Source organism: Oryzias latipes, chromosome 9 (genome assembly GCF_002234675.1).
Source record: "Oryzias latipes chromosome 9, ASM223467v1".
NCBI lineage: Eukaryota > Metazoa > Chordata > Actinopteri > Beloniformes > Adrianichthyidae > Oryzias > Oryzias latipes.
The window spans coordinates 4,869,505-4,940,632 of record NC_019867.2 but is presented as its reverse complement, the minus strand read 5'-3'; the positions used below and the strand labels follow the sequence as shown (position 1 = coordinate 4,940,632).

At 40.5% G+C, this 71,128-nt stretch overlaps 3 protein-coding genes and 1 non-coding gene across 7 annotated transcripts; 1 reads left to right on the top strand and 3 right to left on the bottom strand.

Annotated features, from left to right (window-relative positions):
- Positions 1-33,550: 33,550 nt before the first annotated feature.
- Positions 33,551-43,943, bottom strand: LOC101161490. Its single transcript, XR_002873850.1, has 5 exons — positions 43,680-43,943; positions 42,758-43,552; positions 40,945-41,659; positions 38,590-38,787; positions 33,551-37,384 (listed from the first exon to the last, which is right to left on the bottom strand). It is a non-coding gene; the product is annotated as an uncharacterized LOC101161490 (transcript).
- A 52-nt stretch (positions 43,944-43,995) lies between these two features.
- ccdc84 (coiled-coil domain containing 84) lies at positions 43,996-48,308 on the top strand. 2 transcript variants are annotated; one of them, XM_004072084.3, is made up of 11 exons: positions 43,996-44,257; positions 45,097-45,263; positions 45,357-45,455; positions 45,538-45,604; positions 45,756-45,818; positions 46,162-46,229; positions 46,325-46,439; positions 46,514-46,544; positions 47,391-47,492; positions 47,610-47,742; positions 47,825-48,308. In XM_004072084.3, exons 1-11 carry the CDS (start codon positions 44,141-44,143, stop codon positions 47,937-47,939), a joined length of 1,077 nt encoding a protein of 358 aa, XP_004072132.1. In that variant the 5' UTR covers positions 43,996-44,140; the 3' UTR covers positions 47,940-48,308. The 2 variants fall into 2 exon arrangements, with proteins under 2 accessions (XP_004072132.1, XP_011477128.1); XM_011478826.2 differs by having other exon boundaries at positions 46,322-46,439.
- Positions 48,309-49,425: 1,117 nt separating this feature from the next.
- Positions 49,426-54,261, bottom strand: mfsd10 (major facilitator superfamily domain containing 10). Its single transcript, XM_004072083.3, has 13 exons — positions 54,126-54,261; positions 53,689-53,842; positions 53,451-53,547; positions 53,261-53,364; positions 52,099-52,257; positions 51,833-52,024; positions 50,915-51,017; positions 50,706-50,817; positions 50,530-50,638; positions 50,364-50,454; positions 49,972-50,019; positions 49,798-49,887; positions 49,426-49,711 (listed from the first exon to the last, which is right to left on the bottom strand). The coding sequence occupies exons 2-13, from the start codon at positions 53,830-53,832 to the stop codon at positions 49,608-49,610; spliced, it is 1,353 nt and encodes a 450-aa protein (XP_004072131.1). The 5' UTR covers positions 53,833-53,842; positions 54,126-54,261; the 3' UTR covers positions 49,426-49,607.
- Positions 54,262-54,827: 566 nt separating this feature from the next.
- Positions 54,828-69,352, bottom strand: LOC101161246 (zinc finger protein 462). 3 transcript variants are annotated; one of them, XM_011478823.3, is made up of 12 exons: positions 69,228-69,350; positions 68,959-69,016; positions 68,682-68,753; positions 64,010-68,589; positions 63,668-63,930; positions 61,962-62,080; positions 60,627-60,752; positions 60,299-60,542; positions 59,247-59,389; positions 58,934-59,157; positions 56,803-57,637; positions 54,828-56,051 (listed from the first exon to the last, which is right to left on the bottom strand). In XM_011478823.3, the coding sequence occupies exons 3-12, from the start codon at positions 68,698-68,700 to the stop codon at positions 55,948-55,950; spliced, it is 6,657 nt and encodes a 2,218-aa protein (XP_011477125.1). In that variant the 5' UTR covers positions 68,701-68,753; positions 68,959-69,016; positions 69,228-69,350; the 3' UTR covers positions 54,828-55,947. The 3 variants fall into 3 exon arrangements, with proteins under 3 accessions (XP_011477125.1, XP_011477123.1, XP_004072178.2); XM_011478821.2 differs by lacking the exon at positions 68,959-69,016 and having other exon boundaries at positions 69,228-69,352; XM_004072130.3 differs by lacking the exon at positions 68,959-69,016 and having other exon boundaries at positions 63,668-63,927; positions 69,228-69,352.
- Positions 69,353-71,128: the final 1,776 nt, after the last annotated feature.

The following is a 71,128-nucleotide window of genomic DNA, read 5'->3' as shown; positions in this document are numbered from 1 at the left end:
CAAATAAAAACACTTTTCTGAGCCAAACCACAGAAAATAGAGCTTTTAGCAAGCCAGTATTTACCCAAGAGTTCAGCTGCAGTCCTGAATCTCAAGCTAAACTCTTCTGACATTTTCTTTTTTGTTTTAATCTTCTTCCTGGATTGTGAAATTATTTTACATTTTACTTTTTTTAAAGTAAAGAATTGTTTGCGACTCTTAATGGATTTGCAGATCGGGAATGGAATCCAGTTTCAGTTCGAGGCTGCAGGTTTGCTATGACCAAAGAACTTTGGCATCTGGATTGCAGGAAACCTAATATTAGGAATGCACCCCCCCTTCACCCCACCCATATAAAGCAGCCCCCTCACCCTGCTCTGCCCCCAGGGCTTTTGGCCAGCAACCTTTGTGAGGCCTCACTTTAATCATACATGCAATTCTGGTTCAGACAGAGTCTTCCATGAACTCTCTTGCAGCCCTCGTACTCGTTGTTTCTCTGTGATGGTGGTTGATTCACCAGAAGGTTGTGTTTGCAGCTTCCTTTATTCATGACAGAAAACGTTGACCCCTGAACAGTCGATCCCAAAATGGTTCAAATCCCTGGCAAATTCGAGCTCAACCGTACTTTTATTCAATTAGCAACATTTTTCTTGATTGAGACAGAAGATAATATCACAATGGACAATTAGTATCTTTTAAAATAAAAATCTCATTCTTACTTTATTTTATTTCACATTCAAACTAAAAGTTCTTAAAGTTTATCAGAAGTGCAAACATTTCAGGATTTAATGTATCTTCATACATTTATTTAAAAAAATGTGGAGTTAAAAAAGAATTTCTGAGAAAGACAAAAAAAAGTAAACCCAATCACATACAAATGAGTTTGATAGATTCAGAGTAAATAGCACCTCAACATGGAGATCAGAGACTCCATAAGGCTTTTATTTAGAAAGTACTGCAGAATAATTACAGATCCCAAATGGATCTTTACAGAAAAACTCATAGCTACCAAAATTAGTAAGAGATGTCCTGGTCCCCACAATCTTTTTTTCTGATAAGCTGACATGCTTATATGACCAGGGGTTTGCATAAAGCTATGATGTTTTTGGACAAATGGGATTTAACATCTTTTTTAATAGTTATTTTGACTTATAAAGCCAGGGATTCTAATGCACATTTTGTTATGTGTGTGCATAATGACAAACGGCTTGTTGTTGTTGTTTTTTTTTAATCAGCTGCTTTGTATGTTTGATTTCTGTTTTTGACATGCTGCTTGAGTGTTATGGGGGAAAAATCCAAACTTTAATTTATAGACCCGAACTTTTACAACATTGTTGGTGAAAATATTTTTGTATTTTCACAAAAAAGATACTGTAGTTTCCTGTTTATAATTTAAAATCGATGAAATATCATCTGTCAAGACTTCCTAATGCCAGCGTACAATCGTGCGTCTAAATTAAGGAATTCTCAGATAACAGTGGCACATTAACGTGGAGAGAGAGTAATTTTGTATTTTTCTGATTAAACTATGATATCAGGGAGTGCTAGCTTGGCTGATTAGAGCTTGGGTTAAGATGCACTTTCCTTTTTTAAAGTTTCCTTCGTGTAAGCTAGCAAAGCAACAATTAAGATTGCAAAGGAGCCAAATAAAAGTAGAAAAATTGAGATTCTCACACAGATGATATTTGCATGGTATGTACATTTTTTAAAATCCCAACACAGACTCTTTTCCAGAATTTGTGCAAAAAAAAAAAAACAGAACAAAAACAAAAAACTGTTCAAATAAGTTTAAAAACATGAATACCGGTACTAGGATTTTTTTTAAACCTTAGATTTCACAAGGTTTTAGGATCAGTGGCATAAAACATGTTTTGCACACCTCAATCATAAGAGAAACTGTCATTTTGGCCCTGAGTTACAGCAGCTATAATGAAGCTGTTTCACTTTTATACCTCTAATTAAAACATGACGCCTGTGAAACGGCTTGTTTCTGTTTTCACTGTCAGCAGAAGTGAGGAAAGAGAGAAAACATGCGTCCAACACTGAAAGTTTACGGAGAACCTATTCCCCCCCACCAGGAGATGTTTTATTAGCACTGTTTAAATGATTGGCTTGTTAAACATCAAGCTGCAGGAGGGCGGCCGGGCGGCCAGATCTGCAGGACGGCAACATCACTGGCTATTTTCACCCTCTACAGAACTTTATTTGACATGCTAGAGTGTAGACAGGGTTGTTTCGAGACACAATAATCACTTTAAACTTGAGCTGAGACACTGGATTCCTACCTGTAAGGGAGAGTTTGGTCCTGGGTGGTCTTTGGTTATTTAGTATCTTAGCACTATCAGTGTCAAAAAGGTCAGAAAGAAAGTTTTTGACAAACAAGACGCCTCTTTTGGACACCTTGCAATATGATATATAATAAGATTTGCCTTAAACAGCCCACAAGGACTTTTGTTCACATGTAAAAAAGCCAAAAAAACTGCGTCAAAGCAAAAGCTATTACGCTTTAGCAATAAAGCGAATACTTTGCTTAAAGGTCATGGGAGTGTATAAAAACTAATCGAACCCCAGAGATGTGATGTCATGGAAAATATGAGTCTCTAGCTGTATTCTTTGATAATTATGATGTGTGGGCGGAACAAGAAATAGGAGGGCTGTTAGATCCGAAATGTATTTTTTGAGCTCTTCAGAATGGACTACAAAAGGGACTTTTCATATTCTTTACATTTCTTTACAGGGACAAGGAAATCCAATTTTCTTGAGCTCTGTTGGGGATGCTCATGACTGCCAAGACGGCCTTTTAAATTTAATAACACCTATGCTAATTAAAACAACAACATATAAAATTGATTAAGCATAAGAGCATGTCAGATTTTATGGGGAAACAACACTGTTAAAAAAGGATTTTCATCTTTATGTGAGAATGTTTTGTCTTTTTTAAATGATGACTGAATGCTGAAAACAATTTTACCAAAGAAAGCAAAATCTGCCAACAAGTCACACATGTTATTCATCCTCTCCTTATGATTTCTTAGGTTTAATGCATACAGCATGAAAAACCTTTTTATACTATAATATACTTTATGCGTTTTTTTTTTTGTGTGTGGTTTTATTATATATTGATGTTTCATCCAGTGTTTTCTGGGCACTTCTCTCTGAACTTTCCTAAGACATCAGAACACAGAGGAGTCATCTCCCCCAGATGACCCAGCTCCTCTCCCAACCTGAAGATGTTCCTGGTAAAAAAAAATACAAACTGGATTTGTGAAGACGTTCTTCCATAATAATTTATGATGAATTGCAGGAGATTTGCTCCTGAGTGGCAGAAATTCTGAACATGTTACTCTCCAATACATCTCAAATCGGTCACATGAGTCTCAGGAGAACAGGTGAATCATTTTATAAAGGTTGCAAAGTCCAAATCAAATTAGTTAGTTGTTAGTTCTTGTGTCATTTTAAAGATATCACTCATTTACATCTTTTTTATTTTGATTATTTTGCTTCTTTAACGAATTACTTGCTAACAAATTCCACTTCAAAGTTCCACTCTAATCATCTTTTGATCCATTTTCAAAGCATTCCCAGTGGTCTTTTAATTATGAATATGCTGTTTTTAGGCAGAAAAACTATTTTTTAGGACATAGTTTCTGCAGAGCAGCAGTAGTTCATTAGAAATTTGCCTCGGAGTTGTGGACGGGACCGTTAGCAGTTGCTAAGGGCTCCACTTGTCCGCCTATGCGTCACAAATAAACTTTTTTTTCAAACTGTTTTTTCATCTGCTCCTTATTCACAGCTAGTTGTTCAAAGAAATATTCAGAAATGCAATTTTGAGCAGAATTGTTCTAATATGCAGGTAATTGAGAGTCCACACTATGCTCACTCTCTACAACTTAATGAAGGCGGATCATTCATCTCACCTTTAAAGTAGGATTCATGCACAGTTACAGAGTCCATTTTTCTACAAATTCAAGTTGGCGTGGTAACACATAGAACCTGCAATAGATCTTGAGACTCAAAGAAGACAAGTTATCTTTAAAGCAGCTCAAAGACGTCAGGTTTAGCAACCTTATCATTACATCCAGTGCTTTAAATCCAGCCTGGTTCTTCTGCTGGGAAGACTGCTGGAATGCAGAAGAACGCTTCAGGCTCCCGGTTGCACAGGATCCACAGGGTGGTCCGGCCTGTTTATCAGAAGCGCCATATATTATCACCGATCTGCTTGTATAACCCGGAAAGATCTTCTAGAGGGAGTTGAATACTTTGCCCTTTGATGGAGGATAATAACTGAAGCCGTAATTTGTTTTTAGCTTTTTTTTTTTAGACTGATATTAAAAGATGTTATTGTGAGCAACATGACTGTTTTCTGTTAAATAAGTCATTTTGTCAGTGTTCAAGTAAAACTCTAAAGGTCATTTATCAAACCTCTTTAAGAGATCCGAAGCTTACATTTGTGTTTATTGTAGGTTTCTGTCTTTAGCACAATAAGATCAAACCATCAGAGATTTCTCATTTTTAATCTTCCTTAAAGGCATCAAACAGCAGCTCAGGGTTACAATATGGTCACGTCTGTGTTTACATTATGGAAGTCTCCATGTTGACTCTGTAAAGCCGTCTACGTCAAAGAATGTTTTGGAATTAAGATATTTTTTAAACCCCAAGATTAAATAAAAAAAAATGCAATATCACGAGCATATATATATATATTAAGAACTTGGGGGATTAGCTAAATTACTACTTATAAATTATTTATCAACAAATTTTGCATTTTTCTATACAGCTAGAAGTCCTTTAAAAAATGAATAACAATTGATAAGTAACCGTGGGTTCACTGCACGGCAGATGACTTGCATTGACTACGGATGGCTGCAGTCCTGCTGCCGCCCAGCCTCTGTCCTTTATCGTCATCCTTATAAATGTGCAGTATCACAAAGGATGGGCTGGTTCTGGTTTTTTCGTCATCCATGGTGCTAAATGGCCGATACGATGCTCTACCACACACTTAGTGACATGTGTCAGCAGAAATGACATAATGTTTATACACTATGGTGAAAAACACAGCAAGTACCACAGAAAATAGATTTTAGTTTTGGACTGGACTAGATGCTGTGTAAGTAAAGGCCTATCACACTTTTCAAGTTACATAAAGAATCCAGCAGCTGCACCGGAGATGGACTGGATGCCGTGTGAGCACAGCGTTATTCTCACCAAGTTTTTCCGTCATAAGTGTTACAAACATGTAATGGAAGCAGCTATTTTGAAATGAGCAGAAATAGCCCTTCTATTGCCCCTAATGGATAATGAACTACAGGGCAGAAAAAAATCAACCACGTTCTGGACAAAGGGCTTTTAAGGAAAGTTTGGATCATGCTATTAAGATGGGGGTCTCAGCACGTATCAAATATGGTACGAATGGTTATGGGGTTAAGCCAAATAATAGCAGAAGCAAACCAAGTTCACAAATAAGTCGTAGATGTCTAGATAGAAAATACATGTGCTGGATGTCCAGACTCAGTGATTTATCTGGTTGCTCTGGTTTCAGCTGTGTGCTCTCCCAGCAGCCTCAAAGACGAGCTGCTGTCTAAATCATTACAAATGAAAATACCACCTGACTTCTCAAAGCTGTGGAAATAAGGGCTTCAGGACAGCCGGGTGTTCATAGAGCGAACAAGTGGCTCAAGGAAAAAAAACATGAATAAAGAAGTCTCCATGCAGCCAATAAAACACCAGAAAATACCTAAATTTGAGATTGCTTGACTCTGAACTTAAAATTTGTCCCAAATTGTTTCAATATCTTGATTACGCAAACAAAAGGATTAGGAAAAAAAAAAAACAGACAAAAAGCAATCAACCACACCCACTTAAGTTTTATGAAAGATCTGTTTAGATCTGTTTCCAGTGAAAGACAACGGCTGGATCGTAGACATGTTATATAAATGGTCAACTGGGGAGTGCCTACAGTCCAAAATATATTTCATTAGCTTGGAAAATGAGTGCAGGGGTTTCTGGTTCAGGGTCAACTGAAGAGTCAAGACCAAACATCCCTCTTGGAGTCCCCACAGGAAGTTATTGCTCAGAGAGAAGTTAGAGAGGGGAGGCCACTGTTTGGGAAGCTTCTCGTTAAAAACCCACCATCAGCATCTTTGTTATGAGCAGGGATAGCATATTTGATGCAGTAAAGCTGAAGATTACAAGTTGGTTGAGACAATTTGTCGTAGACATGACGGTCTCACTCAGATTCGTCATATAACAGGTGTTTGCATGCAAACTAAATAGTCATTCTTTTTTTTTAAGACTCACTTTAATCAACCTTTGATCTACTATAAAAGCGTTCCCAGTGATCTACTAATTATAATTTTGCTATTTTTAGCCCAAATAAACTGTTGTTTTATATAAGACATAGTTTCTGCAGAGCGGCAGGAGTTAAATAGAATTTTTTCCTCTGAGTTGTAGGCATGACAATTGGTGTCGAGCAACCCCGCCCCCCTTTCCCCTACCTGTTGCTGAGAGCTCTCTGTTAAAATGTTCTCCCGTTAACTTGCAGCCCCTGCATCCCCAACCTAATATTACAGGTGCAAAAGAAAGGGGGGGGGGCAATATTGGCACTATCAGCTGTACAGTTTAGAGGAGATGCCAGCTCAGACGAGAAAAACAATCATGCTGTCGACAACTGGATGCATCAGAATGGAGCGGAGCAGGAAGCTGCATGTTTTCTCCATCGCTAATAAGCTCTTTTTTAAACTGCTCCTGATTCACAACAATTTGAATAAATATATACTCAGAAATAAACTATTTTAAGCTTAATTTTTTCTTATACAATACATGTCCTCCATCGTCAAAAGAATGCCACAAAAACATCATTTTCTCCAGAGTGGGTCTTCAATTATTTGTTTTGGATTCACAAAAAAGTGTTTTTATTTCTGTATTACTAAAGTGACAAGTTCAAGGTTGTAATGACTTTAGTTCAGGTCAGTTTAAGTGAAACAATCCGAGATTTTCCGATCATTTTACTAACATAACACAAACGTTGTTTAGAAATATTAGAATTTTGAAACAAAACCCTGTAAATGTTCACCCAGTCTTTTTTTTAATGTTCGCTTACAAAGCCAAATGCTGAGTGTTTACTTGTTCCAAACTCTGCATTCAGCTTCACCTTAATATTTGTGTTAATCCAGCGTCCACTCACTTCAGTTCAGGCAGCAGAGGCACAACCGTTAGACTTACTGTTCCCTTACTGTAAATATTTCCTTAGCTGCAGAGCTCTCGGCTGCCCTCCCAGTCAGTGAAATGGGTGGGCTCAGACACAGAGGTCCTATTTGTGTGACAAGAAATTTGCCTGTGATTACCTGTCAGAAAGGAAACTGTGTTTAGCGTAAATTGTGGCACTTTTTACAAAAACAGGTTCTTCTTTTTACCATAAAACGTGTTTCTCACCATTGCCTAATAGCTCAAATGCACCGGCAGCATGGGAACAGATGACTGATGTGTTTCTTTCCTGGAAAGTGGCTCACAAACATATTCTGGGTACGACAGCCTTATTCATCCTGTTCGTTTTTTCCACACATATGAGGGAATTTTTAAAAAGTTTTAACAATGTCAAAAAAAATTGTTGTAGAAAATAATGAGCAACTGTAGCTTGTTAGATGGATGGATTTTTCTCCCCAAACATAAATAATTAGTTGCTGTGGGTATACTAAAGGGAAAATATGATGTTGCTCCTCTGGAATGTCTCCTCCGTGTCCTGCCAAATCCATGCTGGAAACACTTAGTAGGGAACCTGTGTGTACGAGGAACTGCAAATAATTTGCTTAAGGGAACCCACATCTGGACGGATTTCTGAGGCAGAGGTTAAAAGTGTTAAAACCAGGCCACTGTTTCTTGCCAGTCGCAGGCTGATATTTGGGCCTAATGCTGAAGAAAAATCCTAACTACAGGAAATAAGCTCGTTATCAAGATTCAGTCATTTGCTTTGGCTTGAAACCAGGCAAAATTAGCTCTTTGTTTACTGTTTGTCAGGGAAAGGCCAAAAAAATGTATAGACAGATAAACACAGTTCCTTTGTCAGAACCACTGCAGCCCACAAAACATTTATTTTTAGTATGGAAGCCGAAAGTAAAGCAAATAGATAGAACAAGTGTGAAAAAAGGCGAGCTTGTTTACACAGAGCTCAGCTTTGTTTGAGGATTTAGATGATTATCCAAGGAGTTCCACCCTCCGAGTTACTTAACACTGATGACTTGTCAAATGCTTCATAACTTCTTACAACTTCTGCTTTTAGAAACAGAAACAAACACAGAAAAGTGTTTAAAAGTTACAACCTGGATGGAACTCAGTGGGAAGCCAATTAAATACCACAAGGAAAGCAATCCTCTGTTTTTGTTTTTTGTTTTTTTCAACCTACGTAGGCTCTTCCTGTCAGTTTCAAAGGGTTTAAGCTAAAGAAAGAGGCTTGAAGTGGGGAATGTCCAGAGGGAAAAGAGGAGAGCAAATCACAGAGAAACGAAGTGAAAGAATTCTTGGCATGGTTTTCGCACTCTGGCATCATAGATAAAAGTCTGAAATTTGGCCTAAAGGATCTCACCTGGGTTCTTCAAATGCAGTAAAAACCGGCTGACAAAGCATTCCTTCCATTTGACTTGGTGTAGAACAGACTAATTCATCGCAGCAGCACTGCACAGTTTGACATGATTGAAGAAATTACCACTCAAATATCTGAAAAAGGTGCTTTCAGACAACCAAAGCGCCCCTTTGACTGCAACAAACCCAAAGCAGCATTCAGTATCAGTTCCTGAGTTGGTGAGTAGCTTTCCTAAGAAATGGGGGCAAAAACACTCATGAAAAGCTGTTTATTTGAGGTTATTAGAGCAGGGCCTAGGGGGCCTGAGTTAGCATGTTGATTTTAAGTCGTGGTGCGATAAGGTTTTAGGACCCCTGGACAGCAAGGCACCTTTGTTGTAGGCTCAGACCCACCGAGACGTCAACTGTCACAAAGAAAAGTATAAAGCTGGAAGCATTTAAAACCATACTCAGGCTTTCCAAAAGCAACACTCGTGTCTTGGTATTTTGTTTCAGTCTGGTAATGTGTTGTAATCATGCCATAGATGAAATTGAATTCCCTTACAGTGTGTAATGTAAGCAGTGTGTACTGAACTAATAGGAAAGTGAAAAAACATTGTGAACTGACCTTTTATTTATGCAAACTCAGCTCTAAAAATTTCCCAATGTGACCTTTGGAAGTTCCGTGTGATCCTGCTGTAAAGTATTGTAGCTTTTAAAAGATAGATAAAATAGATGGCATACTTAAAAAATACAGATCTTTAGTTCAACAAATTCCACGAAGAATTAACAGTAAGACGAATTGGTCCACAACAATAAAGACTTAGAAAAATGTTTTTAAAAATAAAATAAAAAATAAAATGCTGTAGAATTGACCAGACAGATTTTTTTTGTACTGGATTTAGTAATAAAATATAAGGTAGAAAAGAAAAATCATTAATAAAAACATTTGTAGGTGTAAATAAAGATAAAACCTTGTAAAACTGCTTTCAGTTATCAAAGAAACATAAAAACATCAATTACCTGAATTGATCTTTGTACAGAAAATATGAAGTTTTCAGTGTGTTTTATTATATTTTAATGTATTTATTTTTAATGAAATTGGCCTACTACTTAATTAGTGAATTTATCTCCACCCTTCAGTGGGAACTGTAGCAAACTATCCGCCTTCTTCTAACCGTCTTTCTGCACCCACCTTCATGTCGTCCTTCACGACATCCATGATCCTCCTCGGTCTTCCTTTTACCAACATCATCACTGTTTCTTCTTGGCCTGTTCCTCAGATGTTGTCCCTGCTTGCACACGCCTCTTCACATTGCCAAATGTTAAAAACCTGCTGCAATTCCAGGACTCAGACACCTTAGAAAACTGGATTTCTAATTTTGCAAATAATTTAATATTAATGTTTATGTTGCTAATGACTCACATTATGAAGGTGTTTTTCTTTTGTATGTTTTTTTTTTGAAAACCACAGTAAGTATAAAGACCTACTGCAATGAAATTTTGTTTTTTGGTGCTTTTAATGTGTTCTTGTGGCATTTGTCTGATGATGGAGGACACATATCTAAAGAAAAGCTTGATATTGCATTTCTGTGATTCTTTTATTCACATCCTTGCGAATCTGGAGGAGACAAAAAATGTAATTTGAAAAAGAGCATATTTGCGATGCAGACAATACTTTGGGTGGGCCACAAGCTCCCTGCTCCACTCCATTCTGATGCATCCACTTGCAGACGACTATCTACATCTTTGGTTAACGTTTTTCTGCTGGTATCTGGTTTAGAACTGGATTGCTCCAATGTTGCTCGCCATTTTTGTTGCACAGGTAATGTTAGGTTGGGTGTAAGTCAGCATGTAAACAGATAGCTCTCAGTTATGGGTGACGGTAAGGGGGCGGGGCTGCAGGGTTGCTCCACATCAACAGTCCTGCTCCCAAATCAGAGGTGAATTTTTAAAGAACTATTGCCGCTCTGCAGAAACTATGTCCTAGAAAACGACACAGGTTTTTTTTTTTTTTTGGCCAAAAACTGCAAAATATTAAGTAAAAGTTTAAAAATAGATCAAAAGATGTTTGGAGCGGGTCTTTAAAAGTGAGAAGTCTGACCAAACTATCCAAGTAATGTCTCATACACAATATATGATAGGGAACCTAAACAATAAAAAGAAAAAAGTGTCTATTCGTGTCACTGGTCATTTTAAGATGGGCTTCACTTTCTTCTGATGTTATGTTACCTTAACACGTCAAAATCTTGACAGTCCCAGTGCTTTACCAAAACATTTTACTACCACAGGGTAACTAAGTCTGTCCTGGTAATATACATGTCACTGTCAGCAAACAAATGTGAACAGCTGCAGTCCCACAGACAGACACGGACACCAGAGTAGAGTTCAGTTGCCCGCTGATTCAAAGAGAAAAATATTTTCATAGGCAAAAAGATTTTGGAGGAAAAAGTTGGTTTTTCTCACAGCCTTTAATGTCAAACGAACCAAAAACAACAGTTTAAGAATGTTTAGGCTGCAGCTTTACTGTATTAAAGCGTGACATGGTAACAGCTGCTCCAAGCATCAACCGTTTTGTCTGACAAACATGAAGCTTAAGCCAGGAATATTCTGTGTTTCTAAAGAACAAGGCTTTGGCAAGCATCCGTATGACCAATGGAGTCACAAATTTGTGATTAAAATGTGCGAATCGGCTGCAATTTCCCCTTGAATCACATTACACAAGCCTTGCAGAAATGACAGAGATTTTAAGACTCAAATTCACCTGACGTTCAATGACAAAGTATCATTTTCTTATGGGTTTACAGATTTTTCATTTTATTTTTGACAGTATCATATGTTTCTCCACTGTGGTTGATGATCTTTGCGGTTTATGAAAACATTTTTATTACACAGTCATAGAGATTTAAATGAACTTGTTTAAACTCCAGGAAAACGTAAAAATATAAGGGAGCTCTGGTAGCATTACTGTGTCTTAAATACATATTCTATAGATAACTCCACAGGGTTCTCATTAAGTCCGAGACCAACAAAAGCAAGTGTGCTTCCGTTCACAAAGAGGCCACCAAGCAGCCTGTACTTATGTATTACTGATAAATAATTCACCTTGGGCATATTTGCATATTACCTTTAACCCTTGTGCTATCTTAGATGACCCCACCCTTACATTGACGTGTTCTCCCTACCATGACAAAGGTGGATAAGGGTGGAGAGGATTTCATGTAATCCATGGACACCAGTGAAGATCACAAATCATTGAAGAAAAAAGGTTCAGAGCACTGTCTAGTGGGTCTAGATGACCCAACTCCCAATGTTAAAGTGCCTAGGATAGCACAAGGGTTACAAAGGAATACCCAAGCTCAAGATTTGTCTTGATTTGTCAGTGAAAGTAGTTTAGAAAGGGGGTGCATCCATACAACAGCCCCCTTGAATCTGGTTTGCTTATTTTTTTTTCAATGTCTGACAATTCCTATGAAAACCAATTTACAGCAAATCAGAGAGGACAAGCAGGGGCGCAGCTACAGGGGGGGGCAAAGGGGTCAGTTGCCCCTCACCAAAAAACTCTGCCCCTGCACTTACCGCCCCCCAATCTTGAGTCTATAATGTTAGTATTGTCTTTCTTGGCAAAAAATACAATTGTTTTTTTTCAAACACAAAATGAAAAATAAACACGAGTTAAAAATAGACGGATAAAACAAAACAATTAGGTGTGTAGAAGAAAAATCTTGTATGGTCCCACCCCTTGTTAAAACCCCCTAGGTTGTGCTTATTTCTATTTTCATTTTTTCCCCTAAAAACATTCAAATGACCTTATACCACCTACGCAGAAGAGACATTTGCTTTTCTGTTTTTATTGATCATTTCTTGCCTTGTAAAGTTCCATCGGTGACATCTTGTATGTTTTTTTGGAATATATGTAAACGTTTGCTTTGTTTTAAACCTTTATCAATCCCTTCCATAGATCCACACCACAAATTGATAAGTGATAAAATAGATCATTTTTTTTACATGCTTTTTGAAGTTCAGCTGATTTCTTCAACTGTAACCTCCATCTCTGTCTTTGAACATTTGTTGTATGTTTACTGGAAGTAGGTTGTTTCTGGATTTAAACATAATAAGTGTTGTTTTATGTTTAACTAGTTCCCATAATTTCAAATCATTACTACAAGCTTTGTTTTTTTTCCGCTCCTGTTGTTGTGAAGGTTCAGGTTGTGGATAAACTCCATCTCTCATTGTGCTTTAATTCCCCATTAGAGGTTTATATTTATCTCTCAATAATTTCTATACTTTTTTAAATTATCACACAAAGCACCTCAGCTAAAAGTAAAGTCCTGTACTTATAGGAGTAGGAAATTTATCACTGGGGGAGCGGCGAGCAGCAGACACACTCGGTGGTTTCCACCCCCCAACCAACCCCTTAATGCTGAGTGTCAGAGCCGTTAGATACCATTTTTTGTGTCTTTGATATGAACTCACAACAGTCTCAGTGCTCCCAGGGATGCAATGAGCCTCATCCAGTGTGGGTCCTTGGGCAAGACCCTTTGTGTGACTGTAGGGCCATAGTTAGACCAGCACAGGTGTCAAAGTCTGGTCCCCGGCCCAGATAAAATACAGGATCATGTCAGGAAGGGGGTTCGGTGTAAAAACTTTGCCAAACCACCTGTTCAAATCAGTAGAAGCTGACAAAGGTGTATTTTTGATCCTTTCATTTGTAACTTGCTTCCACTCTGCTGTTCTCATTTGCCACCCTTCCAAAGTCTTCTGCCGTTTTCCCTCCCCACCATATAAGATGTTCTAGCTCAGTCACTGACGCGAGTAAGGAACACAAGCCTGTGACAGATGTGAAAGGTCATTATAGCTCAGACAGGTAAGTCTTTCAGTTGAGTGTCATTAAAAGGAAAATATAGGGTTTGCACCTGACTGAGTCAGCCTCTTGTGAGTTATAACTTATTATTTATTCTCTCTGCAGCATTTTATCCCAGAGCTTGTGATGATGGTCGGGTTTTTTTAATTCATTTGTCTCTATACGTCTCATGACTTTCTCTGATTTGATCTCTTCTGTGTTAAAACTGCAAAACACTCCTTTCCAGCTTTAAAACAGTGATGAGTAACATCTGCAGACAAGAACCAGCCAGTTTTCCAGCTCTTTGTTTGTGGTCACCCTGAGTAACACAATGACTCATTACTTAATGTGGAAATACAGCACGTCTTTGAGGCTCACACGACTTTTAATGAAGACCGATGCCGTGAAGTGAAAAGTTAAGAAGTCACCACCATGTTTTCTGCAGACTGAGGTTCGTGTCAGACAAAGTGATAAGAAGAAGCATAATGGGATTTTTATATATTTGCAAATGTTTTTTTTTCCAAAAAGCAAAAACTTAAATTTTTGTCAAGCAACATCAGATTTTTTTATTGCTAGTACTTTTTTGTTTCCGTGCGGTGTCAGGTAAAAGCAAATGATACCGTCCACTAGGTTTTTGTCAGCAGGCTTGGATTTACCAGCAGACAGAGCCTAAAGCAGAGGGCTGCACCTAAATGTAGAGACTCTTGTCGGAGTTCATTTCCTCGTTGCCTCCTCCTCCCAATGAATTCCAGATGTGCAGACAAAAGTAGAGGGGGATGGGTCCTGGTAGTTGAGTTTTCTTTCTTTTTTCTACACTGTATGCATGATGCATGCACACATGCATACATAAACCAACTCTTTATTAGTATGTTTGGGTTGAAACAAGTCGTGGACCTGCAATTTGTAGCCTCAGAGGGGGAAAAATTTATCTCTACACTGATTGCAAATGTGAATTATGCACGACCTCTGGCCAAAACCATGAGCTATATGCGCCATATGGCTTGTTTAAGGGAGTACCAAAGCACTGAAAATCTTCCAAGTCTAATGAAGTCCTGACTTGCACATTTTGGCTCAGAAAGTCTACAGTTCTGCTTCAAATTCAAACAGTAAGTTGGGCAAACAAGAGGGAAAGGCATTTGAGATCTGGTGACTGTGTGTGGTCTGAATAACCGGAGGTAATGGAGTCACGACTGGAAGAAATACACAGCTCTTCATTTTTAATAAATATCAAATCCTTCATGCCGGAGGCCCAAATGAGAAGGAACCTCGACGTGGTGCTTCTCTAGAGTTTTCATAATGTGGCACCTTCCATGAAACAATCTCAGACAAAGGGAATTACAGGAAAAAATGCACAAAATGCATTCATCCCTCCTGCAGTCCGTCAGAAAAGCCCTGTTATGAGTTGTTCCAAGTCTTGCAAACATCTGAACTGTGTGTATTCAATATGGCTGCTAATTCTTTTTTTGCACTGGTGGTTTCTTATGTCCTTCAAATGTAACAGCAAGCCATTTCAGAAATGAGGGTTTTGCTGTGAACTTGTCTGACCTCTCATCAAATCCATTAAGGCATCCCTCAAATGTGTTTAAGCGTCGCCGTCCTCGAACGACTCCAGTTTCTGGCTGCAGCTTGTTCTTTCACTCCACTGCTTTTGGGCCTGACTCACTCAATTAGTGCTGCAGACTCATTGTTTGCTTTCCTTCCTGGTAGCGGCACTTGTTGGCTACCGTGCATGACATTGGCAGCAGATGTGACGGGGGCCCAGAAGAAATAAACCCACCGATGATGATGTCGTCTGCCGAAGCTAAATATTGACTTAGCGACCTGTAATCAGATTCACACACATGACAAAACAGAAATAAACAGCAGCTTTCGCTCGTGTCGCTTCTGCCTTCCCTTCCACCACAACACAGGAACCCCACAGCGGGAAAAACCAGCGGCACGGCTCCCTCAGCTTAACCAATCTGGTAATGAGAACTTGTGCAAGACGCCAAAGGGTGGGAATAAGAAAATGGCAGACAAAAACGAATGTATAATTACTTGACAGGCAGTCGTTGCTGCAGCTCTAAGATCTGGCTTTGGTGTGGACTCTTAAGTTCCTCTCAAAATAGCTCCAAACCTTCAAACCGAAAAGAAACGTTTTTAGGAAAACATCTGACATTTGACAATGCAATCATGCTTTCTTGCAGGATCGTATTGAAGCTACACGAGGGTCTTTTCATAACCCATTTTTGACACGTCTGCTGCTCCAACTCAAAAGCGTGTTTAGAAGATAACTTTTCTCCATATGTGTCAGTAAGATCAAGCATTTGTATATCTGCCAGATTCACAGTGAAGGATCAGCATCTACAAAGAGAAAAAAAAATCCGCCTGCATTCTCTGGCCTGTGTAAATTATTGCTTGACACTTTAGACTTTAATGTGGTCAGAGTATGGAGATTAAATAATGTACATAATTCAGGCAGATCTGAGGAAAAATAAATCTGTCATCTTTGGACTCTTATTGCCCCGAGTTAGGATGATGGTGACGTGAAGAGATCTCATTGTAGAAAGAAGGGTCACTTTGAGATGAAAAGTATCTCACACAGTTTCTCTTCCATTGATATGAAAGCAGTGGAGCACCATGTGCCAACAATTCAATTGTTTATGACTGTAATTATTAAAAACCTTGCATTAGGTTCCAAGGAACTTAGATTATAGAACAAAGGATTTCGTTTTTATTTACACTGATCTGTAAAATAATGGATGTTTCATTCAACAGCAACTAATAAATCATTGTAAAAGAGTTTTTAGTAGAAGTAGATTAGATTCTAGTAGATATTATATTAAAATCCTATAATATCCCTCAGGAAGCATTTCAGTTATCAATTTTATTTTAATTTTTACCTGTTTATTTATTGTGAGCAGAGTATTTCTGAGTAATTGAACAACCAAATTGCTCCTGATCAATTTATCTATAAATTAAAATGATCAAAAATCACTAGATTTTTGTTAAAGTCCACTTCTTAATTATATTTAGACTTTGCTGGTCAGTAAAATTCAGTAAAATCTGAATTTAATAGTAAAGGATAAAAAACGTGAAGCTGAAAAAGCTTGTGTGTATGTTTGTCTGGTTATTTTCAGGTGTGGTGCTGGAAAAGGCGTGGCTCCCACTGGAACCAAACGGATGGCAGCGGCCTTAGAAGCACCATATGAACCTCCAGCCCGGGAGAAGGGAGCTTGGCTGCATCCAGCCTCCACTGCAGCTTGTGTCATGGTTTGGGTTTCTTTGTATTGGTTTTTGCTTTATATATTGTTGTGTCATGTTTGAGTTCTGTTTCCTGTTTTATTTTGAAAGGATTCCTGTGTTGTCATGCTTTTGAGATTTCCTTCCTTAGTCCCAATCTCTCCTGATCTTGTTCACCTGTGTCTTGTCAGTGCCGTTTGTATTTAAGTCATGTCTCTGCCTTCCTCTTGTGCTGGTCCATTAACGTCTTTTCCCTGACCGTCTTCTGCCATGTTTTCATGTTTTACCACAGTGAGTTTTGTTTAGGTTTCCCTGCTCTGCAGCTCTTTTTGTTGGAGAATAAACCCCTTACCCTGGAACCGTGTGCCTCCCGGGGAACTCTTTGCATTTTGGGTCCTTCATGCTCCCCAGCCCTCCCCACCTGACAGCTTGGCACTCTTCACCTGTTTTGTTGTGTGTTCCACTTTGTTGCATGTTGAAGTTTCTTTGAATCCTAACAGAAACACAAACACTGTTGTGCAGCAATATCTGGAAACAAATTTGTCTCAGTGGTGGAAGTATACCCATCTGGGCCTTTCTTGCAGCCACACAATGGTTAATTGTTGTTACCTGTGGGCTTTTGTGCAAAGCCTATAGTGCTATTGATTTATGTAAGCCATAAAATTTTCTGCCCTGTAATGGATTATCCCTCCACTAGGGGCAGCAGTAGGGCTTTCCTGATCATGTCAAAATGGCTGCTTCCGTAAAATAAATCAAAAGCAGTAAAAGTTTTGCTATTTTTAATGTGATTATTTAATGAGAATAACTCTTCTATTGTCATTCATTCTTTAGTTAGGCTACACTATGGTGAAAATGTGTGCCTCAAATTCAAGCTTTTTTCCTGAATGTCAATATTTTTGCATCTTGAATTAAATCGTGAGCAAAAACTCACCAAATCAGCCAATTATTAATATTATTTATTTAATTCCAAAAAATTGAATTTCTAGTCGATGTGTCAAGTTAAGTGTTTTGTCAAAGATTAATAAAGAAGATTGTTTGGTAAACTGAAGTAAACCAGCAGTTTACTCAAGACTTTATAAAAATAAAGTCATTTAATTTGTTTTTTTAACCAAAATGAACATGTATAAAAACATGTTAAAAATCAAACTGAAAATGTCCTTGTTTATTAGTCAAATCATTTTTAAAAATGAAGTTAATTCAAGCTGTAAATTATCTGCATTGAGTTATACACAATCATTTTTTTCCTTCACAGCCTATTTGGAGCAGATGTTTGGAAATGGATTACGTAACTCTTAGCAAATGCCTGATTTTGATTTTCCTCGACTGTTTCTTTCATGAAGCGAACACGCTCAACATTTACATGAGAAATCTTTCATCGTTCACCAATTTACCAAAGTAAAGAGTGTGAAAGGCACTTTTATAGTATGTTTTCTTATTGTGTTAAGCAAAGCGTTGATAGAAGTCATCAAAAAGGAATTTGTGATGGCTTTTTGAAACTTTCCAACAAAAATAAAACTATAAATACATTATATACACATACCTAAACGCAATGATATAAACAACCCATTTCCGGATTTTCTTACAGATTATTTCAAATATTACGATAAAACTCTTGTCACATGTTTATGATTTGATGAATCTAAGACGTTTTGATGATGTTTGTCAATGAAATCCTTAAAAAAAATTGCAAGAACACTTGGTGCTTGAGATCATTTTACCAGTACGCATGCAGTGTCCCTAAGGAAAGTTAAACTTCAAAATTTAACACCTGTTGGTCTGTCTGTGTGTTATAATCAGCACAGGCGATAAAGGGGCAAATGAAAGAGCTCAGGTTCTTTTTTCTCTCTTCCTTTTTATATCAGCAACCTATGAACTAAATCTAGGTGAAATAGCTGCCATATGGTTCCATTTGTGCACAGGATCATGCTTTTTTTTCTATTGTTAAGATCTAAATGAAATATCCAAATGTTGGCTTTTCTTTCCGCAGGAGGCTGTAATCGTCTGATGCCTGGATAATTTCACAGCTTAGACCAATTTTGTCCGCAGCCATCTGGGCCATTCACGATTTGGCCCATTAGATCCTCCTCAGTGTCTGCACATTTTTTGGCCTCAGTACACAGAAGAGGAGATAGCGGCTCAGATGACGCCAACTGTAATCGCAGGAACCTGAATGAGGCTCTGAAACTGGTGAGTGAGCCAGACCTTCATGTTGTGCGAAAAAAGACACGTGACGTCGTGGAGCAGATCTGATTCTGTGGAAGGAAAATTGCTTCAAATTAGTAAGGAGATTGGTGAATCACCAGATGAGGGCAAATTGAGGAAGTCTTGGCCAGACCTATAAAGACCCAGTCTGAAGAAAATTTGGGTTTTTAACATATTTCTGTGGCATTTTTCTGATGATAGAGGACATGTATCAAACAATTAAGCTCAAAATTTGATTTGTGAGTATTTTTTTATTCAAATAATTGTCAATCAGCAGCAAACGAAAAAAATTCCATTTGAAAAATATTGTATTTGAAAATAATCTGGGCGGGCCAAAGGCTCCCTGCTTTACTGGAGTGAGCAATCAAACGATTCTTGTATTCCAAAATATTTAGTTTCTCTGAATGATTCCATTAAGGAAAAACAATAAGAAGACATGTAAGTGGTTGGACAAACAATAATATGTAAACTGAGAGGATTCTGTGGTGTAGTTGGGTTTTAAGTTGATTTTTGTTCATGTTTTGAGTTGCACCCAGTCAGTCACTCACTCAAGGTTCATGTTAATCATCCACAGCTGTTTTCATTTTTGTTCATTTGACCTCAGTGTATATGAAGGTCTGTTTTTCAGTCATTCATTGTCAGGTCATCTGTTCTGCTTGTTTATCACCGGTTTTGGTTCTCCATAGTTATGGTCATGTTTGAGTTTGTGTTATTAAATATATTACTGTCAGTAAGGCTAGTCTCCTGCATGTTTGGTCCTAAAACACCAGTTCCTGAAACTGACGACTCAATATAAATGAAAGAAACTGTCTTACTACCAGAAAACAGACATTGATCAATTTTATTTCTAGATCTGTGAGTTAATGACAAACTGTAATCAAATACACTGTACTCTGCATTCCTCGTTTTGATCCAGTGTTTGATGAGGACAATGCACAATCCTGGACATCTTATCAGACCAGAATAGCTGTAAATATGCTGGCTTGTAGCAATAATTTTAATTCACAGCTGCAGTCCGTAGACAGGATAAAAGATGGACATAATGAGACATATGGAGAAGACATAAGATCACAATAGTATGATAGTAAGTTAAAGATCAACGTTTAGAGGACTGGTTTGCTATCAACCAATGTTTGAGTCAAGTTTGAAGGTTTGTATTGTGGGACATTGCCTTATGGAGACTGTTCCAGATGGTACTGGCCTTTTACAGAAGCCCCTCGAAGCTGTGTTCCCTCTTTGAAATGAAAGACAAATATAACTTTAGTGTTCAGGACATGAAAACAACAAAAATGTTTCGCAAGTACGTTTCTAAAAAAATAAACTGCATCCCCTGCAACTAAATTTCCTTTAGAAACAAGACAAGACTCGTGCCCTTTACAGCCAAAAATGCACTTTGCAAAATGCACGAGCTTTCTGATGAATGTCGGAAGATGCTCTCTTTACGCACCTCAATATTTGAATAAAAAAGTGATTTACGCTACTGGCTAAGCCTTCCAGTACTCGCATTAGGGGTTCAGAATGTCCTCTGACAAATCCAAAAGTTAGAAGATGAATAATTCTGTTGTCTTAAAATCTATTATAACACATCAGTTCTCCATACTTCTTTTTTTGGGATATCAGAAAAGTCATGTTAAAAAAAGGAGACAACAGCAAACTGTGTTCAAAAATGCAGACAGAGTTTTCTCTGTGAAAGAACAGAACTACTTTGTGTGCTTTGCCACTGGGTTCTGCGTTTCCATTGCCTTGTGCCCCTCCCCCACTCCCTAAATCAAGCAATATTTCCAAATTACAATGACATGTGCAGGGTTGGGTTTCTCTCTCCCAGGCGTTTCTGTTGGAGTGTCTTAAAGTTTTGTCTTAGCCCAGAAATCTGAGCTCAGGTCCTCCTTAGCCCTCCGGTTTGACTGAAGACAATGCCTTTTAGTACCTTCTTGGTTTCAGGATGTCTCTTGAAGAGGCCATAGAACATCTGGCAGAAGAGGAACTACTTTTTTAGCTTTTTAGTCATCGCTTTTGTCACAGCATCTGGAGAAAATAAATCCTTAAATTTGTGTTCTCAACTAGAATGAGTTGAGAACATATGAGGCATTCATTCGTCCAACATTCGGACTGCATATATTTTTCCTTATCTACTATGGCAAAAGACAAAAAACATTTGGGCCACCGTGAAAAAGTAACTGACTGCAGCAAATACAAGCAAAAGATATTGTTCTGTTTTGGAGAATTTCTTATGATTTTGCAACATTTTGTGTATTAGACCAACTGTTTGCATAGATCTATGAATGTCTGTACCAAACATCCATGGCGTTCCAAACATGTTTCATTGGTTTGTTTTTAATAACAGGTTGCTAAAACATCATATGTTTAAAAATGTGCATACTTTTAAATGCGTTCCTGTATAACTGATGCTAAAAAGAATATTCATGCACAATCCTATTCATAAATATTTTTGCAGAAACACCACCTGTTGCAATTTTCTCTGATTCCTTCCTTACTTGCTCTCACTTCTCCTCTCTTATTGGTTGTCAGGGACATGTCTGTGGTTTGGAGGGATCCTCCCATATAAACATGCATGTTTTACTGCCAACATACTGTAAAAACCTCTTAATTTGTTTCTCCCTTAGGCCACTTAGTGTTTTGTGGCTTGCAAGGTGCTAGCAAAGGTACTTAAAGAGGAAACCTCAGGCAAAGTGAGGCCAGAGATGGAAGAGATGTGGTTGCTAGTTTTGTGCTGCTCTGTAGGTGCGCTAAGAGAACAAACCGCCGGGCTGATCCTAACAGAAGCCAAAGTCATCTCCACTCACTTTGTAATTTATTTTAGCTGGCCAGTGGGTCAACATGTTTCTCTCAATTCAGCTACACTTTTTTTTTTCTTACTAGCGGTCACTGGCAACCTCTGCACTTGTAGAACTTGGCATCAGTGTGATTACTGTATGTGCCTCAAACCCAAGATCCATTAGCAACAGAAGTCAAGGGAAGGTCTATTACAAAACATGTCTCGACAGCAGTTGTATATTTTGAAACATAACTTGGAAATGTAATTATAAATTGGTCTCATCAGGGTTTTATAAAATATGTGTGACCTAAAGCTACAGAGGTATGGTTAAATTAAATGAGACCACAGTGGGACTTTGGATGTTGATGATGCTTTATTTCTGATATTTTATTTGGGATGAATAAGAAATGAAAATAACACAACAAATATCTGACAATACATAGTATTTAAAAAAATACAAGATCACCAATTCATCCTCTTTGTTTTTTATAAATGTTTAATCGAATTGACCCTTTCACTCCTGACCATTCACAATGAAAGAGTTAAAAGCAGAGGATCACTGATCACCACAGACATCACACACACTCCGCACAGGCATTGCAGTCAGTTACCCTCAGGACGTAGATTCAGATCTTTACCGATGAGTTTTATAGGATTCTCAAATCGTCTGTTAACCCTTTAACATCAGAGATGTCGCAGGCGACACCCAAATAACACACGCTCTTTGACCTACTGTAACTCTTTGACAGTTTACGCAATGAATGCGAATCAGCTGATTTTGACACGTTGAAAAGCAACTTTGCTTATCGCCAAGACAGAATCAACTGATTTACATTGATGACGTAAACACTTCACTACAGTAAAGTGTTGTCTAAGTCAACAATGCTGACTTCTTTTTGGGGCGTGCAGTTATCACTGTGCGTTATCACTTTTTAGTGCACACCCAGCAGCCAATCAGTATCGAGTATTCACCCGGACCATGGTATAAGGGTTAGCTATACACTTGTCAGTTTTTTTAGACTCACACAAACATGTACAGTAGTAAATTTTATCTGTCGTCTCTCGACAGCAACATAAAATACTACAAAAACAAACAAAAGAGTTGACGTGTATTATTTTAGCAGTTAACAGTAATTCAAACTTTAAGGTCAATTAATCTCAGAATGTGACGTAGTGACCAAAGTTGTAATCTGGTTTAAATCTATGTCTAGTAGTGTTTGCATGTGTCCAACTGAAATGCGACCATTTCTGAATAAAACTGGTAATTTCTAAACAAAAAATAAAGGTTAAAGTCAAACAAAAAAATATAAAAAAAAGTTTTACCTTACATTTTTGAATTAGTATCCGTTTAATTTTAGCTTAGTAAAATAAATTTAGAATGAATCCCAATCTTGCTGCTGTTGAGGTAGACAGGTGGATACCCCTGCCGTTTGGGGTTCAGGTCTCTTCCCTCTCTGCAGAACACTCCAATGTCGGGCAGTACTTTTCGTGTCTTGACTTCATCTGTGATTGTTGGACAGCTGGCCAACTCAAGCGTCAGTGGTTTTATGGCTCTCTGCCTCCTAAACAAAGCTTAAAAAAAAAAAAAAAAAAACTATGACCGATGGGCCTTTCTGACATGGACTCCAAATTTGTTTTCCCCATATGTGCACACATGCAGATGTGCAGAGTCGCCCCCGCTTCACAAACACTGTCACCCCCTACACACCCTCCATTAATCCTCTGCTGTCTTTCCATGGCTCATGTGGACCAGATGCACCAAAAACATATGCGGAATGAAGTGAAAGATGCAGTGAAAGGAGATGAATTTGGACCTTTAAAGAGCTGGCGTGTAAAAAAAAAGGTTGATTACTCCAGTCTGCAAGGTAAAGGATTGGAGGAGAAAGGCTTAGAATGGGTTAGAAGGAGAGGAGGAAGGGAAGAGGAGAAAGGGGGAGTGTGAATCTAATTTGGGAGAGCAGAGGAAAACATATGCTGCCACCTTGGTGATATCTGTGTTAGCCGTGGGAGCACCACGAACAGGTTCATTCACCTTCTTTGTCTCAACGTCTGCCTTCAATTACGGTTGGTCACCATTTGTTCTTTTATAAGCAGTATTCAATATGGAAGCAAGACAATTTCGGTTTTCTCAAACAATCCAGAAAAAGCAGAGAAGAACTTCATAAACTGAGACAATTCTCTGGCATTTTCTACACATATTCAGAAACTTGCACGTCTTTTTCTTCTCTCTTTTAAGTAAAGACACTTTGTGACAAGATTTTTTTCCTTTCAAATTTTATGTTTCTTTTACCGACCCCTCCACTGACTTCTTCACAGCCTTCCAGAGGTCACAAGGTCAGACCAGACCGCAGAAAAAGCCGAGGAGCCTCCTCCAGATATCTGGAGAATGCCGAACATGACCGACAAATGAAGACACAGCTGCGCTCGGCTGAGAGCTCCCGGTCTCTTAGGAACTCGGAGTTACAAGGCCGTTCACATACGACTGTGTTTGCTTAGTCTCTGACACGGAAAGTCAACCAGCACACGAGATGGGAGACGGAAAGGGGAGAAAAAGAGGAGTAGACGGGGGGACACAAGGTTTGATGGGTGAAAAACTGAAACTAGGATGTGACGGGAAAGCTGCAACACGGCTGGTGGAGCAGCAGGCTCTCTGTAAGGATCGCATAAGAGGAGGAAGCGCTCAGTTCACAAGCATCTTCCTTTAAAGTGATCATTAAGCAAAAGTATGTTTCTTTTTACTGTTTAGTAAAAAAAAAAAAAAAAATCTTTGGCAAAACTAAGGAATTTTATTGAGGTTCAAAACGAGTATAAATGTATTTTCTGAACAAATAATGCATTAACATGAATCTTTACAGCAGTGAAACCTTTTCGTTAAAATAAATACTTTAACACTTTGAAATCTTTGCAGCCTTCAGAGATGGAAAACATCTGCTTTTATTTTGAAATTATGTTAAAGAAAGCAAATCTGACTTGATATGAATTTCTATGGTAATTATTTAAAAATTGAGCAAATAACATTTTTTACAGTGTGCATTTATTTACTAACTACTACAGGATGAAATAAGATGAAAGCTGCTTGTGGAAGAGCTTCAAGTTTAAATCTCAACTTCCAGTTTTTTGTTTTATTACTTTTTTAGATCTTTTTCGTGTTGTATGATCTGTTGTTAGGTTTATTTTTGTAGTTATGAGAAAATGAGAAAATCAATATATACATTTTTATATTTATATATTTTTTAATCATCACAGTTAAATTTGTTTTGTTTTTTTTCAGAGATGAACACAAATGTAAGGAAAGGCATGCAGTGAAAAACTTGTACCAGCCCACACACATACCCAAAAACACACACACGTACACAATTGAGTGCTCACTCACTGAGTAAATATCAACCAAAAGGTGTCAGCTATTGCTCCTGCTTGGTGGCCCATCAACGCCAATCCGAAAACCCACCCGTTCACCCCCATTCATGCACACAGTTGAAACAGCTGGTTAACCTAAACCTGCATGTCGGTGGAGGCAACAAGCTCATTTGAAGACAGTGCTTTCTGTTTGAAGTTGTTTTACTTGGTCAGTGAACCCACGCTTGTGTCAGCTGAGGAAGATTTACGAGCGCTGCTGCTCACCTCTGCTTCCTCACAGCTGCTTCAACATTATCTGATAGCTGCAGGCCAGAGAGCTGATAGACGAATGCATAAATGCCAGGAATGCCTACCTTTGAAAACCCAAAATGTTGAGTCATTTCAAACCCAGGCACTGATAAAGCATAATGTAGAGCATCAGTTACTCTGTTAGTTGGTTTGGCTTTTTGTGTTTTTAGCAGAAAACCTAAGTTATGAACGACTTAAATTCTGACTCAGTGGTTTCATGTTTGAATGAAGCATCTTTGAAACAAGTGGCGCCTAAATTCAGTGAGGAATCTCATAAACCGGGGATCTGCTGCCCCCTGCTGGCAACCCTGGTTCACTATGCAGGTTGTTGAATAAAACTTGACTTTTTTCAAAGAAACGGATTTTTGGGAATCCAATCCATTTGTTTTGTTTTTTTCCTGGCCGACAAGGCGGGCATACAGGCAGAGATGCCCGGTTAAGCTCTGTCTGTTTAGTTTAGCCATTACCTATTGAGTTCTGTGACTTCATGTTCTTTATTATTTCATGTTTATTAAAACCCTTGTGCTATGTTAGATGACCCCACCCTTACATTGACGTGTTCTCCCTACCATCACAAAGGTGGAAAGATTTCATGTAATACATGGACACCAGTGAGGTTCACAAATCATTAAAGAAAAAAAGGTTCAACACACTGTCTAGTGGGTCTAGATGACCCAACTCCCAACGTTAAACTGCCTAGGATAGCACAAGGGTTACACAATTACCCGTATGAAGCCCATTGAGACGACTTTGTTGTAAATATTGGGCTATAAAAATCAAATGAAATTGAACTTTAATTACATTTTTCATGTCTAGAAATGACAAATTTTAATGTGAGCTATGGGATTTATAAATGTAAGAGTGAATGTATTTCTCTGCTAAATTAAACAGAGTCCTGAATTTAATGACATTTTGCGAATTAGATACATAAGGCGTGAAGGACTTTAGGTTCAAATTATACTTTCTGCTCTTACACTTAAAATCATTCGGGAAAACAGATCCTGACTTTCAGCACATTTTGGCCCCTTTGGGCTAACGACTGATCACGAACTCAATTCAAACAACTTTATTTATCCCTGAGGGGCAATTCTTTTTAAGATGCAGAGAGAGCGTAAAAAAGCTTCATCACCTGCAAGCGCAGTTAAAAACAATACTATACAGTACTATGATTCCCGGATACGAGGAGACGCCCAAACAATAAAAACAAAAATAACTTAAAGTGACATAGTGTGTGCATGTTCAGTTAAGTGTAATTGCACTGATTAGCTGGATTGTAGGTCAGCGCTAACAGCTGGACTGCTCTGGATACAAAGATGGCCGACCTGTTATCAGGAAGTTTAGGAAAATCGTGCATCCTGTGAAAATTAGCGTCCACTCCCATGAAGAAAAGAAAAAATAAAGAACGTCTTACAAAAAAATGGCAAACAACACCCAAGCAAAACTGGGGTTCCAAAATTGCTATGTTGGTTACTACAGAATTACAAGGCAACTTTATAGTTTATACAACTAGAAAAACACAACTGCACTCTCCTGGTTAGTGAATAATGGTGGTTTTTAAAATTGGGACTCTAAGAAAAACGAAATACTTGACTGTTAATTTGTTCTTGTTTCCCAGACCTTTGATTTGGCCACTGCGGTGAGATAATGGTTTCTAAATTACTGGGTTGGTAACTGAGACACTCTCCGAGTGCGCACAAGTGCGTCGGTCCAGAACCAACACGGTTTTGATTTGGGGGACGTGCCAAGGCTCCAGCCAATGCTAATCACTGGGAAAAGCTCGTGAAAGCCTTGATGGATTTCACAGACATGCTTTGTGAGCTTGGGGTTTCATCAAAAATCCATTTAAGCTTTTATGTAATTTGGTTCAATATTCAGAATCCCTTTTATCTTTATGGGTGTCTATTTTAGACACTCTTAATTTGATGGGGAAAAAAGGATGAAGGAGAATTTCCTATTTAAATTGACCTTTATGAAGCTTCAACTGTATTTGTTTTTGGATTTTTTTTTTGTTACCTAGTTGGAATCATAACTGGTGTAACCACCAACGAAGTGAGGACCTTGATCTTTATGAGGACCAAAGCACAATCTTAATGAGGAGAAATGTCATTTATAAGTCATAGCTAAGTGACTTGGTCACTTAAAGTGGTTAGAATTTAAAATATCAACGAAAAAAATTAAAATATGCTAACATGCAGGTTAAAAAGCCTTTATTATTGCATTTGAGGGGATTTGGAGTTCTGTATAAAGGGCTTTGCTGGCACCAGCATAAGAAGCTTCAACTCCTGACCACCATCCAATCCCATTTCCACAGTGCTAATGGGGAAAACACAGTGTGCTGGGAACCCAATTGTCAGCAGACAATGCGCTCTGTATCTCACACAGCCAGGCGTATTGAAAAGCACACAGAGAGGCCAGTGTTACTGATAATAATAAGGATAAAAAAAATGTAAAAAAAAAGTTGGAACTTGTGCATAAGCTTGCTTCTCAGGGCTGTTCCATCAGTTTTCAAAGAACAGACTCCATAAGAAAATGAAGAGTTTTATCAGGAGAAAAAATCTCATCAAAATGATTCAAAAATCAACCTCAACAAGGATTAGACTCACACTATGGGTCAGTTTGAAAACATCCCAACTAGGGCTGCACGATATGTGGAAAACTCCTGATGTGCGATGTCAGTGATCAATATTGCAATGTCGACATAACTTGTGATGCATAAACAAACAGAAAATCAACTAAATACATAATTTCCATTTCACCGCACCATTTTAATTTAAATAAATGTCAACATAACTTTAATTATATTCCAAAAGACCGTCATCTATACAGGAGGTCCAACTTAAATGGCTCCATCCGATTTGATTCGTTAACAACTTCAAGCTGCTATAAGATTGATTTAGCACATTTAAGGTAACCATATATCTCAACATTCGACGACTTTTGTGATATGCTTATTGCACAACTTGACATCACGATAACATTTGCGATTTATTGTGCAGGCCTAATCCCAACTATAAACTTGAAATGATACAGAAGTACAATTATTACCTGCAAGGGGTTCAAAAACTAAGATAATGTGACCTAAAACAACACATTTCAGAAAGACACGATGGTGACATGAAATAGATGAACAATTAAAAGAAGTTTAGATTTGCAGAAAAGGTTCATGAGACTCTAAAAAGGCGACCCTTATTTATTCAAACATAAACTGAACACGACAAAATACAAGCAAGTCGTGATAAATTACAGTTCGGTCTTGATTAAAAAAGCAGTCATTCAGTGTCAAATGTTTGGAAGGTTTTTCCCTGGTTTGATTTCTGTAAAGCTTGTGTTTGTTAGAACAACTGGACCATTCCATTTTTTCCTTGCACAGTTTTAATTTTATTTTTTATTTATTTTTTATTTTTTTTTAACTTGTCCTGTCCAACAGCTAGGCAGACAGATGAGAGCTGAGGGCCTCTTGTGTTGGACATATTTTACTTTAACAAGAGGGGTTTTTAATCTTCAGACAAACCAAAGGTATGTCTGAATAAACCCCTTTTGTAATTGAGGCCAAACTTTATTAATTTCAATCATGTCTGAAAATCTTTGGTGTTGGACCGGACGGAAAAGGAAAGAGGGGAAGAAGAAAGAGGGACGTTAGAGAGAGGGGGGGTAGGGGGTGATAATAGGAGGGGAAGGGGGATAAGACCATGAAGCAGCATAAAGCAACAAGTTTACTGGTTGTTAATCATTATGGTAAGTAAAAAATACCATAAATGATAAATGGATTTCCAACCTATCAAAACACACACTATCCGAAGCTGAACGCAGTGTATTATCACACGGATTAAACTACGCCATAACCCCAAAACAGATCCCGCATGAGGAGTTCATCGTAGCCACCGAATTAGCATGTGAAAAAATACAGGACCCAGGAGAAAAAGCAGCACTACGCAATGAAATAGCAGGCATTCTCAAAACCGCAAAACTACCACCTAGTAACATAACCAAAGAAGAAATGGCAGCCATCCACAATCTGAAAAACAATAGAGAAATCACAATACTACCAGCAGACAAAGGCAGAACCACAGTCATCATGGACACAGAACAATATGAAAAACAAATGAATGAGATGCTTCAAGACCGGAACACCTATGAGGTCCTGAAAAGAGACCCCACAGAAGCAAAGAAGAGAAAACTCAAGACTGTACTCAAACAGTTACAGGAGGAAAAGAAAATAGACAAACAAACCTATAACCATCTCATACCAACAGCCAGCATCATCCCCCGGATCTATGGCACTCCAAAAATACACAAACCTGGAGCACCACTAAGGCCCATAATAGACAGCATGGGATCAGTAACATACAATCTATCCAAATTCATCGCAGATATTTTGAAACCCCTCCTAGGAAACACAGATTACCATTGTGAAAATGCAAAACAGCTGGCAGAAGAACTCAAAAACACAAAGATGGAAGCAAACGAGATATTCATTTCACATGACGTAATATCATTATTCACCAGGACTCCAGTAGAAGCCACACTACAAATAGTGCAGGAACAGTTAACAGCAGACAAATCACTAAGGAAACGCACAAACCTTACAGTTAATGACATTACACAACTCCTCCAGTTAATTACTACATCCACGTATTTCCAATACCGTAACACAATTTACAGACAAAAAGAAGGCTTTCCCATGGGCGACCCACTATCAGCCACAATGTGCAGCTTTTTCATGGAGGACCTGGAAAAGAGAGCAATAACATCCGCACCAGAGCACTGCCGTCCAACCTTGTGGAAACGCTACGTCGACGACATTCTGGAAAAGATCAAAGCAGGACACACGCAGGAGATCACAGACCATTTGAACACGATGGACGATACGGGACAAATCAAATTCACACATGAAGAGGAAAAAGACAACTCCATCAACTTCCTGGACATCAACATCAGACACATGGAAAACAAAGACATAAAAATAAAAATACACAGGAAACCAACTCACACAGACCAATATTTATTATGGACCTCAGAACATCCTACCACTCACAAAATATCTGTCGTAAGAACCTTGTTTGAGCGTGCAGAGCTGGTAACGGACGGGGAGGACAAAACGGAGGAGAAGAAACACATAAAAAATGCACTAACCAGGTGTCAATATCCTCAATGGGCCATAAAAAAGGGACAAACACAGGTGGAGCAGAGGAAATGCAAGGAAGTAGAGAAGGAAAAACTGAGGAAAAAAACAGAAAACAAAGGAATGGTTACATTGCCATACATCAGAGGAATCACAGAACGCATCCAAAGAGCCATGAAAAAGCATCACATCAGCACCCCAGTGAAACCGTATAAAAAACTCAGGCAACTACTGGTTCACCCAAAAGATAAGATTGAACAAAATAAAAAATGCAATGTCATTTATGAAATCCCATGTCACACCTGCAATAAAACATACATCGGAGAAACAGGACGCTCCTTCATCACAAGAAAAACAGAACATCAAAAAGAATGCGAAAAGGAAACAAACAAAATACTAACAAGAGCCAGACGACAACAGGCAGTTCAAGAAAACATGAAATCAGCCATAACGGATCACTGCAAACAAGAAAACCATATCATGGACTGGGAAAAGGCCAAAGTCCTCCGCACCGAAGACAACAGACACCGCAGATGGATCATGGAGGCGGTGGAGATCAGAAAACGAGCCCACACTTCCATGAACCAGGATGAGGGGGCTTTCCTGCTCTCTCACACCTGGAGCAACATCCTCCAGAGAAAGACGGACATCAAGGGGCGGAGTCACTTGTCAAAGTTTGACAGGTGACTCCGCCTCAGTCACAAATCAGCTGTTTTTAAAGACGTCACACGCCACCATCTGATGACGACCCTGACGAAGGTGGAAGGCATTCCGCCGAAACATGTCGGTAGGTTTTACACAAAACAAACCCAGTGTCTGATAAAAAAACAATTTAAGTGCTTAATTATGGTAAGGTTCAAATGTAGAAAAAAAAAAAAGAAAAAAAAGGGGCGGAGCCTGTCCACACACACACTCAAATGTTATAAACACAACCTGCTAGCTGCAAAAATGTCCACCTGTCGACATGTACACAAAACAGATAGTGTTCACATGCATACTTATGCCTTAAAACCAACTAGTGTGAAATATTTCAGTCATTCAATCATATACACTGTAAGTGCAAAGGTGAGCTAACACCTGTGCTCAGGTGAGTGTTTATGTTCTTCTAAAATGGATGGTGGAACGTGAAAAGAAGGAGGGAGAGTGCCCAGCCACCCCCACCCCAAGACCCCCACCGCAGCAGCAGCGGCAGCCGGAATCCCCCCAACGCCATACGGGAACAGGCAGGGAACAACCGCCCCCCGGGCGACCAAGCCCGCCACCCAGGCCAGGGCCAGCAGGGCCGCCGCAAGGCCCCCAGAGCCAGAGGCCAGGGACGCACGGAGGGAAAGAGAGCGCCGCCCCAGGCCAACCAGGAGAGCAGCCCCCCCGCCGCGCCGGGAGAACCCAACGCAGGGCCCCACCGGAGAAGGACGCCCACAGCCCCAAACGAGCACCCCACCACCACCCAGGAGTTCCGGGCATCCCCCCGCCCCAACCCCAGATACGAGCCAGGACCCCCCAAGGGAGACCCGCCCCGCACTACAGGCAGCCACCCGCCCGGCCCACGGTTGGTCCAGGGAGGAGCGAGGCAGGGGCCCGCCGCCCCCGCCCAGGAGGGGGGAACCCCGGGGAAAAAAGAGGGCCCACAAGGGGTGTTGTAAATATGGCCCGACCAGGCTCGGCCACAGTTGGAAATTTGGCGGGGCCCAGCACTCAGGAGCAAGGACCAGAACCCACCCCCCAGGGACCAGACACCCCCGGCTCAGATGTAATGTGAACCCCCCCACCGCGCGGAGAGAGCACCGCCGGGCCCAGGAAGCCGGCACCCCGGGGACACGGCCGCCGCTGCAAAGGGGCCGATACCCCCCACCAGGGAAGAGGCAGGGGACAGACGGACCCAGGTCCCACCTTCCTTGCAAAATGTGTGTATGTGTGTTTGAAAGGGTGTGTGTGTGCATGTGTGTGTGTTTATGTTGGGATGTATATATTGAGGGGGGAGGGGTGTGTGTACTAAGGGGGGTGCGGTTAAAATTGGCAGGTAGGGCACTAAGGGGACATCTCCTGATTACTCACAGTGACGTCCCCTCACCCTCCCCACCAAGGGCCCTAAATGTCTAAGGTGCGGTTAAAATTGGCGGGTAGGGTGCTAGGAGGACATCCGCTGCTTGCTGGCAGTGATGTCCAAGCACCCCCCCTACCAAGGGCCCTACATGTCTAAGGTGCAAATAAAACCAAAAGAGGGGGGGCCCACTCCATACGGCAACCACAGGAGGGGGGTCACTGCCTAGTAAACCCCCCCCCCCCCCCCCAGGCTCATCGCGGACTAAGCCCCCCACCCCCTCACCCTATTATGAGGTTTCACCCTATTATGAGGTTTCACCCTATTATGAGGTTAAACACAGTGTTAATTTTAAAAGCAAAGGTTGTTTTTCTTTGAACAAAATGCTGCTTTCTCCATTTTCACATGACGTTTCTGACAAAGAAACATGACATCATCAAATCTGTAGCGTAAAGTAAAATTGCCGAAGTAGAAAAATAGACCAGATTCTTTTTCATGAGTTAGATCGGTTAAAAATAATAATAAAAAACACGTTCAAAAATAGTTTTTTAGGCTGTAGAAACACATTCTTATTTCGACAGTAGTCGCCACATCCTAATAAATCTCTTTTGTTTGCTCATTCCAGTGAATTTGAGTTTGTCCTTCGTCATCCTGTTCTCTTTCTGCAGTGACTGAAAGGATTTTTGTTCTTCTCTCACTGCTGCATTAAAGAAATCATCTTTTCTGTTCTGTAACTGATCTTACGTAGATTCTCACTTCATTTCTGCTTCACCTTTGTCAAACGCGTGAAGTTTTTTTTAGGTACACTTGAGTATTACAAGTATACTATAGACCACGTACGTGGAATGTAGGACGTTTGCTAACTGAATAATTTCTCAGACAATTTGGAACGTTTAAGTTTAAAAGATATAGTTTATATAAAGTAGAGTTCAAGTATACTCCCTCACTGTTAAGTAGTAGATTTAAATAGACCATTTTTTGCTCATGGTCCTCTTATCTCATTATTACAGTTGTGAATGTTTGTCTCACAGCAGATGTTCCAGTGTTTTTTTTCTGGTCCTCTCCAATCCCTGCTGCTACTGCCAGGATATTTGCTTTACTAAATGCAGTTCTGCTGGTGGTTTCATCTTGATTTTCCACTCAGAAGGATATTTAAAACAAATAAAATGTTTTAAAACGTCCCTTTTATTCTCCTCACAAAGCTGTTTGCATTTGTCAAATGCCCAAAAGCCAAGCAAGACATGAAAAAGGAAACCAGAGACAAGTCGTTCAGAAATCCCATCAATAATTCATGAAAATAAAGACAAGATGTTGAAAAATCATAAAGAAAAGTACATTATTGTGGGTAAACCATTAAACTTACCTAAATATTTGTCATGAAAATACAATTTTCTGAGTCTTTGAAGTTTTTAAAAGCTGGAAATAGAAAAATAAAGTCAGATAGCTGAACTTAAAATAGATCATTTGGTCCCTTTGATTTAATTTCGTACGTACAAATACCTGGGAGTGACTATCAACAGCAAACTGAGCTGGAGGAGCCACAGTACTGCTGTTTTACAAAAAGGCCTGCAGCAGACTCTACTTCCTAAGGAAGCTGAGGTCCTTTAACATGTGCAGCAAGATGCTGGAGATCTTCCAGCAGTCCGTGGTGGCCGACCTTGTTCTCCTCTGTGGTCTGCTGGGGAAGCAGCATTGCAGCGTCAGCGACGCCAACAGACTGAGGAAGCTGATCAGGAAGGCGGGTTCTGTCATTGGACTCAGCAGTGATGGAGAGGAGGTCACCGAACAAGATCTTATCCATTATGGCACATGTGTCAAACTCAAATGTGGCCCTCCATGTCATTTTCTGTGGCCCGTGAGAGCATAAAAGTTTTTAATTTCTTAAAATATCAAATTGGTGTGTATTTATTCATATCTGGGGGGAATCGGACATGAAATATTGGATCGGGCAACTGTGCGTTAGGACTTAAAAACTGTCCATATAACCTAACCTGACAGAATCAAATTTAAAAGTATTTCTGCTAGAGTAACAAGCAAACATGTGTTTTCTATGCAACTGTAATTGTCACTTTAAAAAGTTATAATAAATAAATAATGATTTATTTAACATTAAGGAGTAATTATGTTTATATTTCATTACATGAAGTTCCATGTCTAAGTTATATCAGGCCCTTTGAGGACAACCACTATGCTGATGTGGCGAAAATGAGTTTGACACCCCTGCATCACGGACAACCCAGACCGTCCTCTCCACCCTGTTCTGGACAAACAGCGGAGCTCCTTCTCTAGGAGGCTCAAACCGGAAATCCTTCCTACCAAACACAACAACACTGTACAACAATTCACAGTGTAGCAGATAACATCTGCACATTTTTCTTTTCTGCACATTTTTGCATATCCTTGTTTGTACTGTCTGTAAATAGCTTTTTTTTTTAAATCATACGACCTTATTTGTTTACATTCATGTTACATTATTTTGGATTTTCTTTACATTCTATTTTCTCTTATGTCTACTATTCTTCTTTTACTGCTACGGTAACAAACAAATTTCCCACATGTGGGATCAATACAGCGTTTCTGATTCTAATTTCACAGTAAGACTGAAACCATTATTGCAAATCCCATGTTTCATGACACAAATGCCTAATCAATCGCTGGAGCTTGGTTCTCCTGCTGCTTTTGTGTGCACACGCTTGTGTTTGTGGAGTTTTAGCCAGGTGGAGAACTTCTCCTGGCAGAGGCTGCACTCGTAGGGCTTCTCGCCCGTGTGCAGCCTCAAGTGTCCCTTCAGGTCCGACTTGTGGCCAAACTTTTTGTTGCAGACGTGGCACTCGTACGGCTTCTCCCCTGTGTGCGTCCTGTTGTGCCTCTTCAGCGTCGTCCTGGTGGCAAACTTCCTTTTGCAGAGCGTGCACTTGAAGGGCTTCTCCCCCGTGTGCACGCGCTGATGGTTTTTGAACGCGGAGGAGTCGGCGAACTCTTTTCCGCAGTCTTTGCAGGTGTAGGGCTTCTCGCCCGTGTGCACGCGCTGGTGTTTCTTCAGGTTCACGCAGGAGCTGAAGCTTTTCGCGCACACGGTGCATTTGTAGGGCTTCTCGCCCGTGTGCACCCGCTGGTGCAAGTCCAGGTTGTAGCGACGGTTGAAACCGTTCCCGCAGATTTCGCATTTGTAAGGCTTTTCCGTGGCGTGAATGACCAAGTGCTTGTTCAAATCCCAGCTCTCCCGGAACATTTTCCCGCAGGTTTCGCACTTGTAGCTTTTCTCAACCGTGTGGGACTTCATGTGGAATTTGTAGTTTTTGAAATTGCTCATCACTTTGCCGCACGTGTCGCACTTGTACGGGTTCTCCACGTTCTCTTCAGCGCAGTCGCTGGATGTGCCCAGATCGCTCCTGTCGCGTGATTTGGACTTCTCTTTTCTCTGTAGCTTTTCCGCCTCGGACCTCCTGGACATTGGAGGATTTCCCTCCTTCTGTCTTTTCTGCTTTGGGTCAGAACTGCCACCATTTGGTCTCTTCTGCAGCTGCTCCTTCTTGCTCCTTGAAGATTTATTTTCACTGCTGGGCCTCTTGCTTGCTTTCGATTGGCTGCTTTCAGCTGGACTGCTGCCTGCATTTGTTTTTGGTTTTGAAGTCGCCTTCGCTTCGGCGTCACAGCAACTCTCCTGTGGCAGCTCAGAAAGACTTATTTCCTCGTGGCTGTGCCTCCTCTTTTTGCCTGACTTTGAGCTTGAACTCGTCTTCTCTTTGCAGGACTTCCTGTTTGCAGTCAGATCTGTGCCTCGGTCCCCGCCACAGCTCGGTTCTGGCGCTGCTGTGGGGTTGTTTGATGGTCTGTCGGCAGACTGTGAGGAGTCAGGTGCTGTGTCTCCATGTGGTCCCATCTTCTCCCCGCGCCTCTGGTGTCGTCTCGTTTCCATGGCTCTACTCTGTGCCGTTTTTGCCTCTCTGAGCCGCCTCCTTGCTGCTGGATCAGAACGAGCGTTGGTTTTATTCGGTGAACATTCCCTTTTCTTTGGCGATGTGGCAGTGTTTTGGTCAGCTTTTGGACTCTTCTCCGTAGGCGTGGCGGACGCTCCGTGCTCATCAGTGCTCTTCTCTGGTCTTCCATGTTCGTTTTCCTCAGTCGGTATAAAACCTGTTGCTTCGTCTGGTTGTGAAGTTTGCTCTACATTTTCAGGTGAGGTCTGCTTCGCATCTTTCAGTGATTCCTTGATATTTTCTGGACTTCCATTCTGACGTTCATCAGGTCCTGCTGACGCTTCACTTCCTTTGATTGTTTGATCCTCATCAGCCCCCGTTGAGACAGAACCTTCATCCCGGCGGCTCTGCGCCCCGTCCGGGGTCTCAGCGTGGCCTCTACCTGTCTCCTCTTCAAAGCTGGATGGTGTTGGTGCCGGTTCTGTGTTTGTTTCCTCCTGCTGCGTGATCTCATCGCTGTCATTAGGTGATACGTTTGTACAGCTCTGATCCAAAGATAGCGTTATGTCTTCTTGGTTTATCTTCTTCTCTAGCGTTTGCTCAGTACTTGCAGCCGACAGTGAGCTCACATCCGGCATCTCCTCATCTGGATTGGCCTCCACGTCTCCAGTTGCTGTTTCACATCCATCGGTAAAGGCTGTGCGGTCCTCGTTCTCAGATCTATCATTGGTTTTGGAAAGTCCTTCCAGATCATCCTCTGCTGTTGACCTTGCAGAACTCTCCCTGTCTGCTTGAGGTTCTGCATCTTTTTCTGAGCTGATGGACGGAAATTCTCCAGGTTCTATAGTCTCTGATTGGTTTGACTCCGAGGGCCGGTGCTGATCTTCTGAGACATCAGGAGCGGGTGTTGGAGTTGAGCTGGAGGGCTGCGTTTGCCTTGATGGCTCCTGACTGATGCAGATTTCTTCATGTTCATCTTTGATCTGGGTGATTTGTGATGAAAGTCTGGAGTCTTCCTCTGGAGAACCGAGGTTCTGTTGGTTCTGGACCACCTTACCCTCCTTACTGGGGAGATCTTTCTCTACGGGGAAAGAGAAAAGGGTGAGAACGTGGAATAAGGATGTTTGATATTTGTTTTGGTGTTTAATGGGCAAGAGAAATTGAATCAAATCTCAGGAGTTGATGTCCGCTTCATCCTCAATGGGTGCATGACCAACAAACACAACATATGTCTATAATTTATGTATAGAAACTTTATCTCATCAGTTACTGATGCGGTCCGACAAACAATTAAGAAACTAAAAATAAGTGTAAAGAAATGTATTTTTTTTATTAGTTAAGCCTTTTTTGTGGGATTCTTAAAAATACAATCTAGTAAAGTGAAAGGTTATTTGACAGATAATGTGAATTTGATCTTTCTGTTCATTTCTTTCTCCCAAAAAAGAGGCTAAAAGAAAACATTATGTTCATAAAACTGTTTTGTTCTTTCTTCGTATAAACAATGTAAAAACTGCAGGATTTATTGGTTGTTCATCACACTTCATGAAAAAAAGAAGAATTATTTTGGGAAACAATGATACTTTGACATAAAGGGCGATTAATACATTGATTTTGAATAAAAGAAAAAGATAAAAAAACATTTTTTAAAACTATTTTTATGGCTTTTGACATGAACCTCTGTGCTGCTGGTGCTTTTTTTATTTGCTCTGTCTTTATTAGTATTCTTGTTTTTATGGCATGTATTTAATATTTTACTACTAAATTGTTTTACCTTTTTCATGTTTATCGATTCTAATGTATTCTAATGTTTGACTGTAGTCATGTTGTGAAAAGTCATGCAGATAAATTACATTCATGTTTGAAAATTCATCATATGGTCCAGATGCAGCTTTTAATTGACTGTAACTTAATCTAGACAGGAGTATGAAAATATCATAATTTATTTATTTTTATTGTATGCACAGTAAAATTAGGATGCTCCCAATTTGTTTAAAAGAATATATGACAGTCAGGATTAGAAATAAATATAAAATATAAAAAGTATAAAACATTATTTGTTGTATGCAGAAATAAAGTATTGAAAAGTCTTAAAGTTCTTTTTTTTTTAAATTGTCTCTACTGTTGACAGTTTAGTTTGTTTGTTTTTAGGAATTGCATGGATCGATTTCCTCATCTGCTCTTCTGATGGTTCTGATCAGCTCTCCCGGAACCACCGAAAAATGTGAAACGGAAGTTCTTCACGCAAACTGTTTGGACATTTTAGCTCAGATCTGGAGGTTGTCGTACCTGACCTGTGAAACTTTGGCTCAGGTGTAAAAACCGTGTCCAACATTCTGCGCTGGCGAGCGATTTCTGCCTCATAATCCTCAATTCTCTTTTCAAAAGCCCCCACTATTTCCCGCGCAGCCGCAGTTAAGCGATCACAGACAAAGTTGCGCATGCTCTGGGCTGGATACATGTTTGAAAAAGTAATTATGTAAAATTAAACTAGAAAGGAAAAAAAAACTTTAAAAAGTGGAAACCTGAACTCACACTACAGCTCAATTTACTTCCTTGTGGCACGAGTCTTCTTCTTGTCTTTTAGTTTGGACGACGTAAATAGTCCGGGTTGTGTTACTGCCCCCGTCTGGACACTCAGGAGTATTGCAGGACAAACAAACTGCCTCATCGTGTCTTAACCAGATTCCCAATTCTACAATTTTAACCCATCAGGCCCAATTCTTTCTTAAATAAAGGGGTAAAACGGATCATAAAATCTTACTTGCCCTCATCGTATTTAACAGAGTTATTTGTTTAAAATTCAGCCTCCTGTTGCAAATGAAAAAAAATATGAATTTCTGTAGCAATATGCACAAAACAGTCCAACTTCCTGTGGTCAAAATACAATTTTGCAAATTCCATACAAGTAATAGTAAAGTTTAAAAAATATTTTTTTTCAAAACAGGCACCTTTATCAGTACCACCATAATGTTTTCGGAAAAAAAAAGGTGGAAAAAGTCATTTCTTAAAAAAAACCATCAAAGTTTATCGTTGGCTTTTATTGAGGCAAAATATTTTCCTTCTGGGTTTTCAGACCTTTTTTTCACTCCATTAACTTGTTTTGATACTTTTGCACGTTCAAACTTTGCAGCCCAGATTCTCAACAACCATTCTACAACATGACCCAGACATAATTGTTGAACTTGTTGAAGCAGTTCTAATAATACGTTTCTAAAAACAGAAAAGGTTATATATTGTGCTTATTAAATACATACTTAAACTCAAACACTTCCAATGAATAATTAACTCTGTTGTCTTCTAAACTGCCCAGTTGATGAACAGTCTGTCGGAGAAAAGGCTCAAAACTCCCCTTTTCCATCTGGCTATTACCGCTACGATTCTTTATTATGCATTTCAAATGTTGATGTTTAATTATAGTAACTCTTTTTTTGTTATGGTGATGTTTTAGGGTTCTTTTTATTTCCTCTGTGGGATTCTCCTTCAGGGTGGCCTGTGCGGTGATCCTGGCTTCCACCCTGAATGGACTTGGCTCTAGAACAGAGACGACCGTGTTGGTCCTTTCTGAGCTCAGCCTTAAGTTGAAGTCATACTTTTAGGGTTCGAGGGGTTGGGAAGCAGAAGGAACGCAAGCTCTGTTTTTAACTTTTATTGTGGAGCGTTGTGTGTGATTCCGTATGAACAGCACAAGATTGTTCTACAACATAAATATATGGAACAGAAGCTGTGACAATACAAGCGCTCTTCTAACTTCACATGGAAAAGACATTTTATCTACAACTTTAGTCAAAGATTTTGGCGCACAGAAACGTCCGTCACGTTATTCAGGTGCATCTTCGAAACAAAAAATGTGACAAATTCAGCAGCCCTCCAGGCCTGGCTTACAGAAAGTGCTAATTTTGTTACGTTCAGTCTGTTTTTTCCAAGGAAAAAACTCTGTTTGGAGGTTGATTTGATCAAGCTCTAATGCTCACCTGTGTGTGTGACTCTAGAGACACAATTTAAGACCCACTCCAATGAAAATTGGGTTCATGTAGCCTTTTTTTCTCATGCTGGAGAACATATTTAAAGAAATTTCCGATAAAAATTGCATTTCTGAGTTTTTCTTTATTCAAATCATGGTGAATCAGGAGCAGATGAAAAAAATCTGTAGCTGTGACGCTGCTCCACAGTCGGCAGGACAGGAGCTCCCTGCTCTGCTCCATTCCGATGCATCCACTCCCAGCCAAATAGATCCATGTACGTCTTTATTTCCCGTGTTTGACCTGGAATCGGACTCAAAACGGTTCAGCTGGAGAACTCCAATGTTGCTCGCCATTTCTGTTGAGGGGATGTAAGCTAGAGTGTAAACAAAGGGATCATGGGAAGTCAGAGGAGGCTTACTTCGTGCCAACAGTCCCACCCACAACTGAAAGGTGAATTCTTTTAACAAACTCCGGCCGCTCTGGAGCAACTATGTCCTAGAAAACAACCACAGGTTTTTCAAGTTAAGGCTAAAAATGGCATCATGATAACTTAAAGATCACTGGGAACGCTTTAAAAATAGATCAAAGGATGATCAGAGTGGGACTTTACAGCTAAAACATCATCCGTCAGAAATCCGCTGGCTCACTTATGTGCGTTTTCATGTGAAGCTTAAGTGACTTCTGAGGCTTTTGCCGCATGTTTTGCAGGAGGAGGGTCTCTCTGGTGTGAATGATCTTGTGTCCGTTCAGTATGGACTTCTGGGTGAAGCTCTTGCCGCAGGTTTCGCAGCAGTACGGCCTCTCGCCGGTGTGGATCCTCTTGTGAACGTTCAAGATGGAGGTCTGGTTAAACGTTTTCCCGCAGACGTCGCAGGAGTAAGGCCTTTCGCCCGTGTGGATCCTTTGATGGACGATCAATATGGATTTCTGGTTGAACCTCTTTCCGCAGGTGTGGCAGCAGAACGGCTTCACGCCGGTGTGGATTCTCATGTGTCGAACCAGCCTCGACCTGAACTGAAATACTTTCCCACAAGTGTCGCATTTATACTCATGTTTTTCAGTCATGTATGCAGCGGCGAAAGGAGGTTTTGACGCAAGCGCCTGCCTGTCTGCTCTGTAATCGGACTTATCTATGGACTTTCCTGAACTTGGAAGCTCACCGGGATGCAGGTAGAGAGTTTCAGTGCCGTCGTGGTAATCGTTACCACGCGATAAAGACAGCACAAGCGCATCCGGGTCCTGTTTTAGCTCTAGCGGCTGTCCGTGCTGACTGATGTAGAGCTCCTCCTGTTCCTCTTTAATCTGAGGAAACTGGAATTCACTCTGAGCCAAACTGATACTCCTCTGCTGCTCATCCAAAACACCCTCCTCTTTGCACAAAGGTGCTGGCAGCTCTGGAAGATAAAACAGCAGAACAAATGATGCAACAAGCTTAGAAACGGGAAAACTCACTTTTTTAATGATTACTGACCTCATCGATCTGCAAACTCGTCTGTTTGCAAATAGACTCAGTTCTGAGGGTTATTTTAAAAAAGAAACAAACTCCACAATGGTCAAAATTGTAAAAAGACTTTTTTCTCTGTTACTTCCATTTTTACAGATATTTACAAGATAAATGCTACGAGACACAAAGTCTTTAAAGAAACTGCAGAAACTTTATTGAAAATTGAAGAATGGAAATTATTAGGTTTAGATTTTTTAGCTTTTAGTAAAAAGCAAATTTCAAAATAAAAAAGTCGTTTTTCTAAAACTTGAGTAGCAGCTCAACACCTTCAGAATTGTTTTATTTCACATTCCTGTTCATTTGTGTTTACAGGTTTTGTTTTATGAAAACCTAACCTATATTTCATTGTGAGGCATTTACCCAGTGGGTTTTCTTTTTGTAAAAGGGGGAAAAAACATTGATTATTATTTAGATTAGATTAGATTAGATTAGATTAGATTAGATTATATTAGATTAGAGGACTTTATTAATCCCACAATGGGGAAATTCATTTATCTGTGGCAGCAACAACGACATTCAGAAATAACATCAAAAAAGCACATCAAAAACGACATTCGTATTAAATAAATAAATACATATTAAATAAATACAGCTACAAAAGTGTAATAAAACATGTGATCCACCGCAAACATGTGATCAACTGTAAAAAACGTTGTTTTTTTTACGGCATTTTAATTTACCTACAGTCTATTAGGTTTTTCCTTGTTTTTTTTTAGATAATGCAGTTTACCACAAAAAAAGACTGAATTAACTAACTAACTAGACTAACATTATCTTTTTATAAAAACATAAATAAACAAAAGACTAATCTGAGCTGTAAGAGATGAGAAATCCCTGGAGAGTGGTTGAAACTCAGGATCCTGGATTGGTAGCTGCTTCTAACCATCATAACTTTGAACAAACATCTGGAGAAGGATGAAATCAAACGTGTAAATATACGCTCTCTTAACAAACGTGAGCCAAATACCTGGATCAGGATGGTTCTCACCTGTGTGCCAGATGACATGAGCCTCCATACTGGCTTTCTGAAAGAACCTTTTGCCGCAGGCGTCGCAGGCGTACGGCCGCTCCACGGAGTGAATCTTTTTGTGCACATTCAGGATGGACTTCTGGTTGAATCTCTTCCCGCAGGTGTCGCAGGAGTAAGGCCGCTCGCCCGTGTGGATCCGGAGGTGAACCTTCAGTATGGACGTCTGGTTGAAGCGTTTGCCGCAGATGTTGCAGCAGTAGGGCTTCACACCTGTGTGGATCCTCTGGTGTCGAATCAGTTTGGACTTGTATGGAAAGGCTTTGCCACACGTTTCACACCTGTAGTCGCACTCATTGCCCGTGCGAATGAAAAAGGGAGTTCTTAACAGGGGAGGAGTGTGATCTTCACCGGTTTTCAGACGTCTCCTGCTTTGTTTTTTCTCTGAGCTTTCAGGTGGTTCCAGGTTCTCAGCTGTGGTTCCTGTTTGATCGTGGCTTTCAGGTAAACAGGACTCCCTCCACTCTAAAACGTCACACCTTTGGGCCGGGATGGCGTCTGTGGACTCTGTAGGTTTGACGGGATTTAAGGAGACAGTTTGATTGGCGTTCTCATCACATTTGGCAGCCAGGATAATGGGATCTGTCTTATGATTTAGATCTTTATCCAGACTGGTGCAGAGGTCTTCATGGTCATCATTAACCTGTTGAGATTCTGAGTCCTGTTGGTCCAAATCACAGTTCTTCCTCTGGATACAAGCCTGCACCTCCGTCTGCCCCCCACTCACATGATGATGAAAAAAAGCTTTTGGGACCTCTAAATGGAAAGATTTACACACCATTTAGTCTAAATAAAAACATCCTGCAGTGGAATTAATTATAATAAAATCAATCAATTTTACTTTCAGACCAATGTTCTAATTTTACACAAATTTGACACAAACCTGTACGGTGTAACTTTACTCGAGGCTTGCAGACGACAGCCAGCAGCCTTCGCTGACGGTTGATCTCTTTCTCATAATCGGCGATCGTTTTTTCAAAGACTTTAACAATTTCTTCGGCTGCCGCTGTTAGTCGCTCGTTCACAAAATCTCTTAAACAATTTACCGACGTCATTCTCTTAATCTAAAACCACAATAATCGCCTCAGGCTCGAAGGGTCATTTCAGATGTTTTGATTTAGTTCTGTTATGTGTCGCACACTAAAAGGTCCGACGAACGAACGTAGGTTTGTTTTCGGGGGAAAGATTTCCTAGTCGGTCACTTCCTGGCTAGCTTAGTAGCATGTTAGCCTTTTCGTTAAGGTAATGAGGTAAGGATGAACAAACGTGCAGAACCTATGGCTTTGGTGCTATTAAAAATTTAAATCCACAGAGTGTACTGTATGGTCACTTAACGGATTCATAATGGGAACACATTACTGCAACATATGTCGACAAACGACATTTTCTGGAAAAAAACACATTTTCGGAAAACAGCATCAAAGCAGCCTCAGAGTCGTACTGACGAAATTCATAGAAAAGGTAAGTAACTGAACACATATTACCAACGCGTATAATATTATACCATTTATTCTATACAGATATTAAAAATTTTTATCCGAACATTTCAGTCCAATATAATATTAGTTTCGAATCATGCACCGGCTCATAACGAGTGTTTACACGTTTATTTTTCCATTTCAACTAACGTTTCAAAAGAAGAGTTTAATTTAATGTATTACAAAAACTCTCAGGATCAATTCCTTTGTCATTTTTAGTTAAATTTAATGGAGTGCTGAATATGGAAATATTGTTGTCTAAAAAACGGAAATGGAGCGGAACGGAGGATACCGGAAATGAACCTTTCAAAATAAAAATGTGAAGATGAAAGCTATAATAATTAAATATATGAAGAAAGTGTCTGTGTGGTTCTTTTTTTAAATGCTGATAACCTCCAATTATGTATGAAGTTAAAACATTTGTCTAAAAATCAAAGCTTTGTCACTTGTAACCAGCTAATTGCCCACGTTACTTATAAATGAAATATCTTTGCTAAACGCTGTGAAATTATTTTTTCACTTATTTGTAAGTTTGTTTAAAACTAATCAATACTTAAAATACTTAATGTCAACTATGTTTGATGCTTTTGAAGGGAAAATAAAGTTTAAACTTAAATTAAGTCCTTTATTTAAATGTTTTATTTCATTAAAATAATCTTTCTAATGTAATACTTTTTCTGGTGTTGTTGAATATGATGTAATGTTTAATCAAGGTTAACTCAAATGTCATTAAACATGATTCAAACTATCAGACAAAAAAATGTGACAGCTTGACATTTATTTTACTTTGAAATGTATTCCTGTTTTTCGCTGACATTCCAGGTGAAAGAAGCTCGCCGAACAATCAAAAAGCCTCAAGTGGAAAAGTTTGACTGTATTCAGCACAAGCAGACGTTCTGGTGTTACTGCTGTGAGGCCGAAGTGGAGAAAAATGTGACAGACGACAAGATGACCGTGCTGTATGGAGGCCTGTTGGAACACATGGCTACGTGAGCTACCAACATATTCATTTCTGTTCTTTAATTCTATTCATTCTGATCTTTTGCACACATTGTTATGTTTTGTTGATTGTGTAATTTTAGTAAAGAACATAAGAAGAACACTCACAAATTCTGGTGGGACAATAAAGCTGACCAGAAGCTCAAAGATAAAGTTCTCATCACAGAGGAGGACATGAAGAGGTAAGCCGAGTGAGTCGGAGCAAAAGGGGACATTGAAGTTGAACTCAAATATATATAGATATTTCTATTTTTTATTTTTTAGATTTAAAGACGAAGTGGCAACTGTTTTAGAAACCTTTGTAGAGGAGGAGGATGACTTCATCAAACAGGTAATTCAGCATACGTCAGTGTTTAAATGAAGTGTCAGAAGTCATATTTTAGTCGAAAAATCCACTTGAGTGGTTTACTTTGGGCATAACAAGTCCCTGCAATGATTTGACACGGTGACGTTTCAGCCATGCTTTTGTATTTTGTCCCCAGCAAGCAGCTGTCATCCGGGCGCAGGAGAAGCACCGTCAGGAGGTCTTTGAGTCTTTTTTAGAGGTTTGTTTTCCAGCGATGCAGTGGCAGTATCCACAACGGTTGCCTCAAGTTTGTGTGTCCATTTTTTTCCAATATGTACATAAAAATACCTTCTTTTTTTTTAAAGAGAAGTTGAACAACAATAACCTGGTATTAATGTTAGATCCCAATGATCAAAATTTAGTTTCCAAATCTACAAAATTTCTCTGTCACTGAGTATTTCTGAACATGTCAGCTTTTTCACTTCCTGCTAACCTTTGGGTGAAAGCATCGATTTTTGTTTTATTGTGATCTTAAGTGAGGCTTTCTTAGGAATCAGATTTTCTCTGTGAACCACTGTTGACCTTTCCTGAATCAATGTCAGCGCGATGAAGAACCGGACTTGTCTAATGGAGCCAGCAGCGCCGGCCCCCCTGCTGGGGTCTCTGGGAGGTAACCAGCATGTAGTGCTGCTGCAGAGGCATCCTTCTTTGTTTTCTGTGCTTTTCTTCAGTGTCTGCATCCTAGCTTTCTGTTTTTGGAAGCAGCTCTCAGTTTCCACATCCAGGATTGCAGGGTCCAGTCCGGGGCGGCGTCGGTGACTCGATGGCGGAGATGCCATGGACGGCAACCGAACGAGGCTTGACTTTTATAGGTTATCAGGTAAATGAATGCAGGGAAATACAGGAGAACCTCTATGGTTTAGTTGGTCTTACACCTTTGTTTTCTTCTTCCAGGACTCATCAAACAGTGGAAATATTCACACCGGTAAGACGCAGGTGTTTTGTTCTTTTAGTTTACACCGCCATGGAAAACAAGTTTATTACACAGATTAATTTGATTATTTTTTTGTTTTCTTTTTGTGTATTTCAACACAGATGGGAAGTTTCAGGTTTTTTCTTTTCATCCAGTGAAATCTCAGTGAATGAAACTTAAATATACTATTTGAATTAATTTCAACTTTAAATTCTAGTGAAAATTTAATATAATACATTTTAATAATCATTCACAAATATTTTTTTTTAAAGAATAACTCAATTTTAAGCTTAATTTCCTTAATAGATGTCCATCAAAAACATGGTAACCCCTGTGCTATCCTAAGCACTTTAACATTGGTTGTGGGGTCATCTAGACCCACTAGACAGTGCGCTAAACCTTTTTTCTTCAATAATTTGTGATCTTCACTGGTGTCTATGGATTACAGGAAATCCTCTCCACCTTTGTCATGCTAGGGGTAACACGTCATTGTAAGGATCGGGTCATCTGGACCCCATAGGATAGCACAAGGGATAAACCACAAAGAAAAAATAGTTTCTGCTCTTTTTTAAAAATCTATTACTGACACATTTTGCCTTTTATTTTCTAACAGGGAATCATGTTTGGAATTTGAAAGGTTTCTGTTTTTAACCCTTGTGCTATCGTGTGGGGTCCAGATGACCCCACTCCTAACGTTAACGTGGTTTGGAGTGGGGTCATCTGAACCCCACAAGATAGCACAAGGCTTAAGTTGTTGTTTGTGAACAGAAACTTGTATCGTTGGCTTTATTTAGTGTGTTAGTAGACCATGGTAACTGCAGGTCAGCATAACCAGGTCGGCGTAACTGCTTGTTTCAGGCGCCGTCCCTCCTTGGCTTCAAGACGACCCTCAGGAGGGAACGTCTGGATCTTCAGAACCGACGGCGATCGGCCCGTCGCTCCAGGAGTTCCTCAAACACAGTATTGCTCAGATTCTCTTTCACGAGCTCGATGCTATCTCAAGCGTTAACGCCGTTTCCTGCGCGACTCGGACTCATACAGACGTGTAACGATAGACTTGACCTGTGTCTGTCGCAGAAGAGCAAGAGAAGCTGAGGAAGCTTCCTCCAAACAGGGTGGGCGCCAACTTCGACCACAGCTCGCATACGGACGCCAACTGGCTTCCTTCTTTTGGTCGGGTGTGGAACAGTGGGCGGCGCTGGCAGTCCAGGTGACACCTCTCTACGTTCTCAGCCATTTTGGTATTTCATCTCAGCTTTGGTAACTGTGTACATTTCTATTTGAACTAAAAGGCACCAATTCAGACAAGAGGAAGGACAGAAGAAACGTCCGAAGAGGAAGCGGGAGCAAAGCGCAGAGAGCTTGAAGAGAAAACCAAATGAGCAGCTTCCAAACCCTGACATTTAACAGATTTGGGTGAAAACTATAGAAAGGTTTCCTGATGGAAAAGGCTTCTTTAACTGATGTAAATATTAAAGTTTATTGAGCAGCAACATCTTAAACTTAGCCATGTTTTGTGCACTAAAGGCTAGTTTTTAGGAAACAAGCTTAACGTGTATTTTGCCAGTGTGAGTAAAGTGTTTTAATGTAAGTATATGGGAGAGAAAATGTAGATTTATGTTAATATATCGTTTTTTTTATGTTTAGACATTTACAGAGGCATTTTAACAGCCTTATAGTAAAAGTCACTCGTTTATTAGGAAGTGGCTTCGTCATTTTGCCATTTCTTGTCCGTCTCAGTTAATTAACATTATTAAAGTTTTTTTTGTAAATTAATTTCCTGTTGTTTTTTTTTATGCTTATGGTGACACTATTCGAATGCTACAAACATCCAGCTGACGGGTACAGAGGCGTTTTCCTCTGAAAAGACAACTCGACTTCTTTCTTTACTTTCCTTCTCAGCCAAGAAGCGTCTTCAGTTCTAGTGGACGTCTGGATGAGAAGTAAAACATCTTTAAGGCAAAAAAGAAGTGGAGCTGGCTTTTGAGAAGAGACGAGCCCTGGGTTTACGATGACCTGCATGAGAATCTCCACAGACGTTCACTTGTAGTTTCCAGCTCTGCTCCTCCAGAGTTTTCCAGCTGATACCTGATAACCTGCAGCATTTTCTCTGAATTAGTCACTGCAGTGAGAGGCTCTCACCACTAGAGGGTGCACTCCCGTTTCCTAAAGCTAACGTTTGATTTTATCCTCTTTTTAATATTAAATAGTACAAAAGAGTGTATTTCAGTGCCTGGATATTATCTGTACATTCCTGTTTTTAGATGACCCAACTCCCAATGGTAAAGTGCCTAGGACAGCACAAGGGTTAAACATTAGGAGTTGGGTCATCTAGACCCACTAGACAGTGCTCTGAACCTTTTTTCTTCAATGATTTGTGATCTTCACTGGTGTCCATGGATTACATGAAATCTTTCCACCTTTATCCACCTTTGTCATGCTAGGGAGAACACGTCAATGTAAGGGGGGGTCATCTAAGATAGCACAAGGGTTAATTTAGCTGTTTTCACATTCAGATTTTTGTAGCAGTGGTCAGTGCTTTGAATCTCCGTTGAGTCTTTTCTGTGTTAGCATGTTCCAAAAAGAAAAAAACATGCTTTGTAGGTGATTTGTCTTGAGGTGTGTGAGTACATGTGAGTGTGTGGCCCTGCAACCTTTGCTCCCATGACCCAGAGATGGGATTTAGCGGGTCAAAATGAGACGCCGTGTTTTATAGACTATTTTATTTAGTAGAAATAGAATTTAAAAAAAACATGTAATGTGAGAAAAAAACTAAAATGCTGTGGTGTAAAATACTAAATCTGAATGACAGTCAAAATATTTAGTAGTAAAACGAGATTCACACCCACTCATTTCTCATCTACACATCCAAATCTTTCGTACCTTTCTTCTCTTTTGGCATTTGCGTTAATTGTTCTGTGTTGGGATTGCTGGCTGAGAGCATGGAATACATTCATATCACTGTTGCTGACACAAAAAAATAAAAATCAACAACTGGTGCTTTTAACTCCATGAACTTGTAAACATTACAATTCATTTCCAGGCAGCAGAAACAGAGTTCTGTCTTCAGGCAGCTCATTCCTCCTTTAGTCTGCTGGCTCTGCTGAGGAGGGCGAGGGGAATCACGAAAGCCGCCGACGTGAGCAGAAAACAAGCCTGAGCTCCTGCTATCCAGTAAACTGTAAAAGCAAATGTTCATTTTTGTTTTTACAGACGTGAAGCTCAAATAAAAGTCACAGGTCAGCGATGCATTTTCTCTTCTTACCAGAGGATGACACAACTGGACCGAGGGCTCTGGCCAGGCAGCCCAAACTCCGCAGGATCCCCATGACGGTGCCTTTCTGACTGGCGGAGCCTGCGGGAAAAATCACAGAGACCGTGTGGTTATTTTTGACAAATCAAACGAATCCTGGCATTAAAACCCCAAAAGGATTCTCACCATAGTCTGAGACGAGTGTTGACAGGCAGGGAACTACAACCGCAGCAGCTGCACAAAAATGTTAAGAATGGAAAATGCCATGTATTACTTTCATACTCATAATATATGTAACAGTCTATTACTGAACTTCTCAAGTGGCACAACAGCGACATCTGTGGCGAGAACTGGTAATTAAAACTTCTTTACGATTTTAAAAAAGTAATTTGAATGTTGTTTCTTTTTAATGGATCAACGTTCTGAATAACCTGACATAATTTATTTATAATACTATAGATGATTTCAGCGTAGAGAATTGTCCAGGGTGTATCCCATTTTTACCCAGCCATAATAAACTTGAGCTTCAGTTCATTTATTCCTGCGTTTCTCAAACCACGTAAGAAATCCTGACTCACCAAAGGAGTACAACGCCAAGCCGATGTAAAGCATGGTCATGTTCCACGAAAAACCAATGAGGATGAATGCTGGGATCAGGGCAACGATGGCCTAAAAACACGGAAACGTTTGAACGAGTCACACCTTTGTATGGATTATTTTTTCCTTTTCAGCTGCTGCTTTTACCGTGCTAACAGCCCTGATGTGTTGCCCCTGTTTGATTCTTCGAGCATATCCCCCCTGGATTAGAGCCATGATGATGCCGATGAAGAAAAACATCTTTCCTTGCTGCATGCTGCTCAGAGAGGAAACATTAGACGTTTGTCTCTGTTTTTTTCATGGCCGATGCTGCAGGTTCATACCTGGTAAACTGGAAGCGCTGGTGAGTCAGAAAACTCAGGGTGAACTCAAGCCCGGAGAACAGGAAGAGGTAGGAGAAATAAACCAAACCCAACACCTGGAGCTTCTGCATTCCTGTAAAAAAACACATCCTTACTTCTTATCAGCCTGCCGAAGTCCATGCATGCTTGGTAAATAAGTACAAAACACCTGTGAAACGGTCCATACTCACTTTCCCGTGAAGGCGGATCTTTTGTTCTGGTGATGGCTGTGAAATGGAACAAAGAGAGCGGGCTGAGGAGATCCCTGGAGTCGCCGGTCCCAGAAGATGCAGCCTGAACCAAAAACAAAAACATTTTTGATATTTTTGGAAAATAAGGATACTTCATGGAGTCATTGGAAAGCTGGACCACCGTGAGGATTTACTTGTGTGTGTTTTTTGTTTTGTAGAAAGTTTTTCATTCTTTGTTCTTTAAATTCTGCGCTCAGACAGAACTGCCGACTCAAGTACTGTCCATCTAAGACCAGCGCTCTGTTTTTATCTGATCACAAGAAAACTCTGCTTCCCCGTGGTTTCACAGAATCCACAACAGGAACTTCCTGGTAAATTGCCGTCACCAGAGCAGTCCAGGAAGTTACAGGTATTGAGCAAGACAACACAAAAGGACAGATAACGGGCTTGTCTGTGTCATAAAAGCTTTATGACACCTAGAGTTCTACATTTCTACTATTTTCTCCAAAGTGGAACTTTTTTTTTAAGAGTTGTGCTTTCCTATGGGGTCCAGATGACCCCACCCTTACATTGACGTGTTCTCCCTACAATGACAAAGGTGGATAAAAGTGTAAAGATTTCATGTAATCCATGGACACCAGTGAAGATCACAAATCATTGAAGAAAAAAGGTTCGGCGCTCTGTCTAGTGGGGTCTAGATGACCCAACTCCCAATGTTAACGTGCCTGCAAGGCACGTTAACATTGGGAGTTGGGTCATCTAGACCCCACAAGATAGCAGAAGGGTTGTTTTCACATAACACCCTGCAAGGAGTTGTGTTTGCTCACAATTTAATTTTCTTTCCTGCTCAAAAGGTAAGTTTTTAAACCCACAAGGTTTAAAAACCGTGACTCCAGGCCAGAAACCTCTCAAACTGACCTGGACATTCTTTGTCAGCGTTTCTGGCAGCATCAGCCAAATGACGAGCAGGTCGGCGACGCTGAACGCCAGAGCGATCAGAGCGGGCGTCTGGTAGAAGACGCTCCCTGTTGTTCTGGAGGCGATGGCAAAGTAAGCTCCCATGAGCGGTCCGACCGTGAAGCCCACGGAGAAGGCGATGCCGATCATCGCCTGTTCAACCGACAGCGTGCCTCAGTGTTTGCAGCGTTAGACATTGTGCCGAGGGCCATTATAAGCTCTCTCACCATTCCTCTGTTGCGTGCTTTTGGGCAAGGCAGGTCGGCTACGACGGCGGTGCAGAGGCTGACGTTGCCCTTAAAAATGCCCCCAATCACACGGAACAAAAGGAACATGCTGAAGCTGCGGGAAACGGCCCACACGACGTAGGAGGATATGAGCCCCACCTGAAACGCAAAGCAGCCGATCAAACCAATCGCCTCTCTAACTTTATAGAAACCTGTTCTTTTTTTTGCAGCAAGAACAAACTTGCCCTAAAGACCCACTCTGACCCTCTTTGGATCCATTTTGAAAGCCTTCGCAGTGTTTTTTTGTTGTTGTGATTGTGCCGTTTTCAGCCAGGACATAGTTTCTGCAGAGCGGCAGTAGTTCATTAGAAATTCACCTCTTTTTTTCTTCTTCTTCTTTTATTTCTTTTTTTATTTTCTATTTTTAGTTACTTATTAATTCTTTCTGTGATTTCTTTATTTGGATATTATTGAACACCAGTTTGTTTAAAAAAATCTATATTACTTATAATTTTTTTCTTAATAATTAAGATTTTCATAAGGTTAAAACAATTGTATTCTGAATTCAGAACTGTGTTCTATTCTGATATTGTGTTGTTATAAATGTTGCATTTTTGCATTATATTCTGCAAATGTTCAATAAAAAAATAAACAAATGACTAAAATAAGTAGAATTTTCCCTCTCAGTTGTGGGTGGGACCATAGGTGTGGAGAAACCCCACCCCCCAACCCTTCCTCTTCCTCTCCCCCCTTTGCTGAGAGCTCTCTATTTACATGCTGCCCCACACCCCCAAGCAAATATTACCAGCGCAGCAAAAATGGGGAGCAATATTTGAGCTATCCGGACGTACAGTTTTGAGGCGGATTCCAGCTCAGACAAAGTCGTCATACTCGGTTTCGTATTTTCTACGTCGCAAATTTGATCTTTTTTAAACTTCCTTTTTTTTAATGGCTCCGGATTCACAACAATTTGAATAAAAACTACTCAGAAATGCAATTTTAAGCTCTACTTTCCAATAAATGTCCTTCATCGAAAGAGAAATGCCACAAAAACATGTTAAAACACCCCAAAAAAAACAAATTTTTATGTAACCAGGGTGGGTCTTTCTGTAAATTAATTTGCAAAATCCATAAGAATCAGTATTTAACTGTGACATCTCACAGTGGTCAGGATTAGCAGTGGTCGTCGGCCATGGCGGTCTGACAGAACCCCCGTCACAGGTGAGGATAAGAACTGCAGCAGGGAAAACAGCGACCCGACCAGACCTGGAAGAAAATAAAATAAATAAAACGAAGGGGTTCAACCCCCGGATCTGTGCCTCCCCTTCAGATGAGTGCGGGCCAAACGGTACCTCCAAACAGAACGGTGTTGTATTTCTTTTCCATGGGAATCCCAACGGCCGCCCTGAACCAACCCACCACGTTCTGCAGAGACTGGTATGTGGCATCCTGCGAAAAAATAAAATCACCAAGCTGCTTCAGCATGAGTCAGCATGCAGCCCCCCCCCCCTCCAAAACTAATCACTCATGAGCTGTGGATTCATCCACACAGATATCCCATTGTTTGGGGGGAACTTTGCTTCCACGCACCCCAGTTTGGGCGTAGTGGTCCAGGATGGAGGGCAGCAGAGGTAGAATCAGGGTGAATCCCAGCAGGTCCAGCAGCAGGATGACAAAGACCATCCGGATGACCTTGGAGGAGAAGGAGCCCCCATCCTCTGTCACACCTGACATCTCTCTGTCCCTGTATCAACAAAAACACATCCATGAACAGCAGGAAGGAGGCTAAACCAGCTCGGGAGGGGGCAGACATGACTCCTCATGTCTGAGGATGAAGAGGGGGACACGCTTCAAATCTGACGCAACTTTTACAAACACAAATCCTGATCCCTGGAAAACATTTCCCAGCAGGAAAAAAGTAACAAACGTGCATTTCAGATGCTCCCAGCTATTTCGCCATCGTGTTTTCGCAGACTTTGCGGTCACAACAAGAAAAAAAAAAAAAAAAAATTCGCGAATTTACTCACAGTTTGTTCGCAGAAGAGGCAGGAAAGAAGCGCAGAGACACAGAAATGGACCGCGTCGCCGCTTCATCGGTGCTCCTCACTGAGTCCACACCAGGAAGCGGTGTCCTCTTTCATTTGGATGACAGGAATGTCGTAATCAACGAGGAGGGTGCCTTCACGGGACTCTCTTCTGGCTCGTAATTTTGACTTTCATTTAGGAAACCGCGTCTCTTCCTAAATCTTCTCAAATCCATCAGTTTTCAGGCTTAAATTAAAAAAAAAACTGTTATCGAGAACAATGCATGAAGCTTGATGCTGTTGAATCAGCGGACGTTGAAAAAAATTACACTTTTGGTTTCACTCAAGACACTCCAAATATGCATATGTGACGTCACAAAATCTAAACTTTTTGTTAAAACAGTGAAATATGTAATCAGTTTGATGCTCTTAAATCATTTATAGCAAACAATCACACTTAAAAAACCTTTTTAATTTATGTTGACAATTTTGCCTAACAAAAAGTTTGACACTTTACTCTGACACCAGTAAAATATGCATTAGTGACATCACAGCATATAAGGTATTTTTGTTTAAAAGAAAACTGTTGACGGGAAAATTATACTCACAGTTTGGCGCTTTTAAATCTGCGAAAGTTACAAAAAATAAAAATAAAATACCCCTAGTAAGAATTCCTTCATTCATGTGTTTGTGACGTCATGAATCTGAGAACCAGGACTTTATTTTTTTATTAAAAACTGTTATACTGGAAATTATACACTCGGTTTAATGCTTTTAAATCAATTGAAGCAGAAAAATGTTGACTTCACCAAGCAAAAGGTTTCACTACCACCAGACACCATAAAATATGTATTTGTGACATTACAGAATGGAAAGAATTCATTGTTTTTGTGTAAAACTGTTGCAGGGAAAATTGTTCACACAGTTTGATACTTTCAAATCTGTAGAAGAAAAAAATAAAATAAAAAAGTACTTTTTGCTCTGTGTTCATGGTTGACCTAATAAAATGTTTCACCCATTATTCAAATACTGGTAAAAAAAAAGTATTTGTGACATCACAGAATCTAAGATGTGTGACTTTTTTTTAACTGAGAAATATACTTGGAGTTTGATGCTGTTCAATCAGTAGAAGTTACTAAATATCCATTTATATATAAACTTTTGTAGAACTTCATCAAGCAAAAGGTTTCACTTCTTATTCTGATACTGCCAAAATTTGCATTTGTGACATCACAAAGTCAAAAACTTGCAACTTTACTTTTGTGTAACTCTTCACTTCTGTAAATAGGATCTTGAATGGGATCCCTTTCCCCAATAATAATCATTCCAACTATTGAAGTCTGTACAGGCCGATTCAGTAAAAACAAAAGAAGACATCCATGTGTTTGAGCATTCTTTAATACCGTCAGTTGTAAAGGTCTATTAGCTAAACCTGACTGCAGAGGGGTAGCACTAAAGTGCCCAACAGTCCATGAAGGCAACACTTTTTTTCTTGATGAGCAGTTGTTTGTAATTTAAAAGTAACCCAGATTTCTAGAATGTTATGTGTATCATACTGTGTTAAACATTAACACCTAAACAGAAATGATTTTAAAACCACAAAAAAAAAATGTCCTCTTTCTCACTGGTTCACATAAAAGTTCTCCTCTAAACCTTTTGCCACTGAATTAAATCATATGAACAACAAATGTTATATAAAAAGTTTTCTTTAGAAAAAGTTTAAAAAGAACCTACAAAATGTGAAAAATAGGTTAAGTCTGGTTTCCCGTAAAGAAAAAGGGCAGATGACACACAGTGAACGGCTCGTCAGCTTCAGGCGGCGGCGTCAGCGTCCGTGGCGCCCGACGTGGCGCGTCAGTTCAGAAAGGTCCGTGAAGCTTCGCCCACAAAACTCACACTTGAGCCGAGGGGGGTTCAGGACGTTAACGGCTGTGAACACACCGACAAACAAGACACATTTAATTTATCGCCGTCAGTTTTCTGAACAAGGAATTGATCTAAACCGTCCTCCGGTTCAGGTCCATTCATTTCTGATAATGCACACTTATCCCGGTTAATTCCACGGTCCGGGTGAATACTTGATTCTGATTGGCTGCTGGGTGTGGATTACAATGTGATAATGAAGACTTCGAAGGCCATTAAAAAAAAGAAATAAATATCAACCAGTTTTTAGTCCTTAACTTTTTTTATTTTTTTATTTGGATCATTTTATTTATGAAAAGCGGACTACTGTATTTGTCACGTGGTGCGGCGACATGTCACGGTACCGTGACCACCGCTGGCAGTCAAGATTCTGGGATATAAAGCGATCTATATGCTGATCGTCCCGATGGGTTGAATAAAGCATCAGTTCAGAGAGAAGGTTCACCTCTTCCCGCTTGTTTTTGTCCAGATGATGAAGCTAAAGGTTGTTTTAAAGAAGCCGGCGCAGTGATACAGAAGATTTAAGATAGATGACCGGAACTTCTTTTTAAGGCGCGTGGTTATCTCAATCCACAGCCTGCAGCCAATCAGAATCGAGTATACATAAGGACCGCAAAAACAAACATTTCTATTATTGTAAAAGTCAGATAAACTCCAGAGATCTTTAATGGTGGCAATATCATAAATATGCCTGAAACTGTTGTTCGTTAAATCGACATCCTTTCTAACTGTTTTTGTGTAATAACTGTGTTCGTACCTTTATCCACAGGTGAAATATCCTCCTTTTTGTCACAGGTCCCGCTGTCATCGGAGACCATCCTACCTCCTTCTTCGTCCTCCTCCTCCTCCTCTTTGCAGTTTTCAGGACTGTCCAGTTTCTTCTTCAGGAGCTCATTCTCAAGCACCGGCATTTCTCCAAAATGTCCCGGTGCCTCCTGACTGCTGATGGAGGTCTGCTCCAGCTCGTCTTTACACGTCTTCAGGGAGACGGAGCGGGTGTCTGTGCCGACGGGTGAAGCAGTCTGGGAGGGGGGTTTTGGAGAGGAGCTGTCCTTGGTGTCCTCAGCTGAACTCCTGTTTGCTAAGGATGTGTTGACCTGACCGTTCGGGGCAGAGATGCCGTCATCTTTGTTGAGTTTTAGATCTACGGCATTGTCTTGAAGATCTTCTTCCACTTTGATGGTGCTCAGTACGTGCTCAGTACCACTGCAGCCGTCCTGCTGGACTTCATCCCGTTGATCAACACTTGCGGCCTGCAGCCCTCCTGTAGAGTGAATCAAAGCTCCGGTGTCTGCTCCAGACTGCAGGTCCTGCTCATGGAGACCAGATTTTGGAGTGGTAGCATCACACTGAAGGTTGGTACAGCTCTTGGCAGAGTTTTGGCCATTTCCATCCTCATCCCGTTTTTCTAGTAGCTCTCTGAGGATTGTTTTCTTCTCGGTGTCATCGTTGGTCATGTTCTCAGCTTCCGAAAAGTCTCCGTCAAAGTCCTGAAGATCTTGGATGTCCAGCTCTTTTTCTTTCCTCCTTTCAATTCTGGACTCCAGTTGATCCAGGCTCACCTGACCCACGAGCTCGTGATTCCTCAAAACCTGCACAAACAGGAATGAAGTGCGGAGAAAGTTCACATAAGCTTCCCTCAAACGAGTGACGTCCAGAATAGGAGAAATATCTCTACATGTTCTCCTTCAGTTCTGCAGATGAACTTTTATTTTTTTTATTTTTAACATTAATAACACCCCGCTGATCAAAAGATGAACCACATCCATCCCTTCAGGAGGAAAGTCAGCGTTAGCACCCTCTTTGACCAACAGGTTTACGGACATCAATTTGTCATAAAGCAATCAGTGGTTTTCATTTACTTCATGACTAATAAAATATGGATTCATCAAATCAATAAATCAAGGAAAATTTATTGTATTTACATGATAATTCTTTTTCAAAGCCAAACAATCAGAATGTCTCTCTTTTGTCTCTCCTGTCCACAAAGCGCAACATCTCCAAGAGAAGGTGATTTCAAAAATACATCATCTTTCTAAAACAACCAAAACTAATACATGGTTACACTGATATGAGCTAGTCATAAATACTCATCATATCCACACTACAAAAACCATTTTAAAAGAAATTCATGGTTAATTTGAGAATTTTCATAGGAAATATGAATCACAAAATGTTCAATAATCTGAGGATACTAAAGCTACAGTCACCAAACCTTCTCACCCAATTTTTTTAACTAGTTAACTGTTTTTTCTAATTGATATTGGAACTACTTTTGCTTGATTGTTCAAATTACTAAAATTAACTATAAAAGAAGGTTAATGAAATTTAAATCGGGGGCAAACTACATCTGTTTATTGATTTATTTTTGTAAATGTGTTACAAAAGTGTCAGATCGGGACTCAAGTCTCCGCAGATGCTCAAAACTGAATGACTTGGAATCAGAGCGAGGCCAAAAACCCCTGATCAGGACATCCCATCTCGTGGACTGTAACGCATCTCCACACAGCACACGGGTTTCTGTGCGCCTCCTGCCTCAAACCTGCGCCGTACTCTGCTGAGCTTCACAGCAACAAAGTGCTGGGATCCATTCACAGTATGCAGACTTCCACTGGGGCTTTTATCTGTTATAATGAGCTGGGAATATAAAGCGCTGATCAAAATGTTAACATTAAAACATATCTATGATGGGGACGCAACGTCGCAACTAAAAAAAAAAAAATACAGCTAAGATTTCCTCCCACACAAGAAGAATGTAGCATGAGGAGTTTATCAAAATGACCTGGAAAAAAACCTGCAGAGCCAAAAGAGCCCAAACAAAAGAGACCATTATTTCTCCTTCAAAGGAATTCCAAAGAGAGGCAGCAGCTATACGGACAGATCCTCACCTGGTGTTGGTCGCTCAGGTGTTTCTCCAAGTCCTTCAGCAGAGTGCAGTCGAAGTAGCACAGCCGACACTTGTAGGGCTTGAGATCACTGTGTCTCATCATGTGGAAATGAAGGCTCTTGGCGCTTCCGCATGTGAACGTGCATCTGTGGCAGCGGAAGACGATCCCTTGGAGGTACCGGGAGAGTTTGGGGCGGTGCACCTCGATTGGAACGACGCGCTCCTCTGAGAAAAAGAAAAAAAAAAGACACAAGGAGGCTGTTTAACACAACAGATTGTGACACCTTTTGCAGCTTGTGAGCATGTGAGCGCACCCCGATGTAAGACGATGTGATCAATCATGTGGTTCTTGTTCTTGCTTTGGTAGAGGCAGAAGGGGCAGCGGAAGTCCTTCTGATAGGTCGCTGTAGGCTGAAACGTGAGATGACCCGCCTCAATGTGCATCTCCAGAGATTTCCTAAATTAGGAGACAGAAAAAAGGTGATTACGTGTTTCTATCTGAAAAGTTTATAACATATTTTATGACTTCAACAGACATATAACTTTGAAATAATACTATTGTACTGGAAAAATATTTGTTATTGAATTACCAAGATTAATTTGAACAATTTCCATCATTTTTTAATGCCTTACATTAAATTTTACTTTTTTATACCCTGCACAAATTGTAGTAGCTGTACGCACCTTTTTATGAGTTTTAAAATGATATAAATATTGTTTTTTGTTAATTTCTATTCAACTGCATTTAATCAGATTTGTATATTTGCTTTGGAAACACATTGAATGTTTGAACAGTTAATGTTTAAATCAAAATCTATGGATTGTTTGAACACTAGAGGGCGCAGACGCGTCATATCATGCTGATGTAATTCATGGAAGAAGACGTTTTGTTGTTCTTGACTTAGTCAATAAAGATGGATGGAGGAGCAACACGGTTATTTCATTGTGTGCGGCAACTTCGCTGGTTGCCCAAAAGAATCAAACTTTGTGCGTCCATTCTTTAAAAAGAGCTTAAAATCAAGAAGAACCACAGCAGAAGGGACACAAACAAAGATTAACCTCTACACGGCATTTAAACACAAATTCTCTCAAAAATTACAATAATAGAAAGGAAATTACAAAACAAAACAAAACAGATGCAGTAAAAACATGCATCAACAGGTGTGAATTTGTAAAAGACAGTGGAAATAAATACAAAAAGACCAAAATGAACCATTTGCACACTTTAATGGGGCAGATGCTAAATCAAAAGGTGATTTTCTCAGGAACTTCTTGCTTTTGAAGATGTGTTTTGTAAATTAAATGCATGCTGCCGATGAAATCAGGAAAAATGTGGATGTGAGCTTGAGCTCTAGATGTAACTTACCGCAAACCAGTGAAAAAGCTGCAGTCTTTGCACCTGAGGATCTTCTTGCCATGCCGGCCCATGTAGTGCCGTCGAATGCTTGACGGGTGTTCGGTGTGGAAGTTGCAAAACTCACAGCACAGCTGTCTGTTCTTCGTCAGCTTTAGTGGCGAGTGGCCGTCTGAAGGTTCGGAGTTGTTTCGAGCCATTAGGCTGTAGTGGTTCAACTGCCGCTGCACATCCGGTGGCTCCGAGTACACAGACTCTGCATGGAATACCAGCTTATTGGTTTACCGAAAACAGAAGGAAAACGTTTTTAAATAAAACAACATAAAAAGGGAAAACTTGCCTTCAGACTCTTCAGGTTCTACATCAGGGTCAAGAAAAGCGTTGATCTGATAAGGAGGCGTCTTGCCAGGTGTTGGAGAGAGAAGCTCGCCTCTGTGGCCCATCGGCATATCCCGCTGAATGACATCTGGTTAAGAACAATTATATAAAAAAAGATTCTGTAGTGGTTAATATGGATATGAACTAAACCTGGTTAAATCAGAGGAGCAGGTATAGCAGAAAGATTTTAAAATCTTCCTAAACACCCACTCTAACAAAAATCATGTTTTGGTGTTTTTTTTAACATGTTCTTGTGGTATTTTCTGTTGATGGAGGACATGTATTCAGAAAAGGAAGCTTCAAATTGCATTTTTTATTTTTTATTGTTAGAAGTGGTTGTAGATCAGGAGCAGACAAAAAAATACAGCCCGAAAAAGAGATGATTTGTGACGTAGAAAATAGGTTATGTTGGCCACAAGCTCCCTGCTCCGAGCTCTCAGAAACAGGGAGGGGAAGAGGGGGCGGGACTGATCAAAAGTTGACTGGAGTGGGTCTTTCAAGGATTCCTAAGTGCCAGTTTTAGTGCAGACGTTACAACCCTGGGTCTTGTGTGCTTTTGTTTTTGTGTGCAAGTGTGAGTTTTCAGCTCCGGCTTCACATTTGCCGTCAACTTCACCTCTTGCAGAGCTGATTGAGGTCCTACTCCACCAATCACCAAGGCTGCGAGAGATTCAAAAAGCTCCCAGAATCCCTTGCTCCAGTGGCAGCTGAATTCCTCCCCCTCCCCCTGCCATCTGCCTCGGCCTTCAAGCCTGGTTTTCTTCTGCCCTAGAGGATCTTTTGTTTGACCCTTTTTGCATTTGTCTCTACCTTTTTGTTAGATGTTAGTTTTCTATTTGATTTGCTGTTTTTTGTTCACTTTTGGGCTTGTGCTTCTGTTTTTACTGCTGGAAGGCCTGAGACTTAATGCAACTTCAAATCAAACAACACTTTATTAACAACGTATGTAAAACATATGTAAGGTTTGGATTGCATAGTAAAAAACGTTTTTCAGCTTAAAAACAAAAAGCAAAAACCTCCACAAACACACAAAGACACACAATTCATTGCCATGCTTTGTTTTGTCCCAGTCATTTGTGTTGATCAGTTTGGTCTTTGGTTTGGGACTTCCACCCAAGTAAAAGGCGGTGCTGCCACTTTAATGTATTTTTTTCTGGATGGAACAGCAAAGATGCTTTTCCTGTCCTCTTTTTTTTTTTTTTTAAACATTCTGACCTCTTTCCAACTGTCAGCTGGTCAAAGTCAATGCTACGGTGACGATAACCCTGCTACTCAACAATACTGCTTCTGTTCTGACCTTGATGGTTTTTCAGAAAGGGCCTTCGCAGTAAACCCAGGAGGGTCGTCCGATAGGAGCAGCAGCTGCATAGGAAAGGCTTCACTGTCCCAGACTTGTGGATCACATACTTGTTCATTCTGGTGACATGAAGGGGAAAAAAAAAGCATAGAATCAGATGACACAAGTCGTTTATGAACTGAAAAAGTTTAAAATTACCTAAAAGTGTAGACACTAATGAGGTTAAACAGCTTATTTTAAATAAAACAGTTTTCTTTTAATTTACAAAAAGGTACCTAGTTTATTGTTACATTCTAAAAAATTGGAATATAATTAACAAAAACTATTTCATTTTCATCTTCTTTTGAAATTGTCTCGAACACAAAGTTTAACTACAAGCCATAGAAATGTTTGCAGAACAAAGCAGCAGATGTTTTAGCCTGAGCATCTCAGAACGAGAAACACTAGAACACACCCGGCAGAGCAGTTTGGGTAGCAACAGCCTTAAAAACGGATTTTTCTGTTTTACGTGTGACCAAAATCTCATTTTAGACTCACCAGCCAAGTTGGCTGATAGATTAATTTAAAAAATCTACCGACCAAATTCTTACATTATCTAATAAAGAAAAACTATAAGTGGCATTTTAAAAAATGATATTAGCTTAAATACAAACAGAGAAGAAATCAAATGTAAACATCAGATAGAAACATTTTTTTCTAAGGAACTCCTGTATTGATTTCTTATAAATCTTTACTCTCTGCTTATGCCGTTTTCACGCTTATCACAATTGAGTGGTTTCTGTTTTCTTGCTGAAAAACGCCCCCATGAGAAGAGGGGTTTCAGCCCGTCACCTGTAGTCTCAACCAACGGTGAAACTCAAACCCGCTGAGAAAACAAGGACACATTTACTAAAGAGGAGCAGATTCTCCCCCCAATTCTGCCTCCAGTTGATTCCTTTTTACATGAAGTTATAACAAAAACGGCCTAAAAACACGATTATTGGGTTCTTGCCAATAACCATAAAGATGCAGCAGGGGGGGAGGGGGGAAGACTATTTTTTTTAAAGCTCAACAACAAACTCTGTAATGTTACAGGGGTACTACTAATAAAGTTTCATACAAAGTGCCTCTTATTATATTTATAAAATATATTTTTTATAAATACACGTGCACTAGTGTGTTTTTTCCCCCTCAGCCTCACGGGAAAAGCTCCTCTTTGCCTGCTGCTCTCTTCACATCTGCGCTTTGCGAGAGACGGGCTTTACTCCCATCAAGATTTTCCGAAAAATAAATGGTCTAAAATACGAAAAATCAACTAAATTGATTAATCGTCCAGCCCTCAAGTGAACTATATTTTTTCTGCTGTAAACCCTTTACTACACACTTTCGAGACTAACATTTTTATACTTTTCTCACCAAGATTTATGGAAAAAAAAAATCACAGTTCAGTGTTATAGAACAAAACCAAAAATCTGCCAGCAAGTGAATATTTATGTACATTTTTCTAGCTGCATGCATTCTGTGTTGTGCAAGAGACACGCATGAAGGAGATTGATTGACATTAGTCTGCAGCCAATCAGGACGCAGAACAAAAGGCACTATATAAAACAAACAAAATTGCACTAAGATCCACAAAATAAAGCAATATAGCAAGGGACCACTGCATACAGGCTTATGGTTCATTGTTATATTAAAAAGGAAATTACAAAATGACAGTTTTCTCTCACTTGAGTTTCTCTCCTGAGGTGGACAGATGGTCCAGCTTCTCGATAGCTGCCAGCGCTGCATGGCTTTGCTCGTGTGAATGGAGGCCGCTCAGCGACATAAATGTTCTACCACACTGCTTGCAGGCGTGCCCGTCTTTCTCTGCCTCTGCGTCCACCTTTATGTTGGCTCCGCTCACAGGGGACGACGGAGCGACGGCCTCTACAGATGAGATCTTCCGCTGACCGAGCTCCGTCACATTTCCAAATGGAGACAGCTTATCCTGCTTGACGACGTAAACAACAACAGAGATCAGATGAGTCAGAGGAAACTGCGAACGCAAGAACTCTAACGTCCAAACTTACTTGTGTTCCAGATGCTACCGGGTCCACAGCTGGTTCCTTCTTCAGCAAAGCTTTTGTCAACTCCACCATCTTGGCTCTGTGCCGATCCAAGTGATAGTGGAGCTTTCTGGTGCCGTACAATTTCGTCAAACAATGGTAACATTTGTAGATTCCCGTGCTGCCCTTTCGTACGCCAAAAGATAGCACTTTAAAGTCCAGTTTGCTGCCCAGGCCGTGAAAATGACTGTAGTGTTCAATAAGCAACTGGTGGGAGTCTAGCACTAAGTCTGGACACTGCTGACACTTGACTGTGAAGCTTTCTTCACCTCGAACGTATTTGTGCTTTTCACCCGCCCCGCACATCCTTAGGTAACTGCGTTTACGGCGGTTGTACTTCTCCAAAAACTTGTACGTGGTAATTCCGTCCAGTTTGTGCGTATTTTGGTAGTGGCTGCGCAGGTACTTTCGACAGGTGGTTTCGTGGGGGCAGAGCTGGCATTTGTACGCACGTTGTACTTCCTTGGGGGATGCCTTGGAAGGACTCGACTCAAGATCGGTCAAACTGGAAGCAGCTTCTGTGACCTTAGCTGCTTCTGTGACCTTAGCTGGAGATGGAGACTTCTTTGCCAACACTGGGGGGAGTTTAGCAGGAGTTCTTTCCACCTCTACGTCCTTCGGTGGTCTGGAAACGTTTTCCCCCTTGTGGTGCCTCTGACAGTGGGTTTTAAACTTCTTAAATGACTTCAAAATGCCTCCACATTCGTCACACATATACCCACCTTCACTGGAGTTTTTTCCAATCAAACAGCCTGATAGCTCAGATAGAAGCATTTCCTGTGTTTCAAGCTCGTTTGCCCTCACGAAAACATCCGGATGCTTCATCTGGCAGTGAGTGAGAGTACCATGGTGCCGCGTATTGAAATAGGGACAGACTGGACACTTCAAGAACACCTTTCTACCCTCTGTGGAGTCAGTTTTTGGTTGCTGAGCTGATGAGTCCTGAGATAATTCATCTGACTCTTTATTGTACTTTTTGCATAATGGCAGGTAGTATTTTAAGTATGCACTCTTGTCATGGTCTTTAATGTAATGGGACTTTAGTTTCTTCTTGTGGTAGTAGACGTGAGAACACAGAGAACATTTGAAAGTACCCTTAGGAGCAAAAGACTTATGGTGAATATGTAAGTGTTGACTGAGCGCCATTTTAGTGCTGCAGATGTACGAGCAGTGCTGGCACCTTATCTTACCGTACTTTTTCTTGCTCAAAAACGAGGCCGTGGGGACAGATCCTTTGTTGCCATGGGGCTTAGGCGATGAAGCGTCTTCATCTTGGACGGGGTTTGACTCACCTGACTGGTGGATTGTGCTACAGTGCCTCTTTAGTTTTTTCAGTGTTACAAAGATTCGCTGACATTTTTCACAGATGTATCCATAAACCTTGGGAGTCTCCCCGCATTCTTTCTTCTTTGTGTATTCCTCCCAGTTGCGCAGATTTTTGACATCCAGGAGCAGAGTGTCCATCTCTGGTATTAAGGTAGGATGCTTCATCTGGCTGTGAGTGAGAACTCCCTGGTACATTGTGTTGATGTAGGGACAATGCACACACTTGAAGACGTGTACTTGAAGACGCATTGCTGCTTGCGTTTGGCTTTTGCTCATCTCTGTGGAATCATCAACCACATCCTTGTGTTCGGTTCCACAGTGAGCACTCAGGTTGCTTTGGGACCTAAAACTCTGCGGGCAGGAAGGACACTTGAACTTTTCGGAGGTGGATAATGTTTGGTCATCCGTGTCATCTAGAGGCACCTGGAAAGATTCAAATAATCCTGGTATTTTGCTGAGGTCTTCCACCTGGTTGCTTGAACTTGGCTTTTCGTTTCTCTGGTGATCCGAGCGTTTCTTTTCAGATGTAGAATAATTGGTAGTTTCCACAAGCTTGGGTTTCTTTTTGTGTGTTTGTAGTATTTTGGGACCGGCATATAACTTTGTGTTTATGTAGGGATAGTTTATCTGTTTTTGTGGGTGTTGCTCTCGGTAGTGTTCAAACACTGCTACAGTGGTCTTGTCACTGAAGACACACCACTCGCAGTGATAGCCTGACTCTAGCGATCCGGCTCGATAGCAAAGTCGTATAATGTCTTTGTATGCGCGGTTTACGTTGTGCATCTTCAACAAGTGCTTCTTCAGCAGATACACAACTGGAGTATGAAAATCGCATCGGTAGCATTGGAGCACCCTCTCCGTTTGTGGGACTTTCGCCGATGGTGAATCTGAGGAATGACTGTCGAGTTTCTTTTTGTCCTCTTCTTTCTTTTTGATTTCGATCTCTGGTGTGGGCTTTTTTGTCTGTTTTAAAACCGCCGAAGTGTATTGGTCTACGTGTGTAGACTTCATATAAAAGCCACCGTGCCTCGCTGAATGGTGGCGCATTACTTTTTGTATAGTATCGTGTCTATAGTTACATATGGGGCAAAAAAACATATTTTCATCCCCACTATTTAGGACGGCAAGCGGTAAATGATGGGCAGATGATGAGCCCTTGTCAGCTGCTTTTGACTTCTTTATCTGATCGCACAACATAGACGTGTACTCAGCAACACACTCATTGTTAATTGTATGCCTGTGGATTTTGATCTGATGGTTTTGTATTCCTTTTATAGACGGATTTCCATAGTTACACGTCTCACAGTAAAATAGGTTTTCTGGATCTCCATAAGCATCGGCTTTAGTCGTGGAGAGATCTTTAGCATCCACCTCCTTCATCTTAATTTTTGCTGGGCTGCCCTCTGTGCTCTCTGCGTCCGTTTGAGGCTGTGCTTCACCCTGATGACTCCCCAGAGGTTCCTTTGAAATGCGGTCCATAAACGTCAATGCTCCTGCTTCCTCCACTTGAATGGACAAAACCCGCTTTTGCTTCGACAGTTCGGGATCTTCTTTCTTTGACAACTCTTTCTGGGGGGTCTGCTGCGGCAAGTGTGACGGGGAACTTGCTAATTGTCTTAATCTGGCTATGCTGTTGGCTTCTTCTGGGTGGTGTTTTCTGTAGTGAACATGCATTACAACAACTGACTTGTGGGCAAACGAACAGATTTGGCAGGTGTGCATTTCTAGCCTAGTGGGAGTGGGGCATTGGGGTGAAGGTGTCTCCTGGACTTCTGTCCTTAATGTACGTTCTCTTTCAGGGGATCTCTCAATTAATTGTTCAGGACGAGCGGATATTTCATGCTTTTGCAACTTGCACGATTCATCATCTTGGGAGGATTTAGGGACTGAATATCGACAGAACAACAAAGAGTTGTCCACGCTACATGACGGGTGGCTTTCTTTGTAATGCTGTCGTAGGGGCTTTAATGCATCACATGCGAAATCACACTGGAAGCATTTAAAAAGTAAGCAGAGCTCACTTGACTTCAACTTGAATACATCTGGGGCTGCTGGGTGCTTTTCTGTGTAATGCCACTTCAGGTCAACTGCACTTGCAAACTCAAATGGACATTCCAAGCAGCGGAACGTGGCACTCTGGTCGTTCGAGTTGTTAATGTAGGCAACGTTGCATCTGACATAAGGGTGATCATTCTGATAGTGTAAGGACATAAGATTGAAGTCTCCCTCCCTGAAGTCACAGTGCTTACAGAAATAAACGTCAGGGTTCTGTGGATCTCTGTGTGCTTGATTCACTTTCTGTTCTTCTTCATCCTCACTAACTTCAAATGAAAACTCTGGAGAGGAGGAAGGATGTGCATTTTCTAATTGTGAAAGCTCTGCCTCTGGAAGTAATTTTGCTTTTTTAGCAGGTGGACTTTGCAGGCTTTTATTGTTGATTCTCTTTCCAACACTGCACTGACCTGGTTCTGTGAGTTGCGTCTTGGGAAGGTTAGGTAGCAGGCCAGCACTCAAATGATCTGTCAGCAAAAGTTCACTGCATCCACGAACCGTAACATCAATCATAGATTTCACGGTTGCTCGAGAAACACCCCTACTGTTAGGTCTGGAAGCTACAGGGGTTTCTTGCAAGATTAGAGTTTCTTTTGGGTCATCCGCCTCCTCCGAACATGGTGTCCCGTTTAATCCAGGTGGATTTTTGAAAAGGTTTTCATTAGTTTGGGCTGGTCTCTTGTAGGTTTTTAGGTCCTTCAATGAGGCAAGGAGGCATTTTGCCTCTGAGGTAGATGCAGCTGACAGAACCGAGGGAATCTCTTCCAATTCTGCAGCTTCTCTGTGATGGTCAGCTGAAACGCCAGCCGCTTCATGGTTTTCAGAGCCGCTTAAAGCTTCAGTCAAGTTTGCATTTTCATTTTGGTGGCACTGCTTCTTGTGTTTTTTAAAAAGATCCTGGTGGCAAGTTTTAAAATCACAGTGCTGGCATTTAAAATGCTTTTTTTCCAAGCTTGAGTTTTTGTCTGCCTCTGCATACTTCAAGCCAGCATCTTGGAGAGCAGTGTGCACATCTAAGTCGTGCACATTGTTTAGATGCTCAAAAAGATAAACTTTGGATTTGAAGACTAAAGTACATTTACCACACTGGAAAGATTTGACTGTCGGTTGTGCTGCAAATTTGCAGACTTCCTTGTTGGGCTCAGAAGTAACAAATTGAGTTGAATCTGGAAATAATAACAATAATTAAACAAATACTGTCAAGGAGACGTGGTAACCATGCAAAACAGAAACAAGAGAAAGGCAGGGGAGTACTTACCACTTTGCATCTTTGTCATTTGATGTCCATTTCAAAATAATAAAGTTTTTTTTTAAAAAAGCTTAGAGTTTCCTGCAAGGAAAACAGACATTGTTATATTACGATGGATTAGGTGGCTGTGCCTTTAGTTTTTTTTTTGTTTTGCTGCAACTATTAAAAAGGTATCAACACAGATAAGAATCAAAAACTGAATATGTTCCCCATAAAACAACGAAGAACCAAAAATCCCGTGATTTCCACTGGGACTCTGATCTGATGATCTTTAGTTTCAAAATACCTTAATCTGTTGGGATTTTGGTACAGTCACAAGTTTCTCTTGGAAAATAAATTCCGATCTGTAATGATATTATCCATGGGGGGAGGGGGTGAATTAAAACAATCGATGAACACGTTTAAAGTTTAACTTTCGCTGCTTTTTAAATTAAACGGGAAAAAGGAGGAAAATCGGTTTCTAGCAGAATAACCCCACCAAAGAAATCGTCTTCCGGGATTAAAGAAAAATACAGACAGCTGCAAAAAGCTTGACTCTTCGTATTTAATACTTACATGTGAAGACAGACACAGAAAAAGACTAAAGAAACGATACTGAGGATGTTTTCCGATCAAAACACTACCATCACGCACAGTTCCGCCATTTTTCCCGCGAACAGCCCTCCCCCTCTCTTTTGTCTTCTTCTACGGTTCCTGGGTAGGTTCTGGCTGGAGTCATCAGTGGTCACACCGCCCCCATCAGCCGGGACTCCGCATTACTGGTTTAATTTTCAACTAAACATATAATTTTTTTTTTTTTTTTATTTACCAAGGCTGTGTCCCACCAAGGTGGGGTAGCCTAGACAAGGCACACAATTTTAGCTCCCTCTGTCTCTTCCCCAAACCCTCCTCCTTCAGTGTGTGAGTGCGTGTGTGCGTATGTGCGTGCGACTGGTCTGAGGTCTGGTCTAAGCCACACCACACTGCACCAGGGTCAGCTGCACAGCCCAGTGTGGGCACCTCCACAGCAGGGCCTCAGCCAAGGCTGGTTTCCCCTTGCCGCTTCATCCCAAGACCAGACCTCTACCACACCCATCCATTCATCCATAGACAAACTCTCTCCACACATCCCTGTCCTGAGCAGCCTCTCTCCCCTCCACCACAGTCATCCCTCTTGCATTCAACGCTCTTCTTACACCCTCTGTCCATCCCATTCGCGGTCTTCCTCTCATTCTCACTCCACTCACATCAGATTTGTATACCCTTTTCACCAATCGCTCCCTTTCCATTCTTTCAACATGTCCAAACCATCCCAGTGCCTTTTGCTCTGCTCTTTCAGCCAACTCTTGCGTCACACCAGTTCTCTCTCGGATAACTTCATTTCTCACACGATCCATACGCGTCACACCACACATACTCCTCAAACATCTCATCTCAACTACATTCAGCTTCCTCTTTTCCGCCACTTTCAGACTCCATGTTTCAGCCCCATATAACGCTGCAGGCACCACCACACCCTCATACAATCTCCTTTTTGCATCCTTTCCCAGTGACCTACATTCAAACACTCTCTTCATTACCCCCCATATCTTTCGTACTTCATTCATTCTAAACTCTACCTCTCCCCCCATTCCACCATCCACACAGACACACGACCCCAAATACTGAAAACACTCTACCTCTTCCAACAGCTCCCCATTTAATGCCACATTCAATCTACGTTCACCCTTTAACCTCGTACACCTCATCACCTTACTCTTTTCCACATTCACTCTCAACTTCCTTCTGTCGCACACCCTTCCAAACTCCTCAACCAGACGTGCCAAGCTCTCTTCTGAGTCAGCCACTAGTGCAGTATCATCTGCAAACAGCAACTGATTCACACTCCATTCGCTGCCGTCAGTATTTATCATGCTCACACCCGTACCCGACACCCTTTCATTCACCTCTTTTACCACACCATCCAAATACACGTTAAACAACCACGGAGACATCACGCATCCCTGGCGCAGACCAACCCTCACAGGAAACCAATCACTCATGCTATTTCCCACTCTCACACACGCTTTACTGTTTCTATAAAAACTCTTCACACCTTCCAACAATCTACCATCAATACCATACATACTCAACACCACCCACAACGCCTCTCTATCAATCCTATCATACGCCTTCTCTAAATCCATGAATGCCCAAAACACCTCCCTCCCCTTAGCCAAAAACTTTTCACACACCTGTCTCACAACAAACACCTGATCCACACACCCTCTACCTCTCCTGAAACCACACTGCTCTTCACCAATCATACACTCAGTTCCCTCCACTACCCTATTAATCAGCACTCTCCCATTACTGGTTTAATTTTCAACTAAACATATAATACTGTGAAATTGTAATGTTTGCATAGGGGAACAATCATGTTCATGATAACAATATATGCATTTTAATTAAATATGTTTCTTCTTGAGTGAATTGCG

Coding starts and splice junctions, on each gene's coding strand:
- ccdc84 (XM_011478826.2), top strand. CDS start 44,141: ATGGGAACACATTACTGCAACATATGTCGACAAACGACATTTTCTGGA. Junction 44,258..45,096: donor TGACGAAATTCATAGAAAAG/GTAAGTAACTGA, acceptor CTGACATTCCAG/GTGAAAGAAGCTCGCCGAAC. Junction 46,545..47,390: donor CAGTGGAAATATTCACACCG/GTAAGACGCAGG, acceptor TGCTTGTTTCAG/GCGCCGTCCCTCCTTGGCTT.
- mfsd10 (XM_004072083.3), bottom strand. CDS start 53,832: ATGTCAGGTGTGACAGAGGATGGGGGCTCCTTCTCCTCCAAGGTCATC. Junction 52,025..52,098: donor AAGCACGCAACAGAGGAATG/GTGAGAGAGCTT, acceptor TCGGTTGAACAG/GCGATGATCGGCATCGCCTT. Junction 50,639..50,705: donor CAGCGCTTCCAGTTTACCAG/GTATGAACCTGC, acceptor CTCTCTGAGCAG/CATGCAGCAAGGAAAGATGT.
- LOC101161246 (XM_011478821.2), bottom strand. Junction 60,543..60,626: donor AGAACCTGAAGAGTCTGAAG/GCAAGTTTTCCC, acceptor TATTCCATGCAG/AGTCTGTGTACTCGGAGCCA. Junction 56,052..56,802: donor TATTTCACCTGTGGATAAAG/GTACGAACACAG, acceptor GTGTGTTCACAG/CCGTTAACGTCCTGAACCCC.